Raw genomic sequence first — 72,089 nt, forward strand, 5'->3', positions numbered from 1 at the left:
ACATTCGTTCATTATTCTCGGCTCATCAAGGCTAAGACTCATGTCTAGTTAAGTCAACCATTGACCAATTAAATACACGTCTGCTTTGCGGAATCCATATTCATGGGACATCAATCATGTCACATCGGGGGATATTCACTAGGGTTTTGGTCTGGCGGCCTGCGACACGTGTTTACAACCACAATCAGAAATGTGAGTAAGTCGTGCAAGAAGTTGAGGGAGTTAGCAAAGAAGTGGATGGACAATCAACCAATTCTCCCACACATGTGGAACTGATTTAACCACGATTTCCCACTCTTTCACTCCAGCAACCGTCACACATACTGGGATCAATGTATTTACTGTTGTTGCAATATAAATAAGTTGCTGAGACCTCGATCGAACAACAAGAATGCTCGTCTAAGGAAGAAATCTGAACAAGAACTCTCAACATAGCAGAATTGAATCAATCAAAACTTATCTTATCTGAACCCAACACTTCATAAAACTTGCAGAACTCTCCAACACATACACAATCCTTCGATCAACATTGATCTCACATATTCTTCTCAGCTTCCCTCCTACAGATCAATCCTCATCCCTCTTTGTGACCGAATTGACTTTGGAACGGCTGTTGTCTTGGTTTAGGCCGGAGTCATACAAATTGATCTCTCGAACTCAAAGCACTCCCGTGCAGTGCATCTGTTTACAGAAGTTTTAAGCAATTTGCTCGTTCGAGGAATTGTTCGTCTCTCCACTTTTCCTCAAAAACCAGTGAATCGTTTTTACCCATCAACAGTTGCTACACAAGATGTAAGACGCAATTTTTTTTAAATGCCATCCCCATTGGTAGGGTCCTTAAATTTGGATTCTATGTCAGTACAAATACCGTTAATGCAGTCTCTAGCATTTATCTTAGACAACATACTAATTGCCTATTGTAGCAGTAGGAGCCAAGCAACTTGTGATGCCCCAACTAAAACACCTGCTTAGCTAATAGGATTATAACCTAAACTTGAAGTACCAGAATCTAAATCAGCGATCTTAAGAATCATTATATAAAGTAATTCAAAACAAAACAAACACTCTGATACTTTATAATTGTTTGTCAACTGATATGAATATTTTAGTGTGTTGTTTTACAGATAAACAGGAATATTTATATAAAAGATACATAAATATCTCAGATTATGTAGAGCTTTAAACTACCGAAACGATTATCTCCACGTACGCCATGTCTTCGGGTAACTGAAAAACTAAAGTAGAATTGCAAAATTGGTATTTTGCGACTATTTTTTAAATTCCTTCACATTCATTGGCCATCTAAAACTGTTAGTCAATTTTGAGTACATTACAATTAGTTTATAATCTCCAATTTAAAGAAGTTTGAGTTACATCTGAATGAAATTGATAGCCAATATCGAAATAGTTGCCAAATCCTTTCTGCAACTTAGTCAACATTTTCATTTTCCTAATATTTTTTATACTACATTAAGTTTGAGTGAAATTTTAGAGTGAAACGGTTAGTATATAGTAAAATTGTAAGATTTTGGCTCCAATTTGAAGAAATTTGAAACCAAGATCGAGATAGCTGGTAAAAGAATTTGCAAATGTAACGAAAATATTCTTTTGCCTAATATATTCTAATCAAAATTAAGCGTAATTTTGAAGCTAAACATTACCTTAAGTATCTAATTATTATTTTGCTCCAATTTAAAAAAATGTTGTTTCGATTTGGGGAAGTAGGTTTTAAGCAGTTGCTAAAAGACCACTAAATTTTAGCTTTCGTAGTGATCATATAAAAGGACCCCTTCGGTCGTCCTTGGGAAAAAGTGAGTTTTAAACAATTGTTAAAAAAAAATACCGGCGTGCTCGAGAATTAACTAATTGTGCGGGTAATTGACTGATTAAAACCAGAAAAAATTCAAAACAAAATTAATATAAGTATCTCAATCGCGCATTCTTAAAAAACCATTGTATTTGAGTTCCCATATTGCACACATAGAAAGACACCCTTCAATAGTTTAATGAACTCATAAACAACAATTAAAATTTAAAATTTTACCCAGGCACGGAGCTATTAAAGGGTCTAGTAGGGACAGTTGTTCTCACTGGATTTTGTGATTTTAACTATATAGATTTGATAGTTAGCTATATTTTTAGTACACGGGGGACTAATTCACGACGGAATCTCGAAAAAAATTGTTACAAGAAATGATTCCATGTTCTTCTCTTAACTGCCGGTAGCTTGAAAGAAGAAGGTTAAATGAGTAATCGTTAACCGATGAAGCTCCATTACTAGCAAATTCAGGCATCAGACGTAATTCAAACAAACCAAAAAAAAAAAAAAGGTGATCCCTACAATAGCATGTTTGTTACACAATTATACTGTATATTCATGGAGTTTCCGCAAATTCTCATATTTACAGTTAGAATTTAACAAATAACGTGTCCACAACCCAAAATATAGTTAAGGAAAGCGGAAAAAAATTGCGGCCTTGGGCCGCCTAACTAGGTTTAAATCATGACCGTCAATGTATAAATTTGTCCCCCAAATCAGATGTTCTGGCTCCATCTCTGATTTTACCCACGTAACAAAAGCTAAGCTAAAAGCTATATTTAACTTGGATTTATGTTTAGCATACCACTACTGGCACTGGGATTTTCTTTCTTCTGACCAAATGTATTGCTGAGCTACTTCTGAGATTGGGTTTGTTACGTAAGATGTATCTTAGAACAAGCATTATCAAATGCCAGATTAGTTCTCAAAACCATTCCCATGTTAATTAAGCTAGCTCTCAAACCTAGCCTAATGCGAGTCCAGTTCTTAAAACTAGCCCGTGTACTACATCTCAAAACGGGGTCGATTATAAATTGCAAATGCTAAATTTAAGTTGTAGCATATATTGCCACCTCCATGGCGCACCAAATTATAGCATTTATCGTGTGTGTATATATATTAGGATATGACCCGTGCCGGCTATGGTTTGTATTGGTGTTGGTTATATTTTTTTTTCTTGGGAGAATACCATGAGCTGAGCGTGGGAAATTTGGGGGAATGGTAATCATTCTTAAACTGAATTCAAAGCTTTGATCGATATTATTAACATCAGCGGGAGCGCTTTCTTATTGAATGATGATTAGGATGTCTATATATTGATGTACATTGATATATATATATATATATATATATATATATATATATATATATACAACAGAGAGTAATTTTTTTGGTGGTTAAGATATCCAATGTAAGCGTGTACACTGGAACTCTACCCAGTTTCATTTATTATAATTGATATATATAATCATCCATTCGTAGTTGTTGCAAATAATACCAACACACTTGAAAATCTAATGTCCCAAGCGGGAACTCATAGAAATTCCTAGTTTGATAAAATTAACTTGTCGATTGCATTCCAAATTACAAACGCAGTTCAGTCATCATTTAAATATATTGTTATTTTGTGCTAAAAATAATCAGTGCAATTTTTTTCGAAATTCAAAAAGTTGAATCTTCGCTGGGAACTTTTTTTTCATATCCTTAAAAAGTGTTATATCTGCATTAATTTTTGTAACCGCTAATTGTCTTCAAAAATGATTACTGACCGTGTGCTCGTATCAATGTATAATTGGCATGTAGATTTTCAATCTGCATTTTAGGAATATAAAGAAGGGTCTAGATAATTCACATATTGATTTTACCTAAGACAATGAGTTAGATTTTTAATGAACATTTATTTGGAAGTTATTCCTCTCATTTAATGTCAAACCGTTACTTTTATTCTAAATTAAACGTCCATTAACTTAACTCTTAATTTAATCTTTTGTGAGACCGTTACAATTTTTCCTCACTATGTATAAATAATTTAAGATGACCTTCTAAGATAATAACAAATACTCACTTTGTAAACCATCAAAATGTTATAAATATGAAGAGATGTAATTTCAAGGTTTATATGATACAAAGAATTAAAAGAATAACAAATATAATCAAGAAACTTCAATCCATTTGATACAAACATGTACACGATTCTAATCCAACTAAGAGTATGAACAATTAAGAAATGTTATTTACCGACCAAAGTTAAGGGCACAACAATGAAACCGCCGTTTTCTTCGTCATTTGTTTTCACTCCATGTAAATCCTATGATTTTGGCCTGAAGAAGTCAAAGTCTAATTGGACAATTCCCTATCCAGAGAAAAATAAAAAAAAAATGTAAAAAGAATAGAAATTAAATGGTATGGTATTAAAAAAAAACCTAACATAAGAATGAAACTGAATAGATAGCAATCATAATTGATCAATATCTTTTGACTGCAAATGAAAAAACAAAATTGAGATAACAAAATACAATATTAATGAAAAGAATTAAAGAGAAATTAAACTAATCAAATACACTATTTGGTTAGTATCTTTTGACTGCATAAATGACATAAAAATTAGGACACCATGAATCCATTGATATTAAACAAAAAATTAAAGAGAAAATCTAACAACAATTATCTCAATCAACGAAATCAGTAGTGAATCATGCTTTGGGAACAGAGTTGTGCAAAGGATGGACCTACGGGAAGGAACTTGATTATAAAAGGAATTAAATGAAGAGTTAAGTTAATGAGAGGAGTTAATGGGAGGAATGTAAAAGTAACGGTTTGACATTAAATGAGAGAAATAACTCCCAAATAAATGCATATTAAAAATCTAATTCATTGTCTTAGGTAAAAGCAATATGTGAATTAATTTGTAGCTCAATATGGACCATTCTTTTATATGCCAGAAATGTAACTGAATAACTTAGATATGTGCCTCAATATGGATCATCCTTTATGTGTCCAAACTGTACATCTCCGTCCAAATAAAAAAAACATTGTCCCTTATAATATAGATATTTGATCAGTACCTTTTGACTGCATAAATGACATAAAAATTAGGCATGAGGCACCATGAATCCATTGATGTTAAACAAAAAATTAAAGAGAAAACCTAACAACAATGATCCAACTAAGAGTATGAACAGTTAAGAAATGTTATTTTCCGACCCAAGTTAAGGACATAACAATGAAACAATCGTTTTATTCGTCATTTATCTTCACTCCATGTAAATCCTATGATTTTGGCCTGAAGAAGTCAAAGTCTAATTGGACAATTCCCTGCCAAGAGAAAAAAAAATTTGTGTAAAAAAATAGAAATTAAAAGGTATGGTATTAAAAAAAAACTAACATAAGAATGAAAACGAATAGAAAGCAATCATATTTGATTAGTATCTTTTGACTGCAAATGCAAAAACAAAATTGGGATAAAAAAATAATATTGATGAAAAGAATCAAATAGAAACTAAACTCATCAAACACAATATTTAATCAGTATCTTTTGACTGCATCAATGACATAAAAATTAGGCGTGGGGCACCATGAATTCATTGACGTTAAACAAAAAATTAAAGAGAAAGGCTAACAACAATTATCTTAAACAACCAAAACAATAGTGAATCATACCTTGGGAATAGAGTTGTGCAAAGGATGAACCTTTGGGAAAGGAATTTAATTATAAAAAGGATTAAATTAAGAGTTAAGTTAATGAGAGGAATAAAATGAAGTAACGGTTTGATTAGTAAACTCATCAAATACAATATTTAATCAGTATCTTTTGACTGCATAAATTACATAGAAATTGGGCGTGAGGCACCATGAATTCATTGATGTTAAACAAAAAATTAAAGAGAAAAGCTAACAACAATTATCTTAATCAACCAAGACAATAGTGGATCATACCTTGGGAATAGAGTTGTGTACATGATGAACCTTTGGGAAAATAATTTGATTATAAAAAGGATTAAATTAAGATTTAAGTTAATAAGAGGAGTTAATGGGAGGAATAAAAGTAACGGTTTGACATTAAAAATCTAATTCATTGTCTTTGGTAAAATCAATATGTGAATTAATCTAGACCCTTCTTTATATGTCTAAAATGTAGACTGAAAATCTTAAATATGTAGATCAATCTGGACCAGTTTTTATATGCTAGAAATGTAACGAATAACTTAAATACGTGTCTCAATCTGGGCCGTCCTTAATGTGTCCAATATGTAGATCTCCGTCTAAATAGAAAAACATCATTGTTCCTTATAATATAGATATTATAATCACGAGCCAGTACGGGTGGTCTTATATGTACCACGTGTAAGCTTTCCCAAAACAAACGTCAAGGACCTCCACATTGTGCAACCTTACACGCAATGCTGGAGATGCTCCAAATGTTGGTTCATCTAAGATCAACCTATATGAGAGGGAGAGAGGAGGGAGATCTAAGCAAAAGAACAAGAAGAAGAGAACCATAAATAACATATCTTGGATCATGAAACAGTAATAGCGAAGTAAATATATCAAGGAACCAAGTTGGAACAAAATCAACATTATCAACTCTTAAACAGTTTCTCCAAGTGGTAGCTAAAGGTAAGAAGACGAATGACTATTCAAAACACAGAAGGATCCTAAGAAGCTCGTTCTGGAAATCTGTGACAAACATGTTGACAGGGGAAAGAAATATGGTACAATCGCAACAATCTAGTTATACATCGATTAAAGTCGTCCTAACCCATAAGCGAGTGTTAGGTCATCCCATTTACATCTTTTTTTAGACGTAACAGAAATAAATAAAAAATAAAACAATAAAAAGAAAAGTTTGTCCCCTTTACTTGTTCACGTTCTGGAATCATCAAAAGAGCTTCAAACTTGGTTGTCTCTAAACCTGCATCATTCTAATTCTTCTATCACTGACTTTTTGGCTTTTGAATTTTCACATAGGGTAAGATTCCCATAAAATGAACGACTCTTGGAGACCATCCAAGTTGTTGAGCACGACAGAACATCAAAAACGTGTTTGCGAAGTAGGAGTTAAAACCCATCAGGATGTGCCAGAATGCATGACCTTGTGGGTTAATGTACCATCCAGAGATCTCTTTGCAGAGAAAACGATCACAAAGCCAGCACACACTTCCTAGGGAAATTGTAAGCACATACAGCTTGGCGAGACGCTTCGCAGACGCATCTGCAGTGTAGATGTAGTACTTGTACATACGTGGGATGCCTAGGAGACAGAGGATTGCATAATGGAACTTGAATCCAATCTCAAAACGCACAAAGGAGTGGGCGACAGCAAACACAATACCATACAAGAACAAAAATGTTGGCATTGTGCTTCGATAATGCCAATCTGGTGAGTATAGGATATAGAGGTAGAGAAGCATTTCCCAGACCATTGGTGTTTCGTCACTCTGCTGTTGTCTGCATACAGTTGTTTGGTGGTAAAAAAAATTAAAATAGCTCAATAACAAACATGCACTGTAATGAAGCAGATATGTTCCATAAAAAAAGTCATACAGTGACCACAAACTTAAACAAATACCAAGTGCACAAGACAAGGTCTAGATGAGTAATGAAATAAAGATTCACTATAGAATCTATACATATAAAGAAATATCAAGACCAAATGCCTGAGAACCTGTAATATAATATTTAAAACGGGGGTATATTTGTCTATCGGGTATAACAACAGGGGTATAATCCTAATATTTAAAAGAAAACCCACTGTACTACTTAATTCATATTACAGACTTTAAACGTTTTCGTATACTACTTAATTGCAATGAAGTCACTTTTCCTTCCAAGTTTCTCACTGCAGTATGATTTGCAAAGGCGAAACAAAGAGAAGCCCACTGGCCCAACAAAATTAACAAAGACTTCCTAGCTGATTAAGAGTAAATTACAGAAACTTACAACTTAACTTAGTAGGATATTTTTAATAACTGAAGAGAAAACTACAAGTGGAACATAGATTGTAACATAAGCCTTCAGAGCAAGGAGACTTGCACATGTTGTAAGGTTGCATGGGAAAGCATGCTCCCCAAGGCAATTATCATATTCAATATGTGAAGGGACATTAAAGCCCTTCCCAAAACATTGTCTCAAAGCATCTACAATTCCAATTAATGCCCACATTGTACAGGGGACGTTTGAGATAATGTTGTAGAATTTAACAATATAAACAAAATAAGCAAAAATTCTTCGTACACCATTCAGTGGTTGATGTAACAGGGGCCAAAAGCTAACATAGTAGTACTTCTTTAAACTGTTATAGTTAAACATGATGAAACATTTAAATCTGAAACCAGATTGATCTGCTAATTACCTAATCCATACCAGCTAGCAAGAAACTTAAGGCAGACGTCAAACATCATGTAAGGGTTTAACACGTGTTCTAGTTGATCTTCTCCACGTAGTGTCAACTTAAGGTACATGTTGTGCCTACACTTTTAGTTGAATTTATTATTATAGGCTTATAAACCGTAAAAGGTGCTATGGAAATTTCTCTAACATAAAAATATAATGTTAAATGGAAGGCAAAGAAGAAACACCAAAGAGAGAAAGAAGACTTACACATGTTGCAGAGTTGCATGGAATAACCCACTCCCAATAGCCAGTATCATATTTGATATGTGTAGAACACTGAATCTTTTTTCAAAGCGTTGAGATAAGGCATTTATAAGTCCAAAAAATGCCAAGAGTATGCATGGTACATTTGAAACAGTGTTGAAGAATTCAGCAACATAAGAAGAATAGACATAATTCTTCTCACACCACTCTGTAGTTGATGTTACAGGACCCCAGAAGCTCGATACTTTATCTGCCATTCTCCACTATAAATTCCAAGGGTTGTAGATATGTACTTAAGTAAGTGAGTTGCGGACCTCAAGAGCACATCAAATTATGTGCCTGCATAGTGTAAATACTGCCTTAGAAACTAAAACATATAATGATAGAAGCAAAAGAACCACAGATATCCTGTACACATTTTTTATATTTTGCATTATCCTCACATATGCTCACTGATAAACTGAATTTTTTTTAGAAAGAACGATAGATATAAGTTTGTTTCTTCGTGCGATATGACATACCTATGCATAAACTATATCATTTATAACGAAGCAAAAACAAAGTACTTCCACGATTCCACAATAATAAAAAATCAAATTACCGCTGTACAACAACGGAAACGCAACCAACAGTAAGCAAATATTTTACATCACCAAAAATTTAAAGTCAATACCACAAGACAGCATTACCCAATAAAAAATAATACGTAAGTATTCAACAACAAAGGCTACCCTTCTGTTATCTGCAGATATGTACTCAATTCTCACTAATTAAAACATCATCTTTAAGTTTACTTAAATTTCTATAAATTTTAACAAATTTTTGGCCTGAATTCCTCCGTACAAAATACGCAATTTCAAGAAACAAACCTCACAAGATCATAAATCACTTAACAGAAATCATTATTGAAGAGAATGAAAAATTAACGAGCATACCTAATTATTACATAGATTGGATCCATAACCTTGGTACCTAGAGATCAATTAAAGGAAAAAGAGAAGAAAAAAAATTCAATATAACCCTAGAAAAAGGAGAGAAGAATCAAAATTAAGAATATATCACGAATAATGTTCGAAAGCTAACCTTCAATGCTGGAAGCGATTTCTTTCGTTCTTTCTCTCTTTCTCTGAAAACTTTCCCTCTCTTTCGCTTTCTCTTTCTTTTTCTCTCTGTCTCATAAAATGTTCGATCAAAAGAAAAAAGGGATAAATACTGAAAGACGCGTTTGTCTGTCTACCGATTAGGGACTCAAAACTCGAAGATTCTAGGTAGGGGTGTCAACGGGTCCGGGTCCTCCCGGGTATCACTAGACCCGGACCCGGACCCGGTTTATAAAGGTCGGGTCCGGTTCCTAATGTTTCCGGGTCCGGTTCCTAAATTTGTGGACCCAGAACCGGACCCTTTTAAATACCCGGGTACCCATCGGGTCTAAAGAAAACTATTTAAAAAATCTCAAAAACTTAATATATTTCTCTTTTTAGCTTGGATTTAAGTAATTTTTATAAAAAATTATTATTATTTCTTATGAATGTACTAAATAAAGATTAAATGTAGGAGAAAAAATTTAAATGAGTAAAATATTAAAGCTAAAATTAGAAAAATACTTATAATTTTACTAAAAACATGAATAAAAGAATGAATAAACGGGTACCCGATACCCGCGGATACCCAATGGGTATTACCCGTTAGGACCCGTTTAAATTCGGGTCCAATCGGGTAATTACCCGTCGGGTCCTAAGTAGCTAATGGGTCCACCTTTAGGGCCCGGAACCGGACCCTAACATACCGGGTCCGGTTCCGGATCCGGATAATGGGTACTCATTGACTGCCCTAATTCTAGGGATGTAAAAATGTGTGTAAAGGCCTAGGCCCGACTTACTAGCTCAACTTAACCTGTTCGATTTTGGAGGTTTGCAGCCCATGTCATTGTGTGCTGACTTGCGGCACTTAGCATTTGCATATGTTTTACCAATATTTTTTTTTTATTTTATTTCTTATTTTCTTTTGACAAAAGAATAACGATTTGTGTTCTGATACAATTTTAGGAGAGTAAAAGCATGTCCTATATCTATTATAGGAACATTGTTTAATTTTAATTCTGTTTTAACGTTTAAGTGGCTGTTAGTATTGAAGTGTGGTGATAAACCCGCTTGTAGGGATGAGATGAGCACTAGGGTTTTCATGTTTGGTATTCATCTACAGTAATGATTTTGTCTTGTGGTTGAAGTTTATCAATGAAATAGACAAGTCTTAGGCAGTACTCGCGGAGTATTGAGTTACTCCTCTATCTACTTTTATCATTATCTTCTGTAAAACATCACAGGTCTAACATTTGGTGTCATCCAAGACACGGTTTTCTCTCTCGATCACGACAGGAGGTCGAACCATCAAAGATGTTGACGCTACAACCCGTGAACTTTCACAACTTTCAGAAATACTCGAACCCGTGAAGTTGCAGATCTTACTGTTGTTGCACAAAGACAGGATATTACACTTGCTACTTTAGATACAATTGTTAGAGCACTGCTCGGTCAAACTCGCAAGTGTTGCTATCTCAAGCTTGTTTGTCAAGTTTAGTTGTCAAAACTATAAGTCTTGATTTCTAGTCTACTTATAGCTAAGTCTCGGATTAGGATAGTAAGTGTAGTTGAGCATTAGACTTCACGGCATTCATCAATTGAAGACGGAGAACTACTAGGAGCTTGTGGAACTTCATCAACAAAAGGTATGTGGAGACTTGAAATCATCTATTACTCAAAAGTCTATCTACTCTATCTCCTATTTGAGACAAAAGTCGTATAGCTATATAGACTTCGATTATACACATTTGATATTTTGAGCTGAGTTTAACTCGCTTATATATTTCTCGAAATATGTGTTGGTAAGCTTTCGCTTTAACCAAGTTCATCTTATATTCTTGATGAAAGTCAAAAGATGATCATGTGAAAATCGCCTTGTAACATATTACATGATTTGTGTGAGACAGTCATTTGATGTAGACTCGGAATGTTTTGTATTGATCATTCGATCACTTGAAAATTGCTTTGAAGCTAATAGTTTGTGTGATACAGCTACTGTCGTATTTTAAGAATGTTTTAATGATTGAAATGGGAGTTTAAAACAATTAACCATGATTGGATATAGCACAGTATGCGTACTTGTATGCTAATTGTTGTAAGTCATTCCAAGTCTGGTAACCATAGCATGCATACTCGTATGCGTACTGGTTGGTTAATGAAAGTACAGGAACTCAGTATGCATACCGGTATGCGTACTGGCATGAGTTTCAAGTTCCGGAAATTTAACTGAGTTTGGAAAGTATGCGTACCCGTTCGCGTATTGGCGAACCCAACTTAGTCCGACCACTTAGGTATGCGTACCTGTTTGCATACTTGAGTAGGTTATGTTCTAAAATCGGTTTTTTCATGAACTAATACATTTATATAGTAAGGAATGCAATCTTTTGCAAACCGTGGCTTTAATGTTCATGAATTGATTCGAGTGAATCAAAATCGATTTTGCTTCAATTGTGTCTTGTATACTTTTATGAGAATATAAACAATTGAACAATTCTAAAACTAGTTTCATTTGAGTCATTTGAACTTGTTATGGTTAAGATGAATATGGTTGAATATGAAAGTGTTCATATGGCTAACTTCGGTTAACTATTGTTGAGCCAACAAGGTGTACACGTTTAGGTATGTTTACTCATATCTAAATGAAGTCACTTTTCGTTTGTGTGTAACAAGCTAAGTTCGATCTAATGGTTGAAAGATATTAGCTTGAGTCTAATCAGGTTTTCATCTAACGGTGAATATTGAATGCTTTGTTACCAAGGTAACATTGATTGCAAACTGTGATTTGAAGACTATATAAGGGAGAACTCTAGCAACTTGGAAACCTAATCCCCATACCTTCTGTGTGATACTATTTGCGACTAGAGTCGATTATCCTTTAACCTTAGGTTTTTCCAAAACCCAGTAGGTTAACGACTTGAACACTTCATTGGGATTGTGAAGCGAGACCCAACTATTTTCTCTGTAGTTGTGTGTTCAGATCTTGTTGTTTTCTATCGTGATTGAGTACTATCTTCTCTAAGATTTGCTCAATATTTAATCTTCGATAGGCAAGATAAAAAGTAGTCACAAACATCTTCGTCTCATCGTCTGTGATTCCACAATATCTTGTTTCGCTACCATACGATTAAAATTATTGTGAGGTGATTGATATTACTAGGTTGTTCTTCGGGAATATAAGTCCGAGAATATAAGACGGAACAAAACTCATAGGTATATCGGTGGGAGACAGATTTATCTATTCAATAGACTTTTCTGTGTGAGATAGATTGGTTTTTCAAGTCTTCGACTTTGGGTCGTGGCAACTATTAGTTGTGGGTGAGAGAAGCTAAGGGAATCAAGTGCACAGAATCCGCCGTGGTTTTAGAGGCCTAAAGAACGAGACTGTACCTTGATCAGTATGAGATTGGTTAGGGCTTAACTACATTCCAGTCTGAAGTTAACTTGGAGTAGGCTAGTGTCTGTAGCGGCTTAATACAGTGTGGTGTTCAAATCTGGACTAGGCCCCGAGGTTTTTCTGCATTTGCGGTTTTATCGTTAACAAAATTTCTGGTATCTGTGTTATTTCTTTTCCGCATTGTATTTGTTCATATAATTGAAATATCACAGGTTGTGCGTAAGTTCAATCAATTGTTAATCCAACCTTTGGTTGTTGATTTTATTTGAAAAGACGAGGGTACCCAAATATACCTATATCTTAAACTTTTCCACCATAAGTATTTTCTCTAAAAGTAATTGTCTATGGACTGATTCGAGACAGTACAACGAATCGGTTCACACTTCGTGTGATCGTCTATGGATACAAGATCGAGACAATACGACAACAAGATAACTTGCGTGATTGACTATGGATACAAGATTGAGACAATACAACAACGAAGTATGATTACTTGATAATAGTTTCGGACTTAACCAAACGCTATAGGATTGCTATCAATTAATTAGGAATTACGTTTATGTATTTTACTTCTAATTATAATAAATCAATTATAATTGCGGAAATAGAAAAGTAAAAGACACAGCAATATTTTGTTAACGAGGAAACTGCAAATGCAGAAAAACCCCGGGACCTTGTCCAGAATTGAATACTCTCAGAATTAAGTCGTTATACAAAATATAAACCAACTTCGTATAATTGAGACCAAGCAACTAAACCTAGAGTTCACCTAGTTCCGTCAGTATCCCTACGCCTCCAACTTGTAATAAGTCACGCACTTGGAACAATTCCTTTGGTTTGTATTCCAAACAGTAAAGGAACAAAAAATCTGTTCGATAACAACTCTTTTCAAACAACGTGATATGAGTTTGACAAAAGGCTCTTCCATTTATCCCAATAAACTCCTTTGTCGGGTTCTTAGATCAATCTATTTAACAACTATCAAAGTAATTGTTTAGACTATGCAATCCATACTATGAATCACAAAGAAATGTATTGATGTCGATCTATGCAACTAATCAATCCAATCTATCAAAAGATAAACCGATTATAGTTGGATCCCCAGCCGATCAAGTTTTCTGCACACCAAAGGTTATGAACTCAAATAAGAAATCTTATTTGTCTTCAAATCTTCTTAGATCTTCAATAAACACCTGCACACAAACAACTTGAATCTCTTGTGATCAATCACACACAGAATGAAGTCTGTTAACGATGGATTATCACAAGACGTCTTTATATCTACAAACAGTCTAAAGATCCCCGTCGATACTTAGATCTAGTTTGAGTGAATCTTATATCAGAAGAGAAGATTCTCAAGCATAAACAAACTAGGGTGCAATCAAAGTTCAACAACCGTTAGTCAATCAAATCAATCGAAAACTAATAATAAACTGCAATTATCTAGTTTCCCACCAACGGTACTCGTAGAGCTTCCCAATCCCAAAGAAGTCTTTAAAACGAGCGGTCGTAAGAGATTTCGCCTAATTAGGGTACTTTCCTCTCCGAATCGACGGCTCCACTAGTAACAACACAACTAGGTAGTTTTGCTGCCTCTGAGGATTAGTTTGATCGAAATGCCAGCTTCAATACTTATAGACCAAGGAAGTTTGGACACCAAGGAATTTCCAAAACCGAATATTCTCAAAGATATGCAATAAATTCCCAAATCGGTTTTCATAATTCCTAGAAATGTTCTGTCCAAATATTGACCGAAAAATATCAGTAGAAAATCTCCAATTAGTAAATGCACATTGCCAATTTTTATTTTCTAAAGATATTGATAGACACATTTATGTGTCTAATATATCTCATTTGTATATATTATTAGTGCTCGATTTTGTACTTATTATGGTCTTTTATGCTTTTGTAAGTGTTTTTGGATAAATAAGGCTTTGCGGCAAAATTGGCTAAACATGTGGCCCTTGGATTTCCGTTGATAGTGTACCGGAAATACCCCGGAGGAACCCTAGAAAAGTGCAGAAAACATCCCAGAAGAATTGCTAAAGGCACCCCTAATTTGGATAAGGGGCACCCCATTTCAGGGCATGTACTAAAGGGACACCGGAACTGGATAGGGGGAGGTCATCTTCAAAATTCAAAACAAAAATTGGCGGGAAGAATTGGCTGCAGCGACAACAGTTTTGGAGTTGAATTCTTAGCGAGTTCTGAGGAGATTAAACGGGTGTATTTGGTACCTACAGACTCTAGAAGACATAACAGGCCTAATGCAATCGTCTAGACCCATCCAATTGGGCTGGATAAGTCGGAATAATTGATCAAAGTCCCAACAGGATACGGATTCTCTGTTTAGGGTTTGGGATTGGTCAGAGAGATTTATGGGATATTCTTGCGTGGATATATACCAATTCAGTTCATTCCAAGTCAGGGAATAGTTTGGATACGAGAGAATAGCCAACAGAACCACGTGAATCAACAGGAAAGTGATTTTTCTCCAACCTGCCCGAGAAGAATAATGAGATTATTCTCGGATTTGATCGAGTTTCTAGGGAGTTGGATAGCTATAAATAACTGTGTTTTCATCATAGAAGGGTGAGAAAACCTTAGGAGAGAGTTTAGAGTCCCGGAGAGCCGAGGAGAAGCGATTACAGAGAAGACAGTGCTGCTGCTGCTGCCATTGAAGAGCTTCAAGAACACGAAGAACAGACTCACATAGTCAGTCGTTCTTTAGCAGTCTTAAATAACAATACCAGTGTCGTTCTTTTACAGCAGTAAAGGCTTATCGTTTACAGCAGTCTTCAATAGCACTTACCCCTTTGTAACAGTGACGCTGTAACACTTCTACAACGTTGCTAATTCCTGTTTCATCTTATATACATCAATAAAAACACCTATTTTAGCCATAAATTTATCTTGTGAGTGTGTTTTTGGGATGAGGAGCTAAACCCAATCCCAGGCGTGATGGAGGAAGCCATTCTTCCAAAAGTTATGTGGTAAAATTCATTTAAATTTATTTATGCAATCCTTTTATGATTAATTGAACCGAATGAAAATTGAATAAATGATTTTTATTAATTAATTGTGTTTTCTCTTGATGAAATATGCTTGGTTTATTGCTTTTGATATTTCATGCTTGCGATTAACAATGGATGTTTTGAAAATCTGATTTAGGCAATGATTAGAATCACAATTGTTTTTGATTTGAATTATAATGTCTAGAATTGCATGATAATAATTATATTGAATCACATGAATTTTGGTGAATGGTGAAATCCTAAACCCTGGTCTTTCCACAATATTTACATAATTTTGAATTTTGAATTTGTTTTATCTTTTATTTTTAACTTAAATCTAAAAAATTATTTTCTTCACAAGTCTGAAAAGACCCAGTTTTACCACTATTACTACAACCATTTTGAAAAATCATCAAATTTTTGGCGCCGCCGACGCGGATTTGTGTTTAGGTAGAATTTTTAGGTTTTCATTATTTTTTATTATTCCATTTGTTCTTTTTACGTCTCTTTGGTTGTGTCTTTGTATTACAGGTTTGAAGTTGGATACTAAAGACCTTGGAATCAAAGCTTAAAGCTAAAAGAGAAGGAAAAAAGACAAAGCAAAAAAAAGAAGAAAAAAGAGAGAAAAAGGAAAAAAAGAGAGAATTATTTTTTTTAAGAGACTTTCCATTTTTTTGTAATTATTATTATTATTATTATTATTATTTATTTTTTTTTTCTTTTCTTTGGCCTGGACAATCGGGACATTATTTTTATTTATTTTTTTTAAACCCTACGGAAGGGTTATATATAAAAAAAAAATATATATATATATATATACATATATAAACTGTTTGCAGGGAAGGACGACGATTACAATATCGTCTCGGCCCCTCGGGTTCGTACATGACATAGGAGTCGTGGCCCGAGTCGACTTCAATGGTTCATCCCCCGTCTGGTACGGGAGGTAAGCTTTTGAAACACCCGCGAATCCCCTGTTAGCGGGTTTACTGTATTCCTTAAGGTGATTCATTGATTGAGGACGAATTTGGACTGTTTTTAAATTCCTAGTAAAGGGCAAGGACTGGCCAATACAAGATAAGGGTTCGGATTTCATCACCGCTCCCTTCTTGCCCGCCTTAGGAAAACGAAACCTAACGCGAACCCAAGCTTAAAACTTGACTAGAACGAGACCAATAGGGTATCGCGCTTATCAGGAAAAAATTTCGAAGGATATTGGTTACTTTCTTAAGCACACCTCGAAGTTCATGATGGTTTATGTGAGTTGAATGCGTGACTGCGCCGCCTTGTGATAACGGTGAGGCCTTGGGTATCAAAGCTCCACTGAGATTCCCTCGCCTCAATTCAACTTACTTTGACTCGGATTGATTCCAGAGGGGTTTGCTTAAATTGTAACGAATTCCCCTCCGAGAGATAGAAGCAAGTCTAGAAATAATCTAAGTGAAGCCATCATGCTTTTTGTTTGCTAGAATTCTTTAGGTTTGTTTTGGTGGAGTCGAGTCGGCCTTGTTTTTGGTTGTGTAGAATTCTCTTGCAATTAAGAATGTCGAACTAGTATGATAGAAGCCAATACAATGAGTATCGACCTGAATTTGAATATGGACATCATCAGTTTTATGACCATGGTGGGAATAGTAGTTGGGAACGCCAACCTTTTCAAGGTTATGGTTCATACCATGGTGAGCCCAATTACTATTCACACGCGAATTGGTCTTACGAGCAAGAAAATCAGGAACACTGTAGTACTGGTTACTCGTTTTTGGAAACTAGTCCTGTTTATGATATTTCTGAACCTGTTCCATCTCTAGAAGAGACCCAACAACGGATTGAAAGGACGTATAAACGTTTAGTTGCAATGAATAGTTCAAAGGAAGAGTGTACACGATATTTTGAGATGATAAACGAGAGTGGTGAACGTATAAGTGTTATGCTCAGTGAAATTCAGGCACGTCTAGAGGCAGAAAATGAACAGTTGGCTAATGCTGCTCGAAATAATCTAAATTTCCAAAATAGGGTTTCTAATTCTACCCTTGATATCAATAGTGAATATTTTCCTAATTTAGAGGACGAGGCTAGAATAAAAGATACTACTTATTTAGATAAGGTTCAATCATCTTTGTACTATTATGATGATGAGGACAGTAGTAATGAAGAATCTGAAATATGTAGGCATAGTGATCAGGAATCTATTAATCCAATTGAGCTTTATAATGATTATATCATTTCTAGTTCAAATCCAAATAATTTTTATGATTATTCACCTATTCAAAAGGACGAGGATTTGATTAGGGATACCAACGTTTTAGACGATGTAGTTTTTCCTTTTGATTACGAAGCCGATAGTGGTTTAGAGGAACGGGTTTATTCCGAAAATGTTGTTTTAGAGTCTAGCGACTTAGAAAAAATAGTATTAGATGAAGAAGATATACCCGTAGAGATGAGTAAAGATGCACTACCTGATAATAAATTAGAAGAATCAATTGACTATTTTCAAGAATCTAATGATCCAGAAATTAGGGAGATTGTAACTAGTCTATCTAGAGACACTGAAAACTCTAAGTTTGGGGGTGATTATCACCTTCCTAGTGCCTTACCTTTAACTCTCAGAAAGTCCCTTCACTTAGGACTTGATATCTATGCCTCGACAATTTTACAAGATTACCTTCATACTCGTTTTCCCGAACCTAATGATGTCCAGGAAGAAGTTCAGTCGTTAGAAACCCATCCTCTGGTTGATGTGGTTTGCCCAGGCTATGATCCCCAGATTGACTTTGTTTTCCCACCAAATAGTTTTCTTCCAACTGTGGGAACGTTTATATTCCAAATGTGTCGAATATTAAGTTGTGAGACTAAACCTAAATGCTTTAGGAAATTAGAATCGACACATTTGCTTAAGAATGACCACTACTCTCATTGTGGTCAATTACGTAAGTCAAATATTATTGACTTAGAGGATCCTCAGTTATTTAGGTTATTATTGTGCGCTTCTAAGATCATATTTGAGTTTTTCCAGACTCTAGGACCTAATGATTCGGATCCCACCTATGAAGAAACGCAGCCAATGAAAATTTTCTATGTAGACCCTTTCATAGAACCTGAACCTGAACCACAATTAGATATAAATTTCTTAATCAGGAAACTAGGTAAGGGCATGCTATTCTTGTTCATTTTCTTGGTTTACTGCGGTTTCCTTTGGTCAGCTCTATTTGGTTTTGAAGACCCACAGTTATTTCGGCTACTGTTATACGGTTCGAGTTGACTAATCCTTTCCAATGTCTGGCTGAGGACTTTAAACTTAGCACTTCTTGGGAGGTAACCCAATCTCATGCAACACGGTAATATCTTTCCTTAACTCTTTTGCTTCAAATGGTAACAGTTTCTCCTTGTTCATGCTTTTAATTTTATCTTTAGAACATTGAGGACAATGTTAGATTTAAGTTTGGGGGTATGGGAGAAACTTTTTAGTTGCAGTATGAATAAATAAACTCCAGAACCTAGAAATTTATGCCTATTGAGGATTGCACTAACTAATCTAAGTGGATGGAAGCATTTTGGTTGTAGGAGTTGAGGAACCAATCTGATTAGATGGCAACATCTAAAGAGTCTATTCATAAAAGCACAGAGCTCAGTTGTTAGGAATAACATAATAGTTTCACCATATCTCGTTGAGTCCTTTTCACTTCTTTTTTGATGTTGTTTTCTTTTTAAATATGTTTCTAAGTGATTTGGTGGGGCTCACGATTCAAGTTGTTACCAATGCTAGGGTGAATTAGAGTGATTGAGATACAAAAAAAAAAAAAAAAAAATGAGACCAGACCATTTGACCAAAAGGAATAAATTCAATAAAGTCGACCACTGGTACCCTTGTATATGCCAGTTGTGTTGACCTAGAGTTAGGTTATCGACCACTGGTACCCTTGTATATGCCAGTGTGTTGATATTATTCAGACTAGTATCTCAATCCATTAGGATAGGTTCATTTTGGCGGAGGCCTTCAGACAGATTTGGGAAACACCGTTCACTTAGTAAACATCAAAACCATCTATGTTTTTTTATATCCATCTTCTTGATCTATCCATGTGATTAGTTTTGACTCCGGATATTGATGTCCATAGTGCGACTATCTTAGTAGAGCTCTGTCACTTTATATGAATTTTAGTATGCTTGAGTGCAAACTCGTGTACAGCAATTGGAATTTCGCATCAGGGTACTTCTTCCTGTAGTCAGTAAGTATGCCAACCAAGGAGATTCTTTAGTGCCTTCCAAGGTTCTGCAGATAGCTAAGGTCTGGAGTACAGGTTTTGTGGGTATATCTCTTGTAATCCCTCCCGAGACTATAACTCGGACACTAGGGACACCTAGGGGTTTAAAGGCTTATTGCATATGCTAAATGCAATCGACGATGCCTGAGACAGTGAGTTAGGATTTTATTTTGTAGTTTTGATTTGCTCGGGACTAGCAAATAATAAGTTTGGGGGTATTTGATAGACACATTTATGTGTCTAATATATCTCATTTGTATATATTATTAGTGCTCGATTTTGTACTTATTATGGTCTTTTATGCTTTTGTAAGTGTTTTTGGATAAATAAGGCTTTGCGGCAAAATTGGCTAAACATGTGGCCCTTGGATTTCCGTTGATAGTGTACCGGAAATACCCCGGAGGAACCCTAGAAAAGTGCAGAAAACATCCCAGAAGAATTGCTAAAGGCACCCCTAATTTGGATAAGGGGCACCCCATTTCAGGGCATGTACTAAAGGGACACCGGAACTGGATAGGGGGAGGTCATCTTCAAAATTCAAAACAGAAATTGGCGGGAAGAATTGGCTGCAACGACAACAGTTTTGGAGTTGAATTCTTAGCGATTCTGAGGAGATTAAACGGGTGTATTTGTTACCTGCGGACTCTAGAAGACATAACAGGCCTAATGCAATCGTCTAGACCCATCCAATTGGGCTGGATAAGTCGGAATAATTGATCAAAGTCCCAACAGGATACGGCTTCTCTGTTTAGGGTTTGGGATTGGTCAGAGAGATTTATGGGATATTCTTGCGTGGATATATACCAATTCAGTTCATTCCAAGTCAGAGAATAGTTTGGATACGAGAGAATAGCCAACAGAACCACGTGAATCAACAGGAAAGTGATTTTTCTCCAAACTGCCCGAGAAGAATAATGAGATTATTCTCGGATTTGATCGAGTTTCTAGGGAGTTGGATAGCTATAAATAGTTGTGTTTTCATCATAGAAGGGTGAGAAAACCTTGGGAGAGAGTTTAGAGTCCAGGAGAGCCGAGGAGAAGCGATTACAGAGAAGACAGTGCTGCTGCTGCTGCCATTGAAGAGCTTCAAGAACACGAAGAACAGACTCACATAGTCAGTCGTTCATTAGCAGTCTTAAATAACAATACCAGTGTCGTTCTTTTACAGCAGTAAAGGCTTATCGTTTACAACAGTCTTCAATAGCACTTACCCCTTTGTAACAGTGACGCTGTAACACTTCTACAGGGTTGCTAATTCCTGTTTCATCTTATATACATCAATAAAAACACCTATTTTAGCCATGAATTTATCTTGTGAGTTTGTTTTTGGGATGAGGAGCTAAACCCAATCCCAGGGGTGATGGAGGAAGCCATTCTTCCAAAAGTTATGTGGTAAAATTCATTTAAATTTATTTATGCAATCCCTTTATGATTAATTGCACCGAATGAAAATTGAATAAATGATTTTTATTAATTAATTGTGTTTTCTCTTGATGAAATATGCTTGGTTTATTGCTTTTGATATTTAATGCTTGCGATTAACAATGAATGTTTTGAAAATCTGATTTAGGCAATGATTAGAATCACAATTGTTTTTGATTTGAATTATAATGTCTAGAATTACATGATAATAATTATTATTGAATCACATGAATTTTGGTGAATGGTGAAATCCTAAACCCTGGTCTTTCCATAATATTTACATAATTTTGAATTTTGAATTTGTTTTATCTTTTATTTTTAATTTAAATCTAAACAATTATTTTCTTCACAAGTCTGAAAAGACCCAGTTTTACCACTATTACTACAACCATTTTGAAAAATCATCAGATATGCATTTAATTGTCGGAAATTAAAAGCATATAAAACAAAAAACCTTGATTAAAAGATTCTCAATTTATTTCGATCCGGTATTCTCCTTTAGTTATTAAGGAATATCTTTGAACAATAATAGATAAGAATTATTGCACATGTTCAAAGTATGTCGACATCTTTACTTTGTAAATCCTTTTTCTTATTTACAATCTTGGAACCGATTTTCCACACTTCCAAACGAGTTTAGAATTGGTTCATCTGATTTCGAAGAACTATGTGATTGATCAAAAACATTCAATCACCATTAATGGGTTTAACGGTTCTACCAATCACAAGTTCGGTTCTACCTCCAAGTGGCTACTAGGATTGGTCACAATAGTTTCCAAAACTTTGTTAACTAAGTACCAGGATCGGTTACCACTATTTATGGTACTTACTTGTGATTGGTTGCACAAGTTATAGGGTTGGTTGAACCAATTACTAAAACTCGTTAACCTACTACAAGGATCTATTACACATCTTGTGATTAGTCCCACCAAGTTATAGGATCGGTTACCCAATGACTAGGAATGGTCACACCAATTACAAATATCGATCATACCATCTCGGGTGATTACTTAAGATTGGTTTCACTAATAAAAGTCATACCGATATATAAGTTACGCATTATGAATAGTTTACCAAGATACATAAACAAGTTATGAGCGGTTATACTAAACACACATATTGGTAATCCAAAGATTTGCAATGAATAACAATACCAATAAGCCTAGCGATTTCCCTTTCGATTCACGAAACAAGTTTATGAATTGTACTTCCTTTAAACGATTGTAAAACATTGTTTCCTAGGACGAATCTTCACCCATACCCATACGCATAATCACAGTAGCATTCATACGATCATGTCGATGTCTTATATACAAATTTCAAAAGATAGGCGTTATACTTCGTATTATAATTCCTTAATACTACGTCTAACTAGAATATAATCATTCACAGCTTCACAATTATGTTTTCAATATAGCACGAGTTGAAAGATACGTTAGGAATGAAACAGTTCAAGTCAAAATATTACTAACCTCAAGAGAAAGGATGATGTCTTCGTTGTAGCTCTTTACTTCTTCACATTCTTCAAGTCTTCGAGTAATACTTGTATGTCTCATATCCTAATAACTTTCTAGATAACCTATACGAAGTTGACTCTAGTAAATAATCAAGCGATTCTTTAAATGAGTTTTGGTTCACTAACATGTGACAACCAAACTTGACATACCAACGCTTGGTGGGTTTAACCGAGCTATGCTCTAACAATATGGATTAGCACTTGGATATTGGTTTTTAATACCGTCCAAGTTATTTCTTATATTAAATTGGGCTCGCAAATTTCTATTTGTTTGATTGCAGATTGAGTTGAGATATAAATCTTACATGTACTTTTCTTAAGACTGAGTGTGACTGTATAGTTGATTCTCTTGAAAGTATATTGGAGTTAGTCCATACATATTGCTAAGCGAAATATTGGGTGTGATTGTTAAACCCCCGCTTTTTCAACAGTATATCAATATCAACATAATATTTCTTCTCCTTCTCACACATCACCATCATTTGGTATTAGTTTCCAGCAACATCACACTACTCATACTTCTGGTTCTTCAAATCCATTTTAAAAAGCACCAAAAATTGATTTTCCAAGATTCGATGAAGAAAATCCTCGTAGCTGGGACAGAAAGTGTGAAACATATTTTCAGATTCATTCCATTATTGAGGAATAGAAAACAAAGTTTGCTTCTTCACACTTAGATGGTAAAGAAGACTCTTGGTTTCTAGATTTCTTAACTGGTAAAACTTCTATCTCTTGGCCTGATTTTGTTGAATCTTTTTGTAACACATTTGAGGACCTTGCTAATGATGACTATGTGGGTTATTTCAAAAAACTGCCTCAACTCAAATCTGTTTATAAGTATCTTGAGCAGTTTGAGCAACTGAATGCATTGATATTAAGAAAAAACCCTCATCTCACTAAGGAATACTTTGTTTTAAGTTTTATTAGTAGGGTGAAAGATATCTTGCGCAGCTCGGTTCAGATGCATAAACCCACGACCCTCTCTCAATAATTCTTCTTAGCTAGATTACAAGAGGTATTTATGACATCCCAACACCAACCTCAAAAACCCTTTCAACCCAAATAATTTACAACTACTTCTATATTCAGTAGATTTTCTTCTCCAAAACCTACCTCCTTCTTCTAATGTTGGTGCCTAAATCTTCTTATACACTACCCATAAGAATATTAAATCATGACAAGTGAATCAAATAAGAGCCAAAGAACTCTGTTATGATTGTCATGAGTAGTATAACCATGCCACAGATGTAAATCTCAAAAAAATTCATGATAGTTGCTGAGAAATAAGCAGATGAGTTAAATCAATCACTTGTTGCTGAAATCCATATATATACGTTGGTGGAATCTGATATGGAAATTTCTCTTCCATGCTCTCAATGGGAATATCAGTGCCGATACTATTAGAATGTCTGGGTTTCTCAAGAGACAAGCTATCATTATGCTAGTGGGGACAGGGAGTACCCACAACTTCATTAACTCTTTTTTTGCTAGTCAATTGGGTTGTGAAGTACATCCAACAACTCATATGCTAGTTGTTGTAGCTAATGGTGCTAGAACTACAAGTACTGGAGATTTCCGCCAACTCAAATGGAATATGCAAAATCTATAATTTTTTGTCGACTTGAGGTTACTTCCATTAGGAGGCTGTGACATTCTAAGAGTTGATTGGTTGAGAACATTGGGCTATGTATTGTTCAATTTAGATAAGTTATCTATTACATTCGTGCACAATGTCCAGGAGATCACACTATATGGTACATCTACAAAGCAATCACTCATAATGATCAGTGGCAATGTATGGGAAATTTTTTCATAAAGAGTATACCTGTCTAGGTGGGTCAAATTTTCGATATCCCTACTTCTCCTGAACCATATGAAATTCCTCAAGTTATTCAATACTTACTCATTACCTTTCATGATGTCTTGTCTGAGCTAACCCAATTACCACCACCAAGAATTTTGGATCATAAAATCACTTTCAAACCTGATTCACGACCAATCAATATCTGACCTTATAAATGTCCTTACATTCACAATTCAGTCGTGGAGCCTTTGGTACAAGAAATTCTCAACTCTGACATAATTCAAAATAGTCCTTTTGTATCTCCTATACTTCTGTTGAAAAAGAAAGACGATACTTGGAGGTTCTGTGTTGACTACAAAAAGCTCAATGCCAGCACAATCAAAGATAAGTTTCATATACCTGTTATAGAATAAATTTTAAATGAACTTCATGGTGCTCAAGTGTTTACTAAACTGGATCTGAGAGGTTGTCATTAATTTAGATTACATACACTTGACATTCATGAAACAACATTAAGGACACACCATACTCAATATGAATTCAAAGTGATGGACTTTGGGCTCACCTGCGGAGCTACAACTTATCAAGCACTCATGAATTATGTTTTTGGTCCTTATATTAGAAAGTTTGTTCTTGTTTTTTTTATGGCATTTTAGTTTATAGTCAAACCATTACAGATCATGTTCATCATCTCTCATTAGTTCTTTCATTACTTAGAGAGCATCAGATCTTTGTTAAATAATCTAAATTAGAGTATTTGGGTCATATCATTACAGCTAATGGTATGGATATTGACCCTGAAAAGATTGCTTACATGAAGTCTTGGCATGTTCCCACTTATTTTAAGCAATTAAGAGAATTTTTGAATCTTAGTGTTCACTATAGGAAGTTTGTCAAAGGATATGGTACCATTAGTAAGTCTTTGACAAACCTCTTGAAGAAAAATTCTTTCCTTTGGTCACCATTAACTATCAAATGATGCTTTTACTAAAAAAATGCCATGTGCACTACACCAGTACTTGCCCTTCATGACTTTTCCAAGCAATTTATGGTGGAAAGTGATGCTTGTTCTAGAGGCATTGGAGTTGTGCTGATGCAAGAAGGGAGCATGATTTATTTCTACAACAAGCCACTAGGTACAAAATCTTTGGGACTTTCTATCTACATATGAAAAAGAATTATTGGTTGTAAAAAATGTTTGTCACTAAATTAAGACACTACCTCATTGGCCATCATTTTATCATCAACACTAATCAGCAAAGTATCAGATACTTCATGGAGCAAAATATCGCCACTTTATTATAGAAACGATGCTCACGAAACTCTTGGGGTTTGATTACACTATCCATCACAAAAAAAGATTGGAAAACAAAGTAGCATACGCTCTTTCTAGATTACCTACTGATGTCTCTACTTGTAACTATATCTCCATTGCTATCTTCACTCCTACATGGTCTCAAGACATCATAAAAAGCTACGCAAATGATGTTGTAGATTCTCAGCTTATCCCACAATTATTATCCAATACTTCTGCAACTCCCCATTATACTTTCAGTGAAGGCATTCTCAGGTATAAAGTCATGATTTATGTGGGCACTACTACCAACTTAAGACATCACATGTTACATTCTATCCATTTCTCTGCTACTGGTGGTCAATCAGATATATATGTTTAGTTATATGAGATCCAAGAGTTACTTTCATTGGAGATTATTGAAGCAACGCAACTTACCCTTGGTTAGTCAGTGTGATACTTGTCAAAGGAACATACTCAGTCTCCCCTGATATACCAAAACCTCTTCAAATACCAGATCAAGTTTGGAAACACATCGACATGTACTTTATTAAAGGACTACCAAAATCCAACAAAAAGGATGTCATTATGGTGGTGGTAGACAGATTCACCAAGTATAGTCACTTTGTGGGGCTCACTCATCTTTTTACAGTAATTACAATGCATACGAATTCTTGAATAATATTTTCAAGTTGCATGGTTTACCACTATCCATTGTCTCTGACGGATATAAGGTTTTCTCCAGTACCTTTTGGCAAGAACTCTTCAGGACAGTTGGCACACATATTTACATGAGCACTGCATAGCATCCTCAGTCAGATGGCAAAACTGAGAAAGTGAATGCATGTTTAGATGGGTATTTCAGATGTATGACAGGTTATAAGCCTAAGAATTGGTTGAATTGTCTCGTACTGGTAGAATGGTGGTACAATACCAATCACGGCACAAGCTTGAATATGTCACCATTTCAAGCTCTCTATGGTTATTCACCACCCCACTTGGATTTTCCTAATACAACAACTACTTATGTAGCTTCAGTAGAGGAATATTTGAAGAAAAGGGATGTTGTTATATATATTTTAAAGGAGCCTCTTCATAAAGAACATGAAATGATGAAGTTGTTTACTGGAAAAAAAGAGAATATATAGATCATTTGGCATAATTTATTTGGTTTACAGCTACAACCTAACATGCAGTCTTGTATGGCATTTTGCAAGAATTTCAAATTGTCAGCTCGTTATTATAGCCTTTTTCTTGTCATGCCGAAGATCGGATAAGTTGGTTAAAATATAATCCTTCCACCTAACTTTAAGATCCATCATGCGCTTTATGTCTCTCAGTTAAAGAAGAATACTGGTGTTGCTGCAACAACCATTCCTGCACTACCCTTGCCGGATTCCGAAGGAGAAATAATTCTCAAGACACTTGCAACTTTAGATTATAGAAAAGTTTTTCGCAATGGCCAAGCAGTTAAACAATTACCTTTTCAGTGGTCTCTCATCGCTCTTGCTGATGCAACATGAGAGGACTTGGCTCATGTGAGAGCGCATTTCCAAAAATATCATCCCCGAGGACAAGGATATGCTGAAGAGGGGAGTATTCTCATGGTCTTGTGATTTCCCATTTCAAGCGTAGGTTGTAATCCTGTTTAAGCATTTTTATTAGTAGTTAATTCTTTTTTAACGTTTAAGTGGTTTTTAGCAATGAGGTATGGTGATACACCCACATGTAGGGATTACATCTCTCTTAATGCTTTTGTCTTATGGTTGAAGTTAATCAATGAAAAAGACAAGTCTTAGGCAGTGGTCTCTGAGTATTGAGTTACTCCTCTACTTAGTTCTATCATTATCTTCTATAAAACATCACAAATCATAACAAAGTTCTAAACTATGAAGAAGAACAATTGTGTTGTGGACTAGAAATCAAGTCACTTTTTGCTAGCCTCACAGGATCTCAGCCATTTTTTTGCTAGTTCTTCTTATAATTATGTAAATAGGAAATACAATAGTTTAGTAGAGTTATCAGGGAAATTCCTATGGAACTTGGAAAAAAATAAATTTTGTTCACCTAGGTGGATTAGAAAACTCGGTAAAATGTATTTGGCGGCAGAACAAGAAGTGCACGGCGACAATCAGGACTCGCGACATTATTGAGTCGCTAGTGGTTGAACCTAAGCCGCGTGTGGTTGAACAAGGGTCGTCAACGGTTAACATTGCTAACGTCTCTATTTTCTGCGACTATAATTTTGAAACACTGTAAATTCATCTATTTCCAACCATTTCATTCACACCACTTCATTATGTACTTCATAATTTTTCTAAACAAAATATTATACTTTTTCTTTACGATTCTTAGTAAACTAGTTTATAAAATGAAGAGCATCATAAAAACAAGAAGGGGAAAAAGAAATCGAAAAGATGAGAAAATACTGACGCTTGCTACAAAATGTCGATTGGAATCAAAATCGTGTTGTTGAGTTTGGTTCCCTGAAAGTAGTTGCTAGTCTAGATTTACTTCCGGGTCATATGTCAGTGCGTCAAGACTAGTATGGATATCATAGAAAGAGAGGCGGATATAGAGACTTAAATACTATTTATCTATTGTACCCCGTCAAGTCCGAGAAAGAGTAGAAAGATAACCCTGGCGTTGTTTTTATTTTCTAGATCACAAAACACACAACAACATTATTGTTTAAATATTAGCGACCTACGATGCACACATTCCTCCAGGACTTTGAAATTGATAAGTTTATTAAACCAAGACTAATCTTTATTTCCAAAGAATGATTTCATTTTTGTTATAGGAACGAATTACCCCCTTGATTTGAATTTCATTATTGGAATATTAAGAAGTATGGGAGCCCCAGTACCATTCAACCAAAATGAATGGGTGTCAAATCAAAAATACAAGACAATTCTTCCATCATTTTTGAAATTCAATGTAAGAAATGATCATAAAGTTTTGAAAGGAGGTGGAATAGACTATTCAACGTTAAAGGCTTTCCTACTATCGAAGTAGGTCTCAAATAATGAAGTTGAATATGATGAAATCAAAAGGGTGTTTGTGTTCAGTTTTTCAACTCAAACGTTCTTTCATAACTCAACTAGTATTTCAAGAGTTGGTTGGCTTAAAGCGTTACAAAATCTGGCCAGTTTAGCGTATTATGATTGGGATCTGCAATTTTAGCAGAAATGCATTATGGCCTCAACACAACATCCACAAAGGACATAAACTTTATTGGTTTTTGGGTCATCTTAGAGGTAAATATCTAATTTATGCTTTTTAGATTCAGTAATTTTCGGGTAAAAACATGGTCAAATATTAAATTATGAAATTACTTCCAGTATTGGTGGTATACCTACCTCCGCCTTGGTAAACCAAATTCGAAATATAAAACTAAAAGAATTCCAATAACGGACATGTACTTCAAGCATAACTAGGATAAGAACACTGGTGACTATTGAATGTTTTCTGTTTTTGCTGAGAGATATCAATAAATTACAAGGAGCTCCCAAAATGTTGTTATTCATCATTACAGCCACTGAGTTTGCATACCAAGATGTACAACGTATTCTGTATTATTCACTACGAAGAGTAGTTTTTTCAGCTAATATCGAATAGAGATGTTTGGTATTTGGGAGAAATACTAATTTTCCACTTACACGGTATTTTTGCAAAGGCGATTAACTCCCAAGATCAAGACAGATTCAAGTCTCTGCATTATATTTTGATAGGTTGGTACATATGCCATTGGTTCGATATGAACAAAATATTCAAATGAATATTACTGAAGCAGGGTATCTCAAATGGTACAAGAGAATTATGAAACCGGTAATTGGTGTTCATAATATGCACAACCATGGGTTTCATACGCCGGCATGATCTCGGAGAAGTTTTGCTAAAATTCCTAGCCTCCAGAAAAACCATGTTTAATGACTTACCCAACAGATGGAAGTTCTACAGCATCTTCATCAAATATACCTCAATTAAATTAGGGGCTTCCAAGTATAACTTCACAAGGGGAGTCAACCACAATTTCAATAGTTTTGACAGCTATGGAAGATACTTATCCTTATTGCGATGTAGATGCAACTGAAGATCAATTGACTAGAGTGTAACAAATTTTGGTGGATAAATCAAAAAATGTCGGCTTTGCAGGTTCGAAAACGGCATGTGGATACCACCTTGTTTGGGTTGAGTCCATCTGTAAATCTTGATGGTCATTCATATTCTGGCAATTCTTCTAGTCACGCTGCATCTTGGAACGAGAATGAGGAAGATACACAAGCGACAGATACTGAAGTACAAACCGTGCTTGTGACACAACATCAAGTAATTCAACCATATCAGAGACGCTTTTCTGCATCATTTCCGACATGGAACCAGAATGAAGGTTATCATCCCGTTGCACCTCAACCAACCTATTCTACTTTTTTACCAACTACTTGTGATTTACAACCAACCACTTATGCTTTTCCACAATACGAGATGTATGGACATTCTCAATTTTGTTGGCAAGTGGAAGTATCCCAGGTTTTGGACCCTGGAATCAAAATGATGATCAATGTTAGAAGACTTGTAATTTTTATTTATACTGCTTGATATAATTCTAATTTTAATTAATGAAAAAGTATTGTTTTCCGTTGAAATCAATTTACATATGATTTAAATTAAGCATTACATTTAAATCTACTTAGAAACAACCATTCAATTTACTAATTTACCACTCAATTGACATCTTCATTAAGATGTGCTTGGTGGGACAACATCCAACAAAAAGGGATTGAATTTGTCCAACACCTTAAGGATTTCGAAACAACCTTCGATACTCATATTTCCGAAAGAACCGATCCCGGTTGCCGAGTCTCTTCTTTGTCATTCCGCTACAGATATTCTTACCAACTCATGATCAGTTTCACTCATTCGCTCTTAATTAGTTGACTTGCATGGTTAAAGCTACAAATTCATTTACTTATTTGCTAAATGTCTCAAAACGAAATTGTGAGTTATATATACCACGACAACTCGGGTTACGGGTGTCACTGCAGAACCTTTCATAAATACTTTGTCAGAAATTCATACTCGATGTTTGTGCTACAACAAACTGAGTTGTAACACATAGTTTCTACAAATAGCTAAATATTGTTCTCGAGTATACTAAACAGGACGAACTAACAAGGGTCGAGAAAATTAAATTAAAGTTGACAGGTATTTGTGTGAAATTTTAAGTTTGGAGAATATGTAATTTGATATGAGGTGATAAATTGGTATTTATATAGAATTCAAATAAAGTCGTTGTGCAACTTAAGTTGGGTCGCGCCGTTGGCGTCTTTACTTCAACCGTGTGACGTAACTTATATTGTTGACAGTTGAACTTCAGCCGCGCGGCTTAACAAGTACACGTCTTTTCTTCTGCTGCGATAGGCAAATCTTTAAATTTGAGGGTTTGCCCACCCGTTTTTCATGATTGTTAAGTCCATATTGGGAGTAAAATTGGCAAATTTAATTCCATAGGAACTGCCCTTAGAACTGGTCCTCTGTCTCTTGGCTCTGTGAATATGAGCCCCGCTCATAACCAACACTAGTTGGCTAAGATATGTAACAAAAATAAACGCACTTAGAGCATCTCCAAGAGAGGGTGGATCTATTTATTTTTAGTGACACGTAGGATTTTAGACCCCCATTTGGTATAAATCCATTTCCAATAGTAGGGTCCTAGAAGTTAGGAGGGACCAATTACTAAATATAAAGGTGTTCAAGAAAATGTTATCTACACCTCCGGTTGCACCTCCACGTCATGTTTTTAACCAATTTTCTTTTAATTCTAAGGGTTAAATTTCTTACTGTTGGAGATGATTTTTTAAATACGAGGTCTTATATTTACTCTATGTGTAGACCTATAAATAAAAGGACTAAATGAAAAATCCACGTAGGATTTCTTACACCTTCTGTTGGAGATGCTCTTATGCATCTGTTTGCTAATGTAATACAAGTCATTCCAAACTCTTTCCACACTCGCAATCGTTTGATATGTAAACCAAATCGCTGCCCCCATTACTGTCGTCATCACTGTCACCACTGGTTGTGGTGAAAGAAGAATGTCCCAAGGCTAAAATCTTTGTTCAATGTGAGTGAAGAATTCTGGTGTTAATAACACTATTTACATCCTACTGATACAAATATTTAGAAACGGCCCTATTACATGAGCTAATTACAATTCTCACATTTTCCGCTGCTTGATGCCCATGGTACTATTGATACAACCAAAGCGAAATTCATACTTATCCGCATTCATTAAGAACCGAGTATTCCTTGATGCCCATGGTATTGATAAAACCGAAGTGAAATTCGAACTTTTCTGCATTCTGTCCAAACTGAGTTTTCATCTAATGATGAGCCGAATCACTAAATGATGCAGCATATCAGGGTTCTAACATATCCGACGACTCGATGATGAGACGAATCATTAAATCATTGGAGACTGAGACACAATATCGTATAATTAGATTGGCAACGAGACTTAAAATTTCTGAACAGGTATTTTTATGCAAAAATGTCACATAACATCAGACAATTAGACAAACAAAATCAGTTCCACCTCTTCACCACCAAATGATATCAGGACAATCCTACAGCTTAGCACAGTGGATACAAGTAAATGGACTACTGAGAATTAGAGGAGAAACACACATCAAAATTTAGATAGAATCAGCGGTATTTATTACAGTGCATCAAACCATCAGCCCCCATGATCACCTTCTTCATAAAAATGAAGAGATGAAATCTAGTATGCCACTTGGAAAGTACAGATATCAAAGAGTAACAAATTGGTTTTCACAGCTACAGTGAAAGAAACATACAGATAACAAACTAAAAAACTAACTAACCTCACATTTATGACCAAAAGAGCTTCCTAGACGAAGTCAGCTCCCAATACTTTTTGTTGATGTTTTAGAAATAAATTAGTAAAAGAAAAAACAAAGGTAAACAGATTCGGGGACTTTCGGGAACAATAATATAGGCTTAGAGAGTATTACTGTCAACAATAGCCTCGAGGATCTTTTTCTCCATATCAGTTTCGTCAATCCACACAGAACTCTGCTTGCGCAGTTCTTTCACCTTTTCAAGCTTCTTTTCCTCTCTCGCTCTCTCTTTCAGTCTCCAGCTCTCAAAATTTTGAGCTCGCTCTTTCATCTGTAAAAAGATCATGTCATTCCAAGAATATTCAGGCAGATAAATAACAAAGTTACTTGGAGAGGAAAAATAAAGAAACACGGGCAATGTTGAATCCAGTTGCCTTTTTAAGGGAAGGTGGGTTTGATTTCATAATACGCCCAGCCAGCAGCAACGACCAAGGAATCCTGTCTTTGTTAAATTACTAATTTATATAAATACTACTGTATACAAATCCATTACCACTTATCTCTCCTTCACCCACTTGGGTATGTAAGTTCATGTCATTTATTTCTACCCTAGTATGGGTAAACTAGCTCAAAGACCCAGAGCAATAACATGGAAAAAAAATTTCTGAACTAAAATAAACTAGAACTGTGAAGACAAAGTTCACAATCCCGATGAAGGAGCTCCACCGTATGAGATGAAGATTGCATAGTACTTTCTAGAGGATACGAAAGTACAAACGAAGATCACTACTTTTTGAGAAGAAGACTATGCGTAGCTTCATATAAATCATTCTAATACACTTACCTAAATTTTCAGCTCCGAATATTAGTAATCTGATATAAACTGGGTAACGGGTGCTGTGTAAACAAGTAATCTGATATACAGCTATTCAGCGTATAAGCGTGTAAGAAACCATGTCGATTTCTAAGTAATCCAAACCAGATTAGCTGAATACTTCCCCAATACTGTTCTTCATTTCCATGTACAAATGTCAAAAAAATGTGGATGAATAAGTAAGTTTGCAGTTCTGCCACAACCTCAAAAGCATTATCTAAGTTTACACAGCACCCATTACCCAATTCCTATACATGTCATGGCTACACGAAGATAATACACGGATATACCAATTCACATCAAAAGGTTTTCAATTCTGTATAAGATTGCTATAAATTTGTGTTGTTCACCCTATTGAAACTAGGGTTTCACAGTACATAAAATAGAGAAAAAGTGTATTGCATAGGATCACTTACTAGGGTTTGACGAAATTCCTCTTCAAAAACCTGTCTCTCAGCAGCTCTAGCTTTAGATATTGCAGCTTTAGCAGCTTTGCGCTCTTGTTTAGCAATACGAATTGCTTCCTTTTTAGCTTCATCTTTAAGTTGTTTCTCTTGTCTTTGTAATTCCATTTCATTGAAATAATCTTTTCTTAGTTCTCTAACTTGTTTTGCATAATCTCTTCTTAATAGCCCTAATTTCGCTTGTGCCTCTTTTGGGTCTTTTGGTGCCTTCCAACTTCCTAAAAAATTACAAGGTTCTGAGTATTCTTGTTCATGTTTATGATGAGAAGAAGAAGAAGGTTTTGTTGTTAGTAATGAAGGAGATGATGAGGATGCAGTGGTTTCAAATCGGAGGAAGGTTTTGAGACAATGGGATGGGGATGAATGGGGAATGGAACGGAAGATCTGACAAGAAGAAGATGCCGCCATTGATGAATGTTTAGAAAGAGTAACTGTGTTTGATCCAAAATGGTGGAAATGGGGCTTCTGTATTTCTTTTGTTTGTAGGGAAATAGCATGTGAATGGGCTTTTTCAGTCAGGACTCGGGTACTATTACAAGCCCTGTTTAGATGTGAACTTGTATCGGTTGGAGTAAGTCATCTAAAACCGAACGTCCTCATTTAAGGGTGTGATTGCGAACATTATGCCCTTGGATAATATTCAAGCTGAATTAGCACACTTTTTAATTGTTTGTTAAGAAACTAGGATTCCTTTTTCTTCTCAGAAATCAAGTGATTAAACTAAGAGCTTGTTTGTTTGCAGCTGACTCGGTGTCTGGGTCTGAGTCAATCCCTGACTCGCGCCGAGTCAGCAGTCAGACTGTTTGTTTTGTAAATTTAGCAACCCCTGACTCGACATCTGAGTCGAACCTAACCCCTGACTCGGGCCCTAGGGAGTCAGGCATTGAAATGCTGCTGAGTAGGTGGTTCAAAACCCTGACTCACTGAAATTGACGAAAATGCCCTCACGTTTTAGATCAAAAAAACTCATTTCCTTTCTCATTTTCTTCGTTCATTCCGTCGGAAGCAGAGATGGGTGATGAGGAGGCAAACCCTAGATCTATTCTCAACTGATATCTTCTTCACCTCTCTCAACAAATCGAGTAATTTCTATCTCAATCATCACTCTCGTCTCATCTTTCCATCTCTTTCAAATCATTTAAAAGCTTCTTTTAGAAGGTTTTATGTTTTTTACTCTCTCTCTCTTTCATGTCTTCTCGATCTGCTCTGAAGAAGAGTTTCTGTTCTGAAGAAATCCAACCAGGTAATAGGTTTAGATTATAATCAATTGTTCTTTGTTCTGTGTATATCTTTGTTTTAGAATATGTTTGCTATGGATTTCATTTTGAATTTATATTGCAGCTGAAAGCATCAATCTGGGTTTTTAGGTCATCTGTGAGATTCAGAAGCATCGATCTGATAATCAGGTAATAAGGTCATCTTTTTGTTCTGATTTTATGATTTGGGTCCAAATTTTTCGATTTAGGGTTTGTGAGATTTAGGGTATCAAATTATTTTTGTTCGATTTCTACATTTGGGTTTTCTTTCTGGGGTTTCAAAACAGCGATGAATTGGGTTTGTTCTAGGTGACGCTTCAGAGTTTTATCATAGCCATAATTGGGCCTTCAGTAGCACTTGTGATTTCATGGACAACAACAATGAGGGCAGTTATACAATTGATTATGATAGAACATGGGTCTTTCCTGTTTATAGCTAGGATACTAGACCATACAACTAGGGATTTCATTTTGTTTTTCCTTTTTACAGTTAAGAAATCTCTAGGTAACTGTAATGATAACAACCCTTATTGAAATTATAAGTACTTTCTAAATCTTTCTGAATCTTTCATTGCTATGTTTATTGTGCATTTTGTGACTTACTTTAGTCCTAGGCTCTTAGCCTTATAGGAAATATATTTGATTACAATTAGTAAGAACCATCTTCAGTTAAAACCCAAACAAAACTAATCAGCAAAAACCATTTGAGCTTGTGAAAATTTTTAATCTGACAGGGCTGTAAACTGCATGTCAATATTTTCTGTAATTATAGTTTATACCATAATCATGAGAGGAGCAGCGAATACGCAGACTGAAAATACAGAGCAAATCCACGTCATGTCAATATTTTCTGTAAACTGCATGTCAATATTGTCAAAAGTTAGCACCCTCTTTTTGTTTCAAATTACCCACGTCTTGTATTTGTTTTACTTTATTCTAGTTCTCTATGGAGAAAAAGGAAGATGAGAAAGCAAATAAGATAACTTTTAGGAGCGTCCCAGAATTTAGAGGGCTATTTATTGAACAGTGTTTGGCACAAGCTACTGAGTATGGATTTTCTGGAACTTCTTTGAAGCAAACTTCGTGGGGAAATTTGTGCAAGTTCTTTTCTGAGAAGTATGACTGCACCATCACACAAAAAAAGTTGAGAAACCACTGGGATTACTTGCGAACCCAATATGTCACTTGGTCCCGTCTCTTAGCTAGAACCGGACATGGGTATAACGCGGAGACGAACACATTTGATTGGAGCGAAGAGCAATGGGTTGAATTAGACAAGGTAAGAGACTATTTCAGTTTTGTTTGGACTTTATGATTGAATTAAATTTATGCTTCTAATAATGGTAATTGACATTGTTGTTTCCAATTGTGTGATGATGAAAATTCTTGAATATTTAACGTGTCTTACGAATTTACCTGTTCATGTGTGTTTTATGTACTTTATGTCTTACGGTCACTAATTATCATGGTGATAATTGATTTCAGATCATTTTAATTGTTATTTTTTCATCTTTTATTTTTTTAATGTTCTAATTAGTTCATAGTTGGTTTATCTGAACTCATAGATGGGTTTCTTTATGCTTTGTATCACCTAATATTCATCAACGTGATCCAAAATCAGTGTTTCCTATTGTAGTGCTTCTTCTCTGTATTTTTTAAGATCTCATTCTTGGTGACTAACGATGAGGTAAATTCGTGTACCCATGTTTGACCATGTTTTTCTAATTCCATAGTCATTTCAGCTGATAATTAAGGTTTAAACTTACCGGAAACACTTCCTAACTAGAATCATAGACAGCTTCCAATGAAATATGAGGTGAGCTATATAGTATGGTCATTGTTGGTCGATTCAGATGACTTTGGTACTACTGTATTACATTGGTAATATGGTGATTTTCTTATCTTGTGACAGTTTAATATGGTCATTTGTTCTTTTATTTGTACAATGAGCTGAGAAACACAGACTGCGCTATAATGTAAGATCTTTGAACAGGTGTGATATTTATATCAGATATATAAGCATGTGAATGTACAACCTATTGAGAATGAGTAAGGTTCTATTGGGTCAACAATGTCTTTCTTCACTATTTGCTCTTAGTTTCTTTAGATTTTCTATTATATGTTCACCATTTTATGAAACAAGTTTCTATATATTATGTTCACCATATGTCTATACGGTAGTGTAGTAGCTGGATAGATGTACACACAAGATCCTAAACTTCAAGAAAGAGAAAGAATGTTGAGCCCTTTAAGCTGGAATGCAGGATTGCTCACAAGATCATAATCATAATATAACCTCAATACAAAACCAAAAGTCCTTGTTAAATGTTTCCATAACCTTAATGAACCGTAATGTTCTGTTTGGTGCATCTAATTATAACTTTGATTGTATAAACAGCTGAACATATTTATTAATTTTTACTTTCTAATTGATGCAGACAATCAAAAACGCTAGTCAATTCAAGAACAAGGGGCTGGAAGATGCAGAGAAGTTGCAGAATTTATTTGATGGGAAATTCTCCACTGGAGCTAATAGAGATACGCCTGGAAGAGTGGAACCGCCTTGTTCAGCTGGAACTTCTATAACTGCAGGGGTTTCAAATAATGGATCTGAATCTCGTACAAGTCATGGAAAAGAAAACAATCATGAGGATGACAACGAGGTTGATTCTAGTCTCAATGCAAAGGGGAGTGGCAGGAAAAGGAAGAAGGAAATGGAGGAAGAATCAAGTGATCTATTAACTGAGAAAGTTTGTTCTATTGTAACATCGATGGAGACTCATCTTCAACATAAGAAACTTGCTCTAGAAAAGGATAGCGCAGCCGAATTCATGAAAGCTTTGGATAATTTACTTGAGACTGATTGCATCACAATGGATGAGTATTTGAGCATAACTCTAAAAGCTTCAGAGATGCCTGGTTGGCAGAAATTGTTTGTCAGTTTGAAAAGCGATGAGCGTCGTGTTGCCTTTGTACACAAACTTTTAAAAGAACGTTGAGAAATCTTGAATACTCATCCACTGAGATGTTGAGAAATTAGGAAATAGTTAGAGATGTTAGGGTTGCAAAACATTCGTGTTTGTTACTTACGTACTCGATTTTTATTTTATGTTGAATGTTGAATGAGTATTTATTGAAGTTAATGGATGAATCAGTATTATTTGTGCTTATTTGTGCTTAATGAGTGAATGTTGAATGAATGAATACGTATTTTCTTATTGGTTACATTGAATTGCTTGCTGGTTATTTTCTTATTTATGCTTTTAACCTTTTTCTTTCATTTCATTGCAGATTGAAAGGCTACACTTGCTTCAAAGGTTACAGGGGTGACCCTTATGTCAGTCCTGGATGCATAGGTATGTGATTTCAAATAATGGGTCATGAAACAAAATCGTTAGTTTTCTTACTGTCATTTGTTGGATGTCCTTAGATTTCACTACGAAGTTGGATTTCCAATTTTGCTGAATAGATAAAACTGAAACATTGTTAATTCAACTTAACAGAGTGTGGGGATGAAAAATATGGGACCTGTTCTTGTCCAAAGGGCAGTCATCAAATCGATGGGCTAGGCTGCAGCGATATCCAGCATTATTTTCTTATACTCGCTCTCTCTATTTGTGAGTCTTCGTCTAGGTTTCTATTCAATTATTGTTTTGTTGGTGTAGATTCATGTGCAAGTAGATGATTCATGCGACGCTTTTGTTTGTTTAGCGAGTTTTGTGTTATTTAATTTGCTTCATTTTGTGACTCTGGTGTTGATTTAAGGTATTATGAATGATTTTGTAGGATTTGATTACTTAGGTTTTTGATGGATTTCAGTTCTGTAGTAGGAAGATTTTGCTTATTTTTGATTTTATTTTTTGTTATTTGTAGTTGCATTGATGTTTCATAGAGTGATTTTGCAGATCTTGTTGAAGTGTTCATGCAACACTACTTCTATTTTGATGAGTTAATGATTATTGTTTGGGTTTATGAGGTAGTTAGGGTTTAAGAAAATATTTTGATGAGTTAATGATTATTGTTTGGGTTTATGAGGTAGTTAGGGTTTGTATTGAAATTGATTTTCTTTCATCTACTTGGTCTTTTCAGGAAAATGAAAACGCTATTATCTCAACTAGTAGTTTTATGCTTGTTAGTGAAGAAACTTAAGAAGGCTAAACGGCGTGTACGCCCAAAGTACAAGAAGTCAATTTTAACGGGAAAGGCTTTCACCCAAGACCTGTTAGATGGAAATCCGAGGAATATGTACAACCTATTGAGAATGAGTAAGGTTCCTTTTACCCTATTATGCAATGAGTTCCGAGCCAAAGGACTTTTAGAGGATAGTAAATATATAGAAGTAGAGGAGAAGATGGCAATGTTCTTATATACAATTGGGCACAACTGTAGGAATCGTGTAATTTTGTATCACTTTCAACATTCGGGTGAAACGGTTAGTAAGTATTTTCATGAAGTGTTGGCTGCTATGAAGATTTGGTCTGCTGAAGTTTTAGTTCCTCCGTCTAATGTATTTGACAAGCCAGCTATAACTAAAAGGCATAAACGTCTCAGAGAAGGTGCTTTTAAAGGTGATGTTGGTGCATTGGATGGCACTCTAATTAGTGCGAGCATTCCAGTCGAGAAGCAAATACCGTATAGAGGAAGGGGAAGAGGAGAATGTACCCAAAACGTGCTTGCGATATGTGATTGGGATATGTACTTTTTGTATGTAGTGGTTGGATGGGAAGGCACTGCTCATGACTCGAGAGTGTTGACCGAGGCAGTGCGTGATCCATATTTCAAGTTTCCTTTACCTCCACCAGGTAATATCTCTATTTTAAGTCCCATTTTTCTGCATTGGGTTTGTTTTCTTTACTCAATTTTATTTAGATTCTTGTGCACTGCGTTCTTATATACCGAACTCTACTTAGGAATTAGGATATATATGCTCTACTCTGTTTTTGCTCGCCTAAACTTTCTGTCATGCTGGCGTCCTCGCGTCTCATGCCTTATGACTTGTCCTCAGTTAGCCCCACTTGCGCCAAAAGCTATATATACTGTATGTGAGATCTCCCGTATGAATCCAGCATTTGCTTCTTCATCTTCTTCTATTTTTCTCTTTTCTTTTTTTTTTAAAGTTTTTGACGGTCCCTCGTGTTAATCACTGTAGTAACTTATGGTCATCAGTAGGTTCTTAGTTTACACCTAATTATTTTATTAAGGTAACATATTAAAGCGTGAGACAGTAGTCATAGTAGTGATTAGCTCTGTGCCTACCCTCCTTAATAGCAGAGAGGCGCCCGGTTTCTTTGTCAGATGAGGATGTGATTAGAGTTTGGACTAGCATATATGTTACATCTTGCTGCAGTTTCATCAGCATGACTTCATAATGTTTTTGTTGAAAATTTGCAGACAAATACTATCTATGTGATGCTGCGTACTCTCATACACAAGGGTTTATGTGTCCGTATCGCAACATAAGGTATTGGATAGGTGATTACCGAAGAGTTCCTCCAACGGCAAAAGAGGAGAAGTTTAATCAAGCCCATGCTCGATTGAGGAATGTGATTGAGAGAGCATTCGGGGTATTGAAAGTAAGATTTCCCGTCTTAAGTAAAATGCCTTCTTACTCATTTGAGACTCAAAGAGATATCGTTATTGCTTGCATGTCAATACATAACTTTCTACGTCGTAATGCATTGGATGATTGGCTATTTAAAGAATATGAGAATGAGACATTTGATATGAATGAGACACAGGTGGAAGTCGAAGTGGAAGCGGAAACGGAAGAAAATGCACCTCGTCTATTTGGACGACAAGAACAGATATATATGAACAACTTACGTGATGAGATAGCTAGTCTCCTTTAGATTTTGTTTCTTCTTTTATGTTTGTAGGACTTTAATCTTTAGATTTTATTGTTTTATGATGTTTAATATGTTTAATTCCATCAAAAAAGGGAAGTTGTTTAGACTGGAATGGAACAATTTGTGATGTTTCAGTAGTGATAAATGTTATGGTTTGAAATGTGCACAAGGGCATTTTCTGTCCAAAAAAATCCAGTCAGCTGAGTCAGGTCTGACTCACAAAACAAACATATTTTCTGACTCAGACCTTAGTGAGTCAGATCCAGATGAGTCAGGTAATTTCACTCAGATCCAGACGACTCAGATCCAGATGACTCAGATGAGTCAGCTGCAAACAAACAAGGTGTAACTGTGCTAGAAAATCTGACTTAACCATGGTCACCGAGTTATCAGATGCCTAATGTTGTATCCTGAGGCAATACAGTTGCAGTGGTAGAAAATCTCTCGCTATATTCTCTTGAAGAAAAAATTATTTATGTCAGAAGAATTACAGTAACAATGAAAAGAAATGACAAATCCAAATAACACTAAAAGCCTGTGTAAAGAATGTTGGGTATCAAACATTACAACGATTCCCCAATCAATTAATTTTTACATGCCTACAATCTTTAATTGGGTTTAGAACAAAGAAAATGCAACACCATGTAAACAACATTTTCATTTAAAGAAATAAAGAAAGATGTGGTTTACATGATAGGAAATTCGTCGTGCGCTTCTTGCCATCTTTGCCATCAACCAAATCGCCTCTCAAGGAAGATCTGTCCTAGCTTCGTATATAATGCCCGTTGCTCCTCATAACTAAGATTTCTCAATATCTACATCATCAGTGTGAACCACAATCAGATATATACTTGATCCGCCCAGTACAAGACCAACCAGATAACATCAGTGTATACATAAAAGTATAGCGTAAACTATATGAAGAGTAATACCCACCTGATCCAAGATAACCTCAACGGAGTAACTCTGGGGTATGACAAAGGATTGGTGATAGATATATACAAACACAGCCATTACCATCTGCAAAACATGTCACGTTTTAATAGAGTTGAATCTGTAAATACACTATTGGAAAAGAACCATGAACCAAAACTGAAAACGTTTAAGAGATTCTGGCTCCAAGAGATCGATTAGGAAACGATACTTATAGACAATTTACCTGGCAATCCATCCTATCAGTAATACCACCATGTCCAGGGATACTATCACCAAAATCCTGTTACGATTCAAGTAAACACCAATGTTTATGAAGCTTATCAGGAATATTGCATATATTTGTCATTTACATGAATGGTTAACGAGGATGACCTTGAGTTTAAAAGCTCTTTTGAAACCACTGGCAAAAAAGCCTCCAAAAGGTGCTATGATTGATGCAAATAGACCAAGACATAGCGCATGCCATTGTACAGGCAAAACCGACACCTCTTTCAATGGAAACTGCAAAGGATAAATAAAATTGTATATATATAATAGAAAAATAAATAGGTGAAGATATTGAACTCTTTAACTCACCCATTCAGGAAGCCATCCTGCCAAAGAAAAAATCTCAGGTTTATATAGGTAGCCAGGGTCACAGTAAAGCCAACCAGTTGATAAATCCTGCATATTGTCAACACGCATTGGAGAAATAAACATCACGGTGTATATTCTTCAAGAAACAATAACAATCTATGAAAGAATTACCTCCCTAGGACATGTAAGCCATTGGTAACGTCCCATAACATTTGCCAACTGCACAATACACCAAATATTCATATTTCCATGATGATTAACAGTGAAAGGACACAAAAATCTACAATGCGCTTCAAGGACATCGAGAACTCTGGAATTAAGATTCCCACCTATCGGAGTTTGTCATGTTTAAGCTAAAGAACCGACAATTGTATTGTGTATCGGCAATCTGGCAGGAATGTTTCTCAAGTACACAGAACTCAACATGTTTTGACAATGGAATAACACCATAGGCAAAAGAACAGATGATTCTCACCATAAATGCAGATAGCATGGTCGTAACAGACGCTCCAATGAAACCCTCCCAAGTTTTCTTCGGAGACAACTTGATCAAGGGTGTTTTCCCGAAGAAAAAACCAAAGAAGTAGGCAGCAATATCATTGATGGCAACAAGTGACACTGGCAAAAGAAACCTGCACTGAACCTAATGAGTGTCAGGAGGAAAAAGAGTAATAAGTGCAAAGATTAGTATGCTCATTGGGTAACCCCTATCACTTGTAAGATGCCCAGGATCATATAAGGAGGAACAGTCTACTATCTAACACAACATATGTAATACTGATACGCCACGTTACAAGTAACACATTTAAGAATACTGACTAGAATATGAGAGATAAAGAAATGCAAGAAAGAGGAAAGAGTGTCGGATCATAGGAAAATTTTGGTAAATTTACATGATCAGATCAAATAACACATCAAGATGATGACATAAGTTGGGAGTGCTAGTCTAATGGGAAAATATCGCAAAGACATCTGGTGAGTTTTCAAGAGATCTCACCAGAAAATTCCTTCAAAAATACTCGCAACAGTGAAAGCGGACTGAGTGAACACAACAATTAGAATCATATGTGTCCATGCATACTGGCCAAACTGATACTTGTACATCTTCTTCTTCAACGTAAGAATGAACCACATAAATCCTGAGAAAGATACAGATAGAAAAAGAAAATAAGAAGTAGAAAAAGGAGACTATTGAAAGACCAAATTGTATGCATAAAATAATACATAATTACCGAGTTACTGATTTGTTAGTATAAACTACCACGTTTGAACACTCATGCACGAGATAATTTGACGCCACGTTTGATAGCATGTATTTATAAATATATATAAATACAAGTAAGCAAGGACATACTAACCAATTATGTATAAGAAATAACAAATGGCCATTTGATATTTAATGAGACCGCTCACAAGCTGGTACAAAACTTTATCAGATGTCACAGTGTTGACGAGCTGCTGACTGAGAATGCGACCATATACAAACAGCACTGCCATGAAGAAAAAATGCCTGCAAACAGGATAACAGGAGATACATGATAATAATGTCTATGCAAATCATAAAATACAGCATGCATTAAGGGAGTGAGTTGCGCAACGAAGACCCAAGACAAAATCCCTTCCACTTGAAGACTACAAGAATAAAGTCAAGTGCTATGCTCACCAGTTTAATAGCCAAAACCCAGGAAGGTGACTATCTTCATGAGCTTTCCTGAGTAGACTGAATAGCTCCTTTGCCATAAAGATTTGGATCACAACAACCATGGCCCAAATATAGAGATGACCCATGTAGATAATAAGCGCAAACCCTCCAATCATCCACAGAGATGAATATGCACGAATCAACATCGACTTGTATTTGTTTTGATCATTAACAAGTAAATTACCCCCATTTACTTTACTTGTCTCGAAAGGAGCCTGTCACCAGATAAATAATATATATATACAACTTAATCAAATTTAAAGTGCCAGCATACACAACTCCTCCAGCATGTAACAATGTAAATTTGTCTAATTCGAAATAAAATGAGGTTGTTTCAATCAATGCCAAACTTGTTTCTATTAAAAACGAATTCATATGTTGGCAAAAGAGATCCTCAAAACAATCTAAAGGAAATATTACTCACCTCTTGTGAGCGTCTACGCTGTCGTACTCTCCCAGCAGAAGGAGTTGATGGAGCACTGGAACTCTGATCCTTTTGCATTTTTCTTATATTTATTTCTAACTGCAAATAACAAAATTTCTCAGAGAAAGGGTGCTTAAAAATCAAGTAATAATAACTGCAAGTACCTAATTTGATCAACATATTAAATGCCCAAAGTAGTTCTTTCAAGTACATTTGACATGACTTCGTAATAATAAACCTAAAGATACCACGCTTATTATTTCTGCAGTAACCATAAGGCAACCTGATAATTTTATAGCGAGCATGTTCATATATTCCATGTTTATACAACAACCAGTAATGAACAATATATATGTTACTAAATATGACGAAAAACCAAATTTCTTGAAGGAAAAATACTGAATTGACATTCCCAGTTCACTTACAATCTTGTGGCACAAGCTGATCAACAAAGGAAAATAGGATGGCTACAGCTCCCTCAGCGTCAATACTGTAATTTGAAGTGTCCTATAAATAGACCACAAGTCAATTCAATTGGTTCAGAAGACAAGATCAATCCCCTGAAATACATTCATATGATATATCTTACATAAAATCATCCCTCAGATAATACTAACTAAAATCTTCAATCGTCAATGTTAACATTCGTAAATCTCAGTGTTGATGAAAAAAAAAAAACCTCACCTGGGAAACCCATCTGAACCAACAAAGAATCGCCTGGTTTTCTGGAATCAATCCCAGATATAGACAGAGAAAAAAAAAACAGATTCTAAACGTTGGGTATCTTCTTAATTTCTAAGATAAATTAGGAAGAAGAAACTGGAGTTATTAGGGCACACTCTTGCTGTCGATCACTCGGTGTATGAAAACTTTGTCCCCCTTTTTCTTTATTTCCTGTTGGGACTTGTGCGTTTCTGTTATGCTCCTCCTTTAGAAGGGAAAAGACACTTGATACGTGTAGCGTTCTGCCCTTTTCAAAGAAGAAACTATCGAAACGTGTTTTATTTCGATTGGAATGGGGTGATAAAAAGGTTGGTAACCTGAAAGGTGTCCAGATCATGTTGGCTGGCTGATCACGAACTCACGATCACCGCCGGATCCGAACCCCTAATCTATAACGTGTGAACTCGACCCCTAGCCAACGGAACTCGACCCCTAGCATGCTGGACCCTTGAACCCTGAACTCCAAAGGTGGAATTCTTGCCAAAGAGGGGAAGGAAGACCTGTCCCCGTTGAAGTAAGAGTCAATTGATACTTTGGTACTATCTTGCTGAGAAGTATAAAAATTAGGTTTAATTGAAGACCTGTCCCTTCGAATTTAAAAATTAGGTTTAACTAGTTAATTAGCTGGAAATCCTAATAAATTCGTTATCGGGATTGAATTTATCAACAATGACAAAACTGATTTATACATTCAACATTATATTAGTATAAATTCTGGTATATGCGATTAATAACATTCTTCCCTGTTCAAAGAAATGATATTAGTAGTAGCTGGAGCCAACAAAACAAATAGCATGAGCACTTTTTTCACAAAGTTCTGCTTAATAAATCATGTAATTCAGATTTTGTTTATTATGAAATTCAAAAACATCCTTAATTAACTATACCAATTTGATTTTCCATAATTAAATGGGTTTCCTTTATTAATTTGTAACACGATTTCCTTAATTAAATGGTAAGCAAAAAAGTTTTCATGTTTTTTTTCAACTATTTTGATGCAAGTGTCGTCCATCTTAACGATGCTAGTAATGTAAAGTTAAGTTTTGGCGTAAACCTGGTGTAACAAAATAATTTGTACTCAAATTCTGACATAAGTATTGTTCACCTACTTTTTTGTCTACACCGCTACTAACGAACAGTTAAGTATTTGATGTAACCAAATTATAATTATTACAACCAATAGGGTTATGCCAGGTGTCCTGACCATAGCTTCTGCATTAGAGAAGGCCTATATCGGCCTACAAGAATCGAGGATTTCATCACCGTTTAGTGTGAGAGTTTTATTTGTCAAGGCCTTTAAGTGGAAAGATTAATCAGAGAACTAATAGACAGAGAAATTGGATAACTACGTCTGGGCGGAAAATCATGTCGCCATGTGGAAGCATCATAGAGCACAAATACGAGAGAGTCGAGTTCGTGATAAAGACTGAAACTCTTTTTGGAAACCTTTTTCCCTCTTTCGAGATATCTATTTATTGGGCGAAATTAAGACACGTGGAAAACACTGACGGAGATCTACGACTAAGTTTGAAATGGGTAGTTGAGCATTTAATGAAGCAACAGAACGGCCAGATCATGAGTCTGATTAAACAGGTAGCGAAAGACCAGACGACGTGATACATAATGATAGTGACAACTTCAGCGACTAAGGGTGGGAGAATTGACTAACGAAGACAACCACCAGCGAAGTTGAATCCCTCTGCAAGTTATCTACAGTAGAAAGCCTCTCCGAGAAGACCAGCGAGCTAAGTGAGCTGTCTTCCACTAGTAAATTTTTCCTATAAAAGGAACTGCAAATAGTGTAAGAGAGGTTGAGTTTTTTAGGGTTCATAAGCAGGCTCGGAGAAAGAGCTACTGAGATTATTCCTGTAACACTGAGGGCTAGTAATCATCTTCCATCCATAGTGAAATCACCCTCGTGGACGTAGGTTTTAACACAGTACTACGTAAATCGCATTTGTCTTGATACTTTGCTTGCTTACTTACAAATCTAAACCATATGACTTAAATACTTGTATGATATTTGTTTTTGTAGTTTTACTGTTGTTCTTTGGGTTTTCCTGCAGCTACATTTTTACGCTACAAACATGGAGAGAGTAAAGAATTTATCCTACCTAAGCTTGTGGTTGTTCAACGAAAAGGTTTATATCTTGAATTCTTTGGAGGATATTTACTTAAAGTTAGTTGATTTTTAGGTTTTCTTTGAAAAAAGTCACAAATCCGAGTTTCAAAGACCTAGTCTCTAGAAAAAGAAAAAGAAAATTTGAGCGCAAGTTCATATTTTAGTCTTTTAAAAAGTTAAGGTTTGAACTCGGATTTGAAGTTCTAAAAGAAACATAGAAAACGAAACTTTGTGTTTTGATTGATTACTTCTATACTTATATGCATAAGAGAGTTTTAAATATTCAAAAACTTCGAAACCTTCATCAAGGAGTATAAATCTGTTAAGCAGGTGCATTATTTTCTATTTTTAGTAAATTTGCATAAATATAGGCTTTAATCTTTCAACCATCATCTATTAAGTAAGTAATCATTAGCTTTAGATATTTTTTAGAGATATTTTGTCGGATCTGTCTAAGTGAAGTGCCAGATATAAGTTTTAGGGTATCATTACATCATTATTAGTATTGGGTCCGTGGTTGGAAATTGAGACGATACACCATCTGTGAATTCAGCGAAACTCATCTATACATTGTGCAGGGAATTTGAGCAGCAAAGATGGTATCACAGGTAGGCAAAAGCGATAAAGGGATAACATCAAAGGTAGGCGATAACAAGAAGAGGTTAAATGGAAAAGACATGCGGTGAGGAAGCCAGTACAGACGAGAACTAGTGGGCCAAATAGTGGACGACTAGGTAATTATGGGGGAAACCTGACAATCGAAACAGTGATAGGTGGTGAGAAAACGGGGGTACAACAACCAAACCTAGTATTTCTCTTAGCAACCTGTATGGACTAACTCCAATATACTTTCAAGAGAATCAACTAGACTCAATCTTAATAAAGTACATCAAAGAGTTATAATATCTCGATCTCTCGATTTAATCCTTACTCAAGCAAATAGAAATTTGCGAGTCCGATTAAATATAAGAGAGATACTTGGATGGTACCAAAGACCAATGTCCAAGTGTCAATCAATGTAAATCAACAACCAGAGGTCGGATATTCTAATTGATTGAACTAACTCACAACCTGTGATATTTCAATTACATAAAAAAATATAATGTGGAAAAGATATAACACAGACACCAGAATGTTGTTAACGAGGAAACCGATAATCCAGAAAAACCCCGGGACCTAGTCCAGATTGAACACACACTGTATTAAGCCGCTACAGACACTAGACTACTACAAAGTAACTTCGGTCTGGACTATAGTTGAACCCCAATCAATCTCACACTGATCCAAGGTACGGTTATTCTCCCTACGTCTCTGATCCCAACAAGATACTACGTACTTGATTCCCTTAGTTGATATCACCCACAACTAAGAGTTGCTACGACCCAAAGTCGAAGACTTTAATAAACAAATTTTTATCACACAGAAAAGTCTACGGTAATAGATAAATTTGTCTCCCACAGAAATACCTACGAGTTTTCTTTCGTCTTTTGATAAATCAAGATGAACAGGAACCAATTAATAAACCAGACTTATATTCCCGAAGAACAGCTTAGTATTATCAATCACCTCACAATAATCTTAATCGACGCGGCGAAAGAAGATATTGTGGAATCACAAACGATGAGACGAAGATGTTTGTGATTAATTTTATATCTTGCCTATCGGAGATATCAATCTCAAGCAAATCTTTGCGATTGTACTCGTACGATAGAATATGCAAGATTGGATCACACAACTACGAGAAAGTAGTATCGACCTGACTTCACAATCCCAATGAAGTCTTTAAGTCGTTAACCTGGTTTTCAAGAAGAAACCTAAGGTTAAAGGAGAATCGACTCTAGCTAATACAACTAGTATCACAGAGGAGGTGTGGGGATTAGGTTTCCCAGTTGCTAGAGTTCTCCCTTATATAGTCTTTCAAATCAGGGTTTGCAATCAATGTTAGCTTGGTAACAAAGCATTCAATATTCACCGTTAGATGAAAACCTGATTAGATTCAGGCTAATATCTTCCAAACGTTGGATCGAAAACTTATCTTGTTACACACAAATGAAATGCACGATTTTAGGTTTGTGTAACCGTACCCAAACATGTACATTCGTTGGTTCAACAATAGTTAACCAAATGGTTAGCCATATGAGTACTTTCATATCAACCATATTCTTCTTCACCATAACTAGTTCAAATGATTCAAATGAACTAGTTAGAGAGTTGTTCAATTGCTTAGATCTTATAGAAGTATACAAGACACAATCGAAGCAAAAACGATTTGATTCACTCGAATCGATTCATGAAATTTATAGCCACGGTTTGCAAACATGCATTCCTTAGTTTATAAAAATATAAGTTCACAAATAATCGTCTTTAGAAATAACCAACTCAAGTACGCGAACTAAGTTCGCGGACTTAAGTTCCCGGAAGGAGTTCACAAACTCCAACGGATTTTTTCGGGATGAGAACCTCCGCCAGTTCGCGGACTGAGTTCGCGGACTGAGTTCACGGCTCTTATTCCGGTTTTCGTGATCAACAAAGTACGCATACTTTGGTTCAAGGAATAAGGACTTATACATATATGTGTTACCACACAATGCTTATATCCAACATTGGTTATATATTCTAAACTCTCGTTTCAATCATTGAAATATTCTTGAGGACGTTATATAGTTGTTATTCACAAACCATTTTTCGTCAAAGCCATTTTCAAAGTGATTGAAAGATAACATGACTTTCGTCACTAGGTAAAGATGAACTTGGCCAAAGCGAAAACTTACCAACACATATTTCGAGAAATATATAAGCGAGATAAACTCGGCTCGAAATAGCAAATGTGTGTAATCAAAGTCTATATAGCAAAACGACTTTTGTCTCAAGATAGGAGATAGAGTAGATATACTTTTGAGTGATAGATAAGTTCAAGTCTCCACATACCTTTTAGTCGATGAATTTCCACCAGTTCCTTGAGTAGTTATTCGTATTGTATGATGATCTCCATGAAGTTATTGAGCTCAACTACACTTTCTATCCTAGTCTGAGACTTAGCTATAGTAGACTAGAAATCAAGACTTATAGTTTTAATCACTAACATTGACAAACATGCTTGAGATAGCAACGCATGCGAGTTCGACCGAGTAGTGCTCTAAAAATCTCCCCCTTTGTCAATTTTAGTGGCAAAACTATTAATACATATGGAATACAAAAATAAATAAATAAACTTTTGTAGCTCCTATTCCACATGCCTAATCTTCAACATTACTCGAAATCTTCGTTACTTCCAAGTACTCCAATGATTCCAAAGGTTGTAAGTTCAGCATCATCGTTGTTGAAAATCCGTAGCTATAACAATGAGAAAACATAATTCTCGATCATTGTTATCCAGTGTCATAGTATCATTATGCAGCATCAAAGTTCAATTGTATCACAACTTCGACAAAAATACTATGGTGATATGTATAATTCCCCTCTTAGTCAATACTCCATCTCACATGGAAACCACTCCCCCTTACATAATGATCCGAAAACCATATGTATTTGTAATGTGAACCACATATTAATTCTCCCCCTTTGTATCAATAAAATTGGCAAAGGTACAAGAACGGGATCCTAATGAAAATTTCCATAGAGCCATTTCATGACCAAAAGTAAGCACATATCAACTTATTTAGATGCAATCATATAGCCGAAGCTAGATGCTTTCATCAAGGAGTTTATAAAGATACAAGATAACCCCTATAATATTCCACAACCGCACTCCCCACAAAGATTTGGCAATTAAACACAAGTTAAATTAAGAACTCTCCCTCATAATATGTCATTCTCGAAAGAACAACAAGAGCGACCTTAATTTCAAGAGAAAAGAAGGATTTCTTTGGACATAACAAATCACATACGAATATGAATTTGAATCCAAATAATACTCAATTAAATTAACCACAAGAAACCCATGATTAATTCAATTGGAATACACAAGTAAATTACCACAAGAGTGTGATCAATTTAATTGGTCATGCTTAACATAAGTGAACTTACGGAGCCTCACAGTATATACATAAAATATGGATAAGGGAAGATCAATACTGCGGAATAGACAAGGATTCATTCTATTTTCCATCACCATTTACATAATTACATACAATATACATAATCCTCGTAAACAAAAGTTCATCCTATATTCCATCAATAATGACATAATAGGCTTCAAACTTTTGTGATGTCAAAAGCTCATTCATTCTTTTATCAATACATACATATCAACTTACGAAGGACATAACTTTTGACAAGGTATGGGACAATCAAAGTTCACGGATGCAAACACACATATCCCATAACATATTGCAATATATAAAACCATAAAGATTAATACTCCAAAAAATCATCTTCCAAACAATTTTAGAATTTAAACAATTAAACCTAAAAACATGAAGATGAAAACGTTGGGCATATCTATGTGTAATCACAATAATGGCTATTACAAACTCTAGTTATTCTTCTAAATAAAACAAGAAAAGAAGATTTACTAGATGTTAAGACCATTGAATAATTCTTTATCATCCCCGAACTCCTTGTCATCTACAGCCATTGGGATATAAGGTTCATGAAGATAGGAGTTAATATCAATGAACATTCTTGACTGATGTTGAACCAGGTCCTTCTGAATCTCATGAGTCTTAAAAACGAAAGCCTTTATTTGTTGAATCTCCTTTCGCATCTCCTTCATCACTTCAAGAACGTCAGAGAACTTCTGAGAATTTGAAGGAACGACTATTGGCTTCCTCACATTCCTTCTTTTTCTTTTCAAAGTAGGAGACAACAGATATTTCTCTTTTTCCTTCATGATCGATGGCTTGACAATCATATTAACATCTTTTCCGTCAGAAGACATGATGCTTGGAGTATCCATAACAGTATGGGTTCGTGAGAGGAAATCACAATAACTCAACAAGTAGTCTTAAGATAAAAGAAGTTACAGAGAAGGAAAAAGGAATGTAGGGTTACGCAACCTTTTAACAGGTTCGTGGACGAACAATTCTGAACCCTGGAGAGAGTAGAATTGTTGAAAATGACCCTCCTTTATTGATAGACAGGGAATCAAAATAAAAACAAAACTAAGAAAAGAAGAAACCAAACTTTTCCTAAAGTCTGAGAGGTACACAATCTTGTCTCTTTTTCAGGCACATGAGACAAGATAAATCAACACAATCAAGTTGTGTTGCTGTGAACAACAATTTGTCCACCATGTTCCTCTTGAGAGGAATCCACAGATCTCTGTCTATCAAAACGATTTGACCATATTTTCTTTTCTAATGGTCTTGTTTTGTCTTTGAAAACTAACTTCTTAGACGAAGATAAAATCTTACATACCTCAGCGATCTTCTGAGCAAGTTTAAGCTTATTTGCTAATCGATTTTCTCTTCGTTGAAGTTTGTTGACATGCCTTAATTTGTGTTTATACTTGTAACACTTTGATAGTTCATGACCCTTTAAAGAACAATATGAGCACGTCAATCTTGGATAAAAATCAGGTATCTGAGATGTGCAAGCTTCTAGAAACATAGTAGAACCTGAAACAGAGTTTCCAATGAAGGGGTCAATTTTTTCTTCCAGATTGGTTGAGTTTTCTTCTGAAAGAATATCAAGATTGATGTATGTATTGCTACAATTAACAAAATCAATATTTTCACCAAGAAGTGCAACGCTTGATTTATCGTCTTCATTATAATCATAATTGTCTGACATTTCATCAAGGGTTGCAGCAAGACCTTTGTTCCCAGTGTATTTCTTTCGATTTGGACACTCATTTGCAAAATGACCAAAACCTTTACACTTAAAGCACTAAGGCATATCCTCGTCATCAGTTTCATCAATATCCCTATTTTTAGGAGGAACACGATCATGAGGTTTAATTAATGACTTAGGTTTGTCTCTTGAAAACCGTTTACTTATCTTAAATAGAAGATCTTTAAACTGTCTTGTGATCATAGAGACTGATTTGTCAAGATCTTCATCTGATAAATCAGTCTCAAAAAGATCATCCTCAGAGACATAAACACTTTTACTTTTGTCAAGTAATTTAGTGTTCTTTTGTGATTTGAAATCAAGATCCTTTCTGATCTTGGATGTGTGCTCATGATCAAAGATCTTTAGCTTTCCAACCAACGTGTTTCTGGAAAGAGCAACAAGGTTATTTCCTTCAACGATGGCATGCTTCTTAGAATTGTATCTAGATGGAAGTTGTTAGAGCATTGCTCGGTCGAACTCGCATGCGTTTCTATCTCAAGCATGTTTGTCAATGTTAGTGATCAAAACTATAAGTCTTGATTTCTAATCTATTATAGCTAAGTCTCGGACTAGGGTAGAAAGTGTAGTTGAGCTCAAGGACTTCATGGTTATTCATCATACAAGTAGAAGAACTAATCAAGGAACCGGTGGAACTTCTCGACAAAAAGGTATGTGAAGACTTGAACTTATCTATCACTCAAAAGTCTATCTACTCTATATCCTACTCTTTGAGACAAGAAGTCGATATACTTGGATTATACACATTTGGTATTTCGAGCCGAGTATACCTCACCTATCTATATCTCGAAATATGTGTTGGTAAGATTTTCGCTTCGATCAAGTTTATCTTTACCTAGTGATGAAAGTCATGATATGTTTCAATCATCTTGAAAATTGCTTTGACGAGAAACGGTATAACAACTATATAACATCCTCTAAGAATGTTTCAATGATTGAAATGAGAGTTTAAATTACATAACCAATGGTGGACATAAGCATTGTTATGGAAACACATTTATGTATAAGTCCTATTCCTTGAACCAAAGTTTACGAATTTTGTTGATCAAGAGAATCGGAAGAACCAAAGTTTACGAACTTTGTTGATCAAGAGAATCGGAAGAATGGCGTGAGCCAAATCCGCGAACTGCCGAAGTTCTCAAACTTGGGAATTTCTGCTGGAGTTGACAAACTACTTACGTGAAGATAAGTCTGCGAACTCAATCCGCGAACCCTCTTCACGAACCGGCGAAGTTCTCATTCCCGAGAATTTCTGCTGGAGTTTGTAAACTCTGCCCGGTAACTTAAGTCCGCGAACCTAGTCTGCGAACTTGAGAAGGTTATATATCTAAAGATGATTTCTGAACTTAAACTTAAAAATACTAAGGAATACAATTTGCAAACCGTGGCTATAAAATTTCATGAACCGATTCAAGTGAATCAAATCATCTTTGCTTCAATTGTGTCTTGTGTAGTACATGAGATTTCCTTGCAATTGAATAACTCTCTAACTAGTTCATCTTGAAGTCATTTGAACTAGTTATGGTGAAGAAGAACATGGTTGATATGAAATGCTCATATGGATAACCTTTTGGTTAACTATTGTTGAACCAACAAGTGCATACGTTTGGTGTGACAGACCGAAAAATTACGCCTTTGGCGTGTTTCCCCGCAGGCCGTAATCTCCCGATGCGCCATGATGAAGCTACGATCCAGGACTCAAAGCTAGGAAATGCACGTCCATTTTCCCTTGCAAGCATGATCGTGGAGCATGATGCATCTAACTTAGCTTCCACATCGTTCCAACTTACCCTTGATCCGCGAAGGGTTTATTAAGAAAACAAAAACTTTCCTAAAACGACAAAAACGACCATTTGAGGCCCTAAATGGTGGAATTTGGCTAAATTCTGGTGACCATGTGGATCTATAGATCAACATGTGGATCTATACATGTCTTGATATTTGGGCCGTTTCACATCAACATGGACTCCTCTTGAGCTAAATTATGCCACTCGGGTTTTTAGCCTATGTCAAACACATTGATAGGAAGTATGATCATCCGGTGAATGGATGCAACTTGCCTTATCAAGTTTGGCCACAATCATCTCTTGCGTCGAGCTACCGATCCAGATGATATGAGAGGCCAGAATATTGCAATCATCTCCCAATTAGATGATATGAGCGACAAAGTGCTGGACCGGCAATGCTGCAACTCATTTCGGCTGCCTACGTACCCTTCCCTACTCTAAAGGGATCAAGCACAGACCGTAGTTCATCCACGAAGAGACAGAAACTTAAAGCAACTCGTTTGCAAGGTCGTAGCCTAGCAATAATGGTAATGGCCTGGTCCGTAGGCCATTCCGTCAAAGATGCATAATAATTATGCATCATCGGGTCCGCGGCGTGGCATAGTGATCCCTAAGCATCAAATGCCCTCTTCGCAAGGCTACGCAGCTATAAATGAGCCTTAGGCATCATTTATACTCTTCCGGTTAAGCTATGAAGCTTACTTGGCGCATAGTCTGCATATGCACCTTCAACCAAGTACCCCTCCCTATATATGTCTTAATGGAATTTCTACAAGTATGTTAAAGGGAGCAAATTGACATGCTTGCTTCATTGTTCATCGCAATGATTGCGTTCATTCGCAATGATTGCGTTACTTTGCAATGATTGTGTTCATTCGCAAAGATTCCTTTACTTCGCAATGATTGCGTACAATGATTGCGCAACACTCGTTCGGCCAGCCCCCTCTGGCCTGATGCACAATGATTGTGCGATATTGGCTCTAGGCCAATAACTTTCGCAATGCGCAATTATTACGCTGCAAGCTCAAATCCACCTACCCAACTGGCCTAATGCATCATGATGATGCAACATTGACCTTTGACAAAATTCCAAACATAATGCGCCATTTTGGCGCGACATTGGCCTTAAGCCAATCTACCGCGTATCACGCAACAAAATCTTTAGATGAAGCTTCGTCTCAGACCATGACGCATCTTTTAGCATGCGCCATGCTAAGAACACAGGGTGTTACACTCTTCACCCCTTTAAAGAATTTCGTCCCCGAAATTCAAAACCAAAAACTGTTGTGGACAATCTCTTCGGTTTGGATTTCCTGAGCAAAAGTCCTTTACCAGATGCTCAGAAATCACGGGTTTCTTCAAGTTATCGTGAAGAACTTCTGAGAAACCGTCCCATATAACCTGCCCAGGAATACAAAAGTTCCCACAACAATACCAAGAATCGTAATTGGCCAGTGCCAAGGATATCTCGACCAAGTATCCTACATAGTATCCCATACTACCACCCAGGAATCCCTAAGGTTCACAAGTTTAAAGATGCTATCGAAATGACAATATTTTAGCACAGTACTGTGTGGAACAGTTTCCAGTTTCCCACCGTCCCTGACGGTCATCCAGGTTGCCACTCGTAAGTGGGATGCTAGCCGGGCCTGATAACGCACACCCTTGGCCAGTTGCCAACGTGTGGGGATGATCAGTCTTATTGTCTACCCACCTTCCCAGACGGTCTTCCGGATATCCATTCGTAAGTGGTGTTCCACTTAGACCAGGCAAACTCACAGTACTTGAACAATCTCAACTCGATTCCCATAGTAACTGGCTAAGAAGTTACAAACTCTTTCTGCGCACAAGTTGGCCTACTCTCCAACTTTAAGTTTCCATTAAGGAAAATACTCGCCAATGAGTCCACTCCGCACAAGTCCCTAGAGTTTTCTCGGAACTTGCTCTGACACCAACTTTGACGGACCGGAAAATTACGCCTTTCGCACGTTGCCCCGCAGGTCGTAATCTCCCGATGCACTATGATGAAGCTATGATCTGGGCTTCAAAGCTAGGCAAATGCAAGTCCATTTGCCCCTGCAAGCATGCTCGTGAATCATGATTCAGCTAACTTAGCTTCCACACCGTTCCAACTTACCCTTGATCCGTGAAGGGTTTATTAAGAAAATAAAAACTTTCCTAAAACGGCAAAAACGGCCTTTTGAGGCCTTAAACCATGGAATTTGACTAAATTTTGGTGACCATGTGGATCCGTAGATCAACATGTCTTGATCTTTGGGTCGTTTCCCATCAAAATGGACACTCGGGTTTTTAGCCTATGTCAAACACCTTGATAGGAAGTATGATCATCCAGTGAATGGAATGCAACTTTCCTCATCAAGTTTGGCCACAATCATCTCTTGCGTCGAGCTACCGAGCCAGATGATATGAGAGGCCAGAATGTCGCAATCATCTTCCAATTAGATGATATGAGTGACAAAGTGCTGGACCGGCAATGCTGCAACTCATTGCGGATGCCTACGTACCCTTCCCTACTCTAAAGGGATCAAGCACAGACCGTAGTTCATCCACGAAGGGACAAAAACTTAAACCAACTCGTTTGCGAGGTCGTAGCCTAGCAATAATGGTAATGGCCTGGTCCGTAGGCCATTCCGTCAAAGATGCATAATGATTATGCATCATCGGGTCCGCGACGTGGCATAGTGATGACTAAGCATCAAATTCCCTCTTCGCAAGGATACGCACCTATAAATGAGCCTTAGGCATCATTTATACTCTTCCGTATAATCTATGAAGCTTACTTGGCGCATAATCCGCATATGCACCTTCAACCAAGTACCCCTCCCTATATATGTCTTAATGGGATTTCTACAAGTATGTTCAGAGGAGCAAATTGACATGGTTGCTTAACTGTTCATTCGCAATGATTGCGTTCATTCGCAATGATTGTGTTCATTTGCAAAGATTGCTTTACTTCGCAATGATTGCGTATAATGATTGCGCAACATTCGTTCGACCAGCCCTCTCTGGCCTGATGCACAATGATTGTGCGATATTGGATCTAGGCCAATAACTTTCGTAATGCGCAATTATTACGCTGCAAGCTCAAATCCACCTACCCAACTGTCCTAATGCATCATGATGATGCAACATTGAACCTTGGCCAAATGTCAAACATAATGCGCCATTTTGGCGCGACATTGGACTTAAGCCAATCTACCGCGTACCACACAACAAAAATTTTAGATGAAGCTTCATCTTAGGCCATGACGCATCTTTTAGCATGCGCCATGCTAAAAATACAGGGTGTTACATTTGGGTACGGTTAACAAACCTATAAACGTGCATTGTCAAGTGTGTGTAACAAGCTAAGTTTTCGATCTAACGGTTGAGAAATATTAGCTTGAATCTAAATCAGGTTTTCATCTAACAGTGGATATTGACTGCTTTGTTACCAAGGTAACTTAATTGCAAACCCTGATTTGAAAGAATATATAAAGGAGACATCTAGCATTGTGCAAAACTAATCCCCGCGACTTACGTGTGATACTAGTTTGCGTTCTAGAGTCGTTTATCCTTTAACCTTTGGTTTTCTTCTTCTAAAACCATGTTAACGACTTAAAGACTTCATTGGGATTGTGAAGCCAGACCGATACTACTTTTATCGTAGTTGTGTGATCTGATCTTGCATCTTCTATCGTACGAGTACAATCAGATTTATTGGCTTGAGATTGATATCTCCGATAGGCAAGATATAAAAAGCAGTCACAAACATCTTCGTCTCATTGTTTGTGATTCCGCAACATCTTGTTTCGCTACCATACGATTAAGATTGTTGTGAGGTAATTGATAACTCTAGGATGTTCTTCGGGAATATAAGACCGGATTATCAATTGGTTCCTGTTCACCTTGATTATTATCAAAAGACGGAACAAAACCTTTAGGGTTTATCTGTGGGATATAGATTGATCCTTTGGTAGACTTGTCTGTGTGAGACATATTTGTTTATTGTCAAAGCCTGCGATTTTGGGGTCGTGGAAACTCTTAGTTGTGGGTGAGATCAGGTAAAGGAATCAAGTGCGCAGTATCCTGCTGGGATCAGAGGCGTAGGGAGTACAACTGTACCTTGGACGGTGGGAGAATTATTGGGGTTCAACTATAGTCCAGTCCGAAGTTAGCTTGGAGTAGGCTAGTGTCTGTAGCGGCTTAATACAATATGTGTTCAATCTGGACCAGGTCCCGGGGTTTTTCTGCATTTGCGGTTTCCTCATAAACAAAATTTCTGGTGTCTGTGTTATTTCTATTTCCGCATTATATTATTTTATCTTTATAATTGAAATAATACAGGTTGTGCGTTAGATCATCAATTAGAGTAATCCAACCTTTGTTTGTTGATTGTCATTGATTGATCCTTGGATATTGGTCTTTGGTACCATCCAAGTTATTCCTTGTGTTTGATTAAAGACTCGCCGATTTCTATTAGCTTGAGTAAATCAAAACAAGAGAAAGATATTAACTCCTTGAGATGCTTTTACCTAGATTGAGTCTGACTGTCTAGTTGATTCTCAAGAAAGTATTTCGGAGTTAGTCCATACAAATTTCTAAGCGAAATATTGGGTGGTGTTGTTAGACCCTCGCCTTTTCAATTGGTATCATAGAAAGCAAACACGTTTAAGACCTCAAAAGTCTGAGTTTGTAACAATCTGATTATGGACGAGTCTATCTCTGATAACGTACCAGTTCAGAAATTACCAGATGATTCTAAAAACTTGGATTCACCTGAGAGAACTGTCACATCTAAACATTCTCTTGATGTAAAAATTGTTGATTGGAAAACTCTCCTAGAAGAACAGTTGGATGAACTTTCTGATGAAGGTGATTCAGATATTGATAGAGATGTTGATGAGGATGTCTCAGAGTATGTTAAGTTTTTGGATCCGTGGAATATGAAGAAGATTAAAACTTCTCATGTCACACCTCTTTTGACTCCTCTCTATCGAGAAAACAAGAAATTGAGAAGATGTTACGCAGGTGTTTATTTTTCGAATCGTTCTAATGAATCGATCCTCAAAGATTATGAGGAAAACCTACGTATGAAGTCACTTGAATGTGATAATCTTTATCAAAAGTACTTTTTGTTGGAAGAGAAACTTGCAGAATCTGAAACAAAGTTTAATTCTCAACAAATTAGTTTTGATGACATAGAAAGTGCTTGTCTCATTCGAGAAAAACGCCTTGAGGCTGATTTAACTGCTGCTCTTGATAAAATCAAGATGTTGGAAGATGACTTAAAAAAGTTCAATACTAGTTCAAGCAAATTAACCACTATGCTAGGAGCAAGTAAAAATCATCGTGATACACGAGGATTGGGCTATAAGGGAATAGATGCTCCAAATATTAGCAAAGAGGTGAAATTTGTCAAGGCTAGTGATTCTTCTCAACAAAAGGTTTCCATTTATGGAAAAAGTGAAATACCTTCACCGGCAGTTAAGTTTCAAAAGAGCAAAGTATATCAACCTCCAAAACCAACACAAATGAATCCGGGTAAGAACGTTCCTTATATTTGTCATTACTGTGGAAACAAAGGTCACCTGGAAAGGAGATGTCGTTTTCGTATAAGGAATGAAAAACTTCATGATATTCTTGTTTGGGTGTCAAAAGAAGTGATTAAACCTGGATCATATGTTAAGGCTAACACTCTTGACATTATGGGTTGTAAACGTCCAAATTTTAGGCAGAGGAATCAGTGCTGCGATAATCCTATATTTGCCTATAAACGTCATACAAAGTCTTTTCACAATTGTAATGATTATCAAAAGAATAACTTTGTAAAGACGAAGACAAGATCCGATGCTCCCAATTGGAGAAAGACTAACTTGCAAAAGAATAGTCAATCCAATTCTCTTTCTTCAAATTTAGAAGAGAGTAATGGGAAGAAGGTTCAAATTGTTCCTAAACGAACTCAGAAGTGGGTACCAAAGAAAGTCAAGGATGCTTTGAGTGTGAAAATGAATGATCTCCCTGAAAATTCCATGACTATGGAGAAGGCAGTATCCATGATGTTGGAACTTAAAAATTTCTTTGGAAAGTTGTATTTGGATGTAGAAGTTCTAAAAGCGATCTATTTCATGATAATCCAAAGGTCACTTGTGGCGAGCAAGACGTTGTTCACCCTAACACAACTTGATTGTGTTGTAAGTGCATCATCACCTAGGAATATTCTGTTATGTATACGGTGAGGGAAGCACGAGAATTGGGGGCATACAGATTATGTCCGGTAAGGCTGTAGAATTCAACTGGATTCTTCTAAAAAGTTATGTCTATAAACCTGAGCGAGATTTGTGTTTTTATAATGATCTATGCACCTTGTTTATTGTTCGTTTCTACCTAACTTGATCTGTGTTTAAGGTTCTTAAACGTTTAGGTTTGAAAATAGTAGTTAGGGATGTTTGGAATTCATGGTACACCCACCAGGTATGCATAATATCTTTTAAAATCAAAATCCAGGGGTTTAAGTTCGACTTGAAAATTTCGTTTCCAAACCCGTATGCATACCTGAAGTCGATATTCGGTAAACTTGTTTTGGCCGTAACTTCTTCGTCCGAACTCGGAATGACCCCATTCTTTTTTCATTCTCTTCCTATTTGAATTATATTCAAAATGGATAAGAGAATTCTTGTATTTGGATGAGTTAATATTGGTATTTGTCCTGTCTCTTGTTTTTGAGTGTTTTGCTCCGTTTCGTTGCATTTGTTCCACTTCTCTTGGACTTGGGCACTTGTATTCTTGGAGTACTACTCTTCTAAGATCATTGTAGATTTTACAAGAATGTTGTTGGTGAATCACAAAGAAGGAAGTTCAAGAATGGGCAGTAGTATGCATTACTATGGGATTCTTGAATGTTCACAATCATCTTATGTGAACTGTGGTGCATGGTCGTTAATGAATTTGTATGTTCTTCTTTGTTAAGGAAATATTTTTATACGCCTTTGGTATCTATTCTTGGTGTAAATCCGGGCGAAAAAGATTGGTTCTACCCTCTAAGGACAAATCATCTTATATGTGCATTACGAGTTTGTCTTGATGCCTAGTAAATCTTCGGATGAGAATTTATTTATTGTTTTGTTTAGAAGAATAACTAGAGTTTGGAATAGCCATTATTGTGATTACACATAGCTATGTCCAAGGTTTTCATCTTCATGTTTTTAGATTTATTTGTTTAAATTCTAAAATTGTTTGGAAGATGATTTTTGCAGTATTAATCTTTATGGTTTTATATATTGCAATTTGTTATGGGATATGTGTGTTTGCGTCCGTGAACTATGATTGTCCCATACCTTGTCAAAAGTAAAGTCCTTCGTAAGTCGATATGCATGTATTGATAAAAGAATGAATGGACTTTTGACAAAATACAAAAATTAAGCCTATATTGTCAAATATTTGATGGAATATAGGTTAAAATCTTTTATTTTCAAGGATTATGTCTATTAAATATCGTTATGCAAATAGTGATGGAAAATATAATGAATCCTTGTGTATTCCGCGGTATTGATCATCCCTGATCCATGTTTTATGTATTACTGTGAGGCTCCGTAATGTATCTTATGTTGAGCACTATACAACCAAGTTGATTTTTTAGCTTAGTTGTTGTTCCGTGAGATATGTTATGTCGAGCATATTGAACTAAGTTAATCATCTTGTTTGGTTATTTAGTTATTGCTCCGTAAGATTTCTTATGTCGATGAAAACAAATGACAATTAAATAGATTACTTTTGTGATTAGTTTGGTTGTGTAATCCGATTAGATTAATTATGGGTTCACTTGTAATTAATCTAGTTGAGTATTTTCGTGTCTACATAAGTTCTCTTATGTTGAGCATAATCAATTGAATTGATCACTATTTGTGTTTAATTTAATTTCGTATTCCGATTAAATTAATCATGGGTTTACTTGTGATTAATTTAATTGAGTTTTTGGATATAAAAATCATTCTTATAGTTTTTGTTGTCCAATAAAAATCATTCTTTCTTTCGAAATTAAGGTCGCTCTTGTTGTTCTTTCGAGAATGACATCAAATGGGGGAGAGTTCTTTTAAACTTGTGTTTAATGGTCATATCTTGAGGGGTGTACGGCTGTGGAATTTTAGAGAGGTTATCTTGTATCTTTAAACTCCTTGATGAATGCATTAATCTTCGACTTTATGATTGCATATAAATTAGTTGGTATATATTTTTTCCTTTTGTCATGAAATGTCTCTCTCGGAAATTTCATTATGATCCCGTTCTTGTACCTTTGCCAATTTTATTGACAAAAAGGGGGAGAATTAATATGTAGCTCACACTACAAATACATATGGTTTTCGGATCATTGTGTAAGGGGGGGTGGTTTCAATGTGAGATGGAGCATTGACTATGGGGGAGTGATACATATCACCATAGTATTATTGTTGAAATTGTGATACAATTAAACTTTGACGCTGTGTATTAATACTATGACACTGTATTACAATGATCGAGAACTATGTTTTCTCATTGTTATAGCTACGGATCTTCGACAGCAGTGATGCTAAACTTACAACCTTTGGGATCATTGGAGTACTTGGAAGTGACAAAGATTTCGAGGAATGTTGAAGATTAGACATGTGGAATAGGAGCTACTAAAGTTTCTTTATCTTTTTTGTATTCCATATGTATTGATAGTTTTGTCACTAAAATTGACAAAGGGGGAGATTGTTAGAGCATTGCTCGGTCGAACTCGCATGTGTTGCTATCTCAAGCATGTTTATCAATGTTAGTGATCAAAACTATAAGTCTTGATTTCTAGTCTATTATAGCTAAGTCTCGGACTAGGGTAGAAAGTGTAGTTGAGCTCAAGGACTTCATGGTGATTCATCATACAAGTAGAAGAACTACTCAAGGAACCGGTGGAACTTCTCGACAAAAAGGTATGTGAAGACTTGAACTTATCTATCACTCAAAATTCCATCTACTATATCTCCTACTCTTTGAGACAAGAAGTCGTATGCTATATATATAGACTTGGATTATACACATTTGGTGTTTCGAGCCGAGTATACCTCGCCTATCTATATCTCGAAATATGTGTTGGTAATATTTTTGCTTCGATCAAGTTTATCTTTACCTAGTGACGAAAGTCATGATATGTTTCAATCATCTTGAAAATTGCTTTGACGAGAAATGGTGTAACAAATTTTAGAGCACTGCTCGGTTGAACCCACTAGCGTTGGCATTCTTGATTTAGCATACTAAAGATAGTTTCGGACTAGATTAGCTCTAAGAAGTTGAATCGAAGCTATCCTTAAAGGATGAAGATTGAATATTGAAGACTACAAGAAGACATCAACAAATACTTCATCAAAAAAGGTATTTGATTGATTTCATTTGGATTTTTGTTTCAATTATACATTTCTAATCTATCAAGATAAATGCTCACTCTATGGAACAATTCCGATGACGGTAAATGTACATTTATGTATATATGTTTGAGGTTATTTGATTCATGACCTTGGATAATAACCTTTATTCTTATAAAGAATCTCATGTTATAGTGAATGAGCTTATGAATCCAACGAGCCAAGAATCACTCAATTCCGAGTTATAACGATGACGTTATGAGTGATTTACTAAATTTCGTTAGTAGGAAACAATCCATGGGCTGTTTGTAACAGTCCACGGACTTGGGCCCAATTACGTGACCAAAAGCTATTTTTGGTCAAGTTGGTGATGTTTCCTTTTCTAGGCAATATGGCTATTAATCCAAACATATTTGATTACCATATTAAAGTGTTTGTGATAACTTTTAATTCCTGCCTAAGTTAAAATGTGATTTATTCACATAAATAAATATTTGCTAATTAATTATTTATTTAATTATTTATGCATAATATTTATAACTTAGGAAAGACTCCCATAATTAGGAGAGTCCTGAAAAAGGAAAATAGCTTTGCTTAGCTTTCAAGCTATTGTTCACTATAAATAAAGGGTTCGTGAGTTTACACGTTTTTCATCCCCTTTGGAAAATTGGCGTAAGCTTTGCAGGTTGTTTCCATGTCTTCTGTTCTTCATGAAAAAGAGTGAGATAAAAGTCTTTGATCAAACAAGAGTGAGATAAAAGTCTTTGTATTGGGGATCACAAAGCCAAGTTGGATTAAATCTTCGTGATTGATTATACAACTTGTAATCTAGGTTTTTCACCTCTTGTCTATTCTAGGGTTTTCTTTTCTGATATAAAAAACCATTCAAGAGTTGTTGATCATAAACCCTAGGTTTTGATAGATTCCAGTTCCCGATCGTATACCAACACTTGTTAGTCGAAATCGGAGACTAGAAAGAAAAACTTCTATTGAGGCATCTCGTAAAAATCCTTGAGAAGTTTTAAACAAGATATCTCTAGATTTATTCTAGTTGTTCTTGTTGTAGAGTTATTAGGTTTCTCTTCCTATTTTTGAAGAGTATAATAATCCCTAATCTACAAGTTTGTTTTGATATTACTTTTACCTAGTAATTGTTTTTATCAAAATAAACACAAGATTTCCAAAACCTTGATTCATATCTAAAGGGAAATCAAACCGGTGTTTTGTGCAAACAAAATATCGAATCGTATCAATCGTGTTGTGGTATCTTCTAAAGAGAGCCTCGGACTCTGCTAGAATATTTGTGTGAAGAATTTAATAAGAGAATCGGTATTCTGCTAGGATTTCTGCAAGTGCTGAAGAAGGTATTACATCTAGTCCGAATAGGTAGTAGGAAATTGGTGTAACATCTTATAATCAGTGTGTGTTTATTCTGGACTAAGTCCCGGGGTTTTTCTGCATTTGCGGTTTCCTCGTTAACAAAATTCTGGTGTATGTGTTATTTCTTTTCCGCATTATATTTTATTTATATAATAGAAATATCACAGGTTGTACGTTAAGATCAATCATCTCTTGTATCCGGCCTTAGGGTTATTGAGTGAATTTATTGACACTTGAACATTGGTCTTTGGTACCTTTCAAGTTAATTCTCTTATATTCAATCGGGCTCGCAAATCCATATTTGCTGATTGCGGATTGAATCAAGAGATAAAGATATAAAATTCTTTGATATACTTTTTATAGATTGAGTCTAATTTTCTAGTTGATTGTCTTGAAACTATATTGGAGTTTGTCTATTCAGATTTCCAATTGAAATATTGGGTGTGGTTGTTAGACCCACGCTTTTTCAATTGGTATCAGAGCAGGCAAACACGCTAATACCTCATAAGTCTGTGTTTGTAGCAATCTGATTCTATGGACAGAGGTGCTATCTCTATAAACGTACTGTCAGTCTTCGATGACACGAACTATTTATAGTGGAAAATTTCAATGCGTTCTTTCATTCAAGCGCGAGATTTTCAATCATGGGTTCGTATTGTTAATGGCTATGATCCTCCATCAGTTACAGTAAACGGTGTAACTGTTGAAAAGAATATTGGTGATTATAATGATCTTGAGATTCTTGTTGCAAAGAAAAATTCTGAAGGATTAAATGCGATCATCCATGCCATTACCCCAGATCTTCAGCACCACGTTACTACGTGTAATAAGTCTAAAGATGCTTGGGATATCTTAGAAACCGTATTCGAAGGGAATGCTGTAGAGAAAGAAGCAAGGATTCAAAATCTAGATTCTGACTGGGAAAACCTTCGCATGACTGAAGATGAAACCTTTGATGAGTTTAACCAAAGACTTTCTCAAATAGTTAACTCCTCATTTGCGTTAGGAAGAACTATCCAGGAGAAAGATATTGTGTGCAAAATTCTCAGGTCTCTACCATCAAGATACGAATCTAAGAAACATGACATTGAAGAAGGAAACGATCTTTCTACACTCTCCAGAAATACTCTTGATGGAAAGTTAAAGATCTTTGATAATGAACACGCAAGAAAAGAGGTGATTTCTCTTAAAGCTGCAAAAAAATTTGAATCCTCTAAGGATAAATCTGGTTCGCCAAATACTAAGGATGTTACTCCACGACAATTTAGAAAATTCTTGAGAGACAGGAAAGCGAGTTTCTCTAAAAGTGTAACATCTCCTAAGGATGATGTACAATGCTATAACTTTCGTGGTTTCAGGCACTTGTCTTCAGTATGTCCTAGCTGGAGCCGTAGAAAATCGACATATGCAGCATATTTACCTACTTTTGATGATGGACCTGAATTTTTTAATCCCCAAGAGTTGGATGGCGAGGTTGCATTAGCTTCTGGAAAAATTCTTGCGGATACTAATTCTGATCCTGGCGAAGAAGTGTTCCATGTTGATCCAGTTGCTAATAACCTTCTTAAAGAAAGTCATAAAAAACTCACGGAAGCTGAAACACCATCTTCAGTGAGAAAGTTAAATATGACAGACTTCATAGTCGAAATAAAGACTTGCAAGACCAACTTGATTCTAGTGGTGCAAGAGATTATCTCAACGAAATACAAAAGCTTAAATAATAAATTGCCGAAGGTCGTGATTGGGAAATTATTCTTCAAGCAAAGCTAGATAACTTGGAAAACATTGAGATGAATTTGTTATTTGATTCAGAACGAGAAGATCTCAAAGTTCAGTGTGAATCATCTAAGAATGATCTAGTTATTGCGCTTGAGAAGGTCAAAATTTTGGAAGAAGAAAACTCGAGCTTAAAAGAGAGTTTGTCTAGAAATAGCAGCTCAGATAAATTAACCTCGATATTGGGAGCATGTAGAATTCATCGTGATACACGAGGATTGGGTTATGAAGGAATATACGCTCCTAGTATTTGCAAAGAGGTAAAATTTGTCAAATCTAAAGTTTCTTCTCAACCAAAACCTTCCACGGTTGACAAAAGTAAAGTATCTCTATCAACTGCTGATAACGAAAAGAGGAAATCATGTCAAGTTCCAAAGCAAACACATAAACATTCAGGTAATACTAAACATAACTTTTTCCATTCTACTAAACATTGTTTTTATTATGGAAAACCAGGTCACTTGCAAAGGAATTGCAGATTTCTTAAACGAGATAAAACCATATCATATTCTGTTAAGATGACAAGATCCGATGTTCCAAACTGGAAAAAAACTGAGTCTCATAATATCAGTTTTTTCAGTATTCCCCCCAAGAAGTTCCATAATTATATTGGGGATAAAAAGAAATATGTTGCTCCAAAAGCTGCTCAGAAATGGGTACCAAAGAAGACCAATAAAGCAACGAGTACTATTAAGAAGGATCTCGCAGACAAGAGTTCGACAAGGGATAACATCTTAAAAAGGTACGGAACAGTTATTGAAAGTTTCAAGGAAGTTGTTAAATTCCTAAGTTCCATGTTTGATTTTGTTTCGAATACCTGTCGTGAGCAATATTTTGCTCACCTCAACACAACCTGATTGTGTTGAAAGTACATCCTCACCATGAAGCCCTACTAAATGCGGTGAGGATTGCAAAAGAATTGGGGCGTACATATTGTGTTGGGTAATTTCTGGATATGTGGAACAATTTATTGTTTCGATCTGAGTCTAACTCACTTACATATTTCTCAAAATATGTGTTGGTAAGCTTTTCTCTTCAGCCAAGTTTATCTTTACCTAGTGACGAAAGTCATGATATGTTTCAATCACTTTGAAAATTTCTTTGACGAGAAATGGTGTAACAACTATATAACGTCCTCTAAGAATGTTTCAATGTTTTAAAATGAGAGTTTAGATTACATAACCAATGGTGGACATAAACATTGTTGTGGAAACACATTTATGTATAAGTCATATTCCTTGAACCAAAGTTTGCGAAATTTGTTGATCAAGAGAACCGGAAGAATGACGTGAGCCAAGTACGCGAATTGCCGAAGTTCTCAAACCCGAGAATTTCTGCTGGAGTTGACAAAATACTTGCGTGAAGCTAAGTCCGCGAACCGGCGAAGTTCTCATACCCGAGAATTTCTGTTGGAGTTTGTAAACTCTGCCCGGTAACTTAAGTCCGCGAACCTAGTCTGCAAACTTGAGTTAGGTAATATCTAAAGACGATTGTTTGTGAACTTATACTTATATAAACTAAGGAATTCATTTTACAAACCGTGGCTATAAAGTTCATGAACCGATTCAAGTGAATCAAATCGTCTTTGCTTCAATTGTGTCTTGTGTAGTTACATAAGATTTCCTTGCAATTGAACAACTCTCTAACTAGTTCATTTGAGTCATTTGAACTAGTTATGGTTAAGATGAATATGGTTAGATACCACGTGTATTAGTCTTAATTACCTAACTTTATTTGTGATTGGAATTAAATATAACAGGTTAAAAGCAATTATCAAAGCCACGGATGTTGGTTTTTATTGTCAAAGAATCTTTTTCATACTCTTATGGTAACCATTCTTGGTGTAAATCCTTATGGAAAAGATTATTCTTCCTTCTAAGCATATCAATTCTTGTTCATACAAGTTTGTATCTTAGAAAATATGATCACAATATTTGATCCTCATTATTACATGTTATGTATTATTACCATGAGATGGTTCTATTGTTCAGTAACTTAATCTCATGAGATACTTTCAATGATTGGTTCTTAGTTCACATCTCCTTGTGGGTTTTCTAAAATCCAATATATAAATCCATATCTCTGGATTAAGGTCACTCTTGTTGTTCTTTCGGGAATGATATCAAATGGAGGAGAGTTCTTTTGTACTTGTGCTTAATTGTCATATCTTGAGGGGTGCGCGGCTGTGGAATTTTTAAGGGGTTATCTTGTATCTTTAAACTCCTTGATGAATGCTATTAGCTTCGTCTATATGATTGCATGTAAATTAGATGGTATGTATTTTATTTTAGTCATGAAATGTCTCTTACGCAAATTTCATTATGATCCCGTTCTTGTACCTTTGCCAATTTTATTGACAAAAAGGGGGGGAATTAATATGTAGTTCACACTACAAATACATATGGTTTTCGGATCATTGTGTAAGGGGGAGTGGTTTCCATGTGAGATGGAGTATTGACTAAGGGGGAGTGATACATATCACCGTAGTATTATTGTCAAAGTTGTGATACAATAAACTTTGATACTGTGTAATAATACTATGATGGATCTTCAACAAGTACAAGATGAACACATGCAGAGTTGAAGAACCAAGGAAATCAAGATTGTTGTTTTTACTTTTAACAAGTACAAGCCATATGTAAAATGGTTTTGTCACTAAAATTGACAAAGGGGGAGATTGTTAGAGCACTTCTCGGTTGAACCCACTAGCGTTGGTATGTCAAGTTAGTTGTCAATTTTAGTTGGCAAAATATACTCTTGATTTAGCATACTAAAGATAGTTTCGGACTAGATTAGGTCTAAGAAGTTGAATCGAAGCTATCCTTAAAGGATGAAGATTGAAGAATACAAGAAGACATCAACAAGTACTTCATCAACAAAGGTATGTGATTGATTTCATTTGGATTCTTGTTCAATTCTACCTTTCTAATCTATCAAGATAAATGCTCACTCTATGGAACAACTCCAATGACGGTAAATGTACATTTATGTATGTATACTTGAGGTTATTTGATTCATGACCTTGGAGACAATAACCTTTATTCTTATAAAGAATCTCATGTTATATTGAATGAGCTTATGAATCCAACGAGCCAAGAATCACACAATTCCGAGTTATAATGATGAAGTTATGAGTGATTTACTAAAGTTCATTAGTAGGAAACAATCCGTGGGCTGTTTGTAACAGTTCACGGACTTGGGCCAAATTACGTGACTAAGAGCTATTTTTGGTCAAGTCGGTGATGTTTCCTTGTTTAGGCAAGATGGCTATTAATCCAAACATATTTGATTACCATATTAAAGTGTTTGTGATAACTTTTAATTCCTTCCTAAGTTAAAATGTGATTTATTCACATAAATAAATATTTGCTAATTAATTATTTATTTAATTATTTATGCATAATATTTATAGCTTAGGAAAGACTCCCATAATTAGCAGAGTCTTGAAAAGGAAAATAGCTTTGCTTAGCTTCCAAGCTATTGTTCACTATAAATAAAGGGTTCGTGAGTTTACATGTTTTTCATCCCCTTTGGAAAATTGGTGTAAGATTTGCAGGTTGTTTCCATGTCTTCTGTTCTTCGTGAACAAGAGTGAGATAAAAGTCTTTGTATTGGGGATCACAAAGCCAAGTTGGATTAAATCTTCGTGATTGATTATACAACTTGTAATCTAGGTTTTTCACCTCTTGTCTATTCTAAGGTTTTCTCTTCTGATATAAAACCATTCAAGAGTTGTTGATCATAAACCCTAGGTTTTGATAGATTTCAGTTTCCGATCGTATACCAACACTTGTTAGTCGAAATCGGAGACTAAAAAGAAAAACTTCTATTGAGGCATCTCGTAAAAATCTTTGAGAAGTTTTAAACAAGATATATCTAGATTTATTCTAGTTGTTCTTGTTGTAGAGTTATTAGGTTTCTCTTCTTATTTTTGAAGAGTATAATAAAACCTAATCTACAAGTTTGTTTTGATATTACTTTTACCTAGTAAT

The 72,089-nt window shown here is 35.7% G+C and overlaps 5 protein-coding genes across 7 annotated transcripts; 2 read left to right on the plus strand and 3 right to left on the minus strand.

Moving 5' to 3' along the window:
• Positions 1–6,368: 6,368 nt before the first annotated feature.
• Positions 6,369–9,630, minus strand: LOC113288069 (alkaline ceramidase-like). Its single transcript, XM_026537010.1, has 4 exons — positions 9,500–9,630; positions 9,352–9,388; positions 8,420–8,755; positions 6,369–7,267 (listed from the first exon to the last, which is right to left on the minus strand). The coding sequence occupies exons 3-4, from the start codon at positions 8,671–8,673 to the stop codon at positions 6,754–6,756; spliced, it is 768 nt and encodes a 255-aa protein (XP_026392795.1). The 5' UTR covers positions 8,674–8,755; positions 9,352–9,388; positions 9,500–9,630; the 3' UTR covers positions 6,369–6,753.
• A 23,244-nt stretch (positions 9,631–32,874) lies between these two features.
• LOC113288070 lies at positions 32,875–34,865 on the minus strand. Its single transcript, XM_026537012.1, has 2 exons — positions 34,355–34,865; positions 32,875–33,395 (listed from the first exon to the last, which is right to left on the minus strand). Exons 1-2 carry the CDS (start codon positions 34,808–34,810, stop codon positions 33,225–33,227), a joined length of 627 nt encoding a protein of 208 aa, XP_026392797.1. The 5' UTR covers positions 34,811–34,865; the 3' UTR covers positions 32,875–33,224.
• A 496-nt stretch (positions 34,866–35,361) lies between these two features.
• Positions 35,362–38,828, plus strand: LOC113285779 (L10-interacting MYB domain-containing protein-like). 2 transcript variants are annotated; one of them, XM_026534545.1, is made up of 5 exons: positions 35,362–35,484; positions 35,615–35,645; positions 35,744–35,808; positions 36,599–36,937; positions 38,097–38,828. In XM_026534545.1, the coding sequence occupies exons 4-5, from the start codon at positions 36,605–36,607 to the stop codon at positions 38,655–38,657; spliced, it is 894 nt and encodes a 297-aa protein (XP_026390330.1). In that variant the 5' UTR covers positions 35,362–35,484; positions 35,615–35,645; positions 35,744–35,808; positions 36,599–36,604; the 3' UTR covers positions 38,658–38,828. The 2 variants fall into 2 exon arrangements, 1 of the variants encoding a protein (XP_026390330.1); XR_003328937.1 differs by lacking the exons at positions 36,599–36,937; positions 38,097–38,828 and adding an exon at positions 35,968–36,173 and having other exon boundaries at positions 35,370–35,645.
• Positions 38,829–40,252: 1,424 nt separating this feature from the next.
• Positions 40,253–41,609, plus strand: LOC113285781. The gene is made up of 3 exons (XM_026534546.1): positions 40,253–40,460; positions 41,050–41,231; positions 41,397–41,609. Exons 1-3 carry the CDS (start codon positions 40,352–40,354, stop codon positions 41,505–41,507), a joined length of 402 nt encoding a protein of 133 aa, XP_026390331.1. The 5' UTR covers positions 40,253–40,351; the 3' UTR covers positions 41,508–41,609.
• A 325-nt stretch (positions 41,610–41,934) lies between these two features.
• Positions 41,935–46,076, minus strand: LOC113288071 (phosphatidate cytidylyltransferase 1-like). 2 transcript variants are annotated; one of them, XM_026537013.1, is made up of 13 exons: positions 45,827–46,076; positions 45,568–45,649; positions 45,143–45,241; positions 44,680–44,933; positions 44,375–44,526; positions 44,014–44,155; positions 43,492–43,648; positions 43,188–43,235; positions 43,017–43,103; positions 42,813–42,941; positions 42,664–42,720; positions 42,441–42,524; positions 41,935–42,319 (listed from the first exon to the last, which is right to left on the minus strand). In XM_026537013.1, the coding sequence occupies exons 3-13, from the start codon at positions 45,218–45,220 to the stop codon at positions 42,236–42,238; spliced, it is 1,272 nt and encodes a 423-aa protein (XP_026392798.1). In that variant the 5' UTR covers positions 45,221–45,241; positions 45,568–45,649; positions 45,827–46,076; the 3' UTR covers positions 41,935–42,235. The 2 variants fall into 2 exon arrangements, with proteins under 2 accessions (XP_026392798.1, XP_026392799.1); XM_026537014.1 differs by having other exon boundaries at positions 45,568–45,702.
• Positions 46,077–72,089: the final 26,013 nt, after the last annotated feature.

The sequence above is a fragment of the Papaver somniferum genome, chromosome 6 (assembly GCF_003573695.1).
Source record: "Papaver somniferum cultivar HN1 chromosome 6, ASM357369v1, whole genome shotgun sequence".
NCBI classification, from domain to species: domain Eukaryota; kingdom Viridiplantae; phylum Streptophyta; class Magnoliopsida; order Ranunculales; family Papaveraceae; genus Papaver; species Papaver somniferum.

Bases quoted from the DNA above. Each gene is read 5' to 3' on its own strand.
- LOC113288071 (XM_026537013.1), bottom strand. From the start codon at position 45,220: ATGCAAAAGGATCAGAGTTCCAGTGCTCCATCAACTCCTTCTGCTGGG. The intron at 44,527-44,679 runs GTGAGCATAGCA...TCCTGTTTGCAG, and splicing joins GGGTTTTGGCTATTAAACTG to GCATTTTTTCTTCATGGCAG. The intron at 42,320-42,440 runs GTGGGTATTACT...CTGATGATGTAG, and splicing joins TTGAGGTTATCTTGGATCAG to ATATTGAGAAATCTTAGTTA.
- LOC113288069 (XM_026537010.1), bottom strand. From the start codon at position 8,673: ATGGCAGATAAAGTATCGAGCTTCTGGGGTCCTGTAACATCAACTACA. The intron at 7,268-8,419 runs GTAAGTCTTCTT...AACTGTATGCAG, and splicing joins CATGCAACTCTGCAACATGT to ACAACAGCAGAGTGACGAAA.
- LOC113285779 (XM_026534545.1), top strand. From the start codon at position 36,605: ATGGAGAAAAAGGAAGATGAGAAAGCAAATAAGATAACTTTTAGGAGC. The intron at 36,938-38,096 runs GTAAGAGACTAT...TAATTGATGCAG, and splicing joins AATGGGTTGAATTAGACAAG to ACAATCAAAAACGCTAGTCA.
- LOC113288070 (XM_026537012.1), bottom strand. From the start codon at position 34,810: ATGGCGGCATCTTCTTCTTGTCAGATCTTCCGTTCCATTCCCCATTCA. The intron at 33,396-34,354 runs GTAAGTGATCCT...ATCTTTTTACAG, and splicing joins AGGAATTTCGTCAAACCCTA to ATGAAAGAGCGAGCTCAAAA.
- LOC113285781 (XM_026534546.1), top strand. From the start codon at position 40,352: ATGTACTTTTTGTATGTAGTGGTTGGATGGGAAGGCACTGCTCATGAC. The intron at 40,461-41,049 runs GTAATATCTCTA...GAAAATTTGCAG, and splicing joins GTTTCCTTTACCTCCACCAG to ACAAATACTATCTATGTGAT. The intron at 41,232-41,396 runs GTAAGATTTCCC...AATGAGACACAG, and splicing joins GAGCATTCGGGGTATTGAAA to GTGGAAGTCGAAGTGGAAGC.